Genomic DNA, 72,089 nt, shown 5'->3' on the forward strand with positions numbered 1-72,089 from the left:
TAAATGTCCACATTGTCGAGATTGATTGTCGATGCCGGTTATTGATACTGATTATGAGTATGTGATAGCATAGCATCATGATACATGCCCATACGCATTATCTGCATGTTTGTTGTGAGATGTGGTTGATCATTGCATATGTCATCGAACATGCTGTTATGAGACTCCCTGATAGGCGGAGGTTATCTCACATGGGCACGCGGTATGCGAAGGATTGATGCATGACTGGATTGTATGACTCATGCATCTCGCATTATGATTACTGTACGCCCTAGCGACATCAGGGCCGTAGCCTCCACAGGCATATCGTGGATGGCCAAATGGGACACCAGAAATGTTTGGTTCTAGTATACGGGCGCCACAGATGTCCCTGGGTGAAAATCCCTAAACCTCCGTGGCCAGGAGACGCCCCAACGTCGAGACCGAGTGGATGCATGAGTGCCCGAGTGCCGAATACCAGGAGGCCGCGTCTCCCACTATGTCGTGGTCGGTTGGGAGGGGGTGTGGCCTTACCCGCCCGAGGGTAGGGGGCAATACTAGGCTGAGTTTGACCAACTCGTGAATGGGTCCGCTATCGACATGCCGGATAGGTATTGGCAGACTATTGGTCAGGCAGATAGTGAGGTTTCTTATGCTCACTTGGACTGTGTGGCTGGGAGAGCGGCAGTGCCATTTGGAGTGTACTAAACCCCGGTGATGATCCCAGAGATGAACTATATTGATATGTGGATTTAGTGAGCAGGAGTTGCATACTCATTCATGCATTCATTCATTTACTATCCACTCGGGTTGGTGGTGCGCAACTATTTGTTACGTGTGTCTTCGCAATGGCTAAGATTTCGGTTGGGGCGCGCGACTAACCTGAGATCGGGAGTTTACCATATTGAGTCTGACTATCCAAATTTAGGTACGGGACTGGTTTGGATAGAAGTCCCTTGTGATGGACCCCATAGCCTGCGATACTACGTACTATCATCCCGACTTCACACTCCAACATGATCATTCCATTCGCACCGCATATTGCATTACATCTGCGGCATATGACATTTTGTGTTAACTGTGTTTGTGCATTTATATAGTTTAGAGGCGGCATCTGATATTTGACTCTTTATAACTTCTCATTTGCATAGTTGATTCGTATTACGTATTCTAATATTGTATGACTTATGGACTTGTTGATAGTTCCGCTTATTCTGTTATCTTATGATTCGTGGCATTGTCAGCATTTCTATTTACTCTGATAATTCATGATCTTGTTAGTATTCCTGCTTATTTTGACATTGTACGATTTATGGATTACCAGTATTTTCGGTATTGTATAACAATGACATTGTATTGAATACTTGGTACTTACCTTGTGCACACTTACACCACCCTCTAAGCTTTCTATAAGCTTATGCACGATAGATGCGTGCAGATGATGATAGGATGCAGCAGTGTTGAGCTTGGAGCGTGCAGCGGTCTTCTGGAGCTTGACTTCCGATTTACGTATTTCCCTTTCAGTATTGTATTCAAATGTTTATATTAGTGGATATGTGATGATGATGTTGTTTTTTGTGAATTGGGTAATCTTGTGGTTATGCTTATTATGGGTTAAATGTATATTAAAAAAAAATCCTCCTTGTAGGATCTCACGATCGGAACCTGCTGCATGGACACTAAGAGCCGACAATGGGGTACTACGGAGGCTGTCGGCACCAGATTCGGCGATCGGGATTCCTATGAATACGATTTTCGGGTTTGGGGCGTGACATAAATTATAAAATGCATCTGATTTCTCTTTTATAAAATAAACTCAGTTATCTTGTAAAATCATCAACAAACAACAACATGTAGTGGAAGCTCAACTATAAGGGTGTAACACAAGGCCCATTAAATCACAGTGAATAAGCTCTGATGGGGCCTTACACTTGAAAAATACTTATCAAATAAAAGGTAATGTGCCTCAACATATTGACACACTTCACACACTTTACCATAATCAAAGTTAGTAAATTTAGGTAGCTCATTTACCCTTGCCCTTGCTCAGGTGGTAGACTCTCAGGAGTTTTAACTCCCGGTCAAGGGTTCGAGTACCCGTAGGCGGTGAAATTCCACTAGCGTGAGTGTGTGGGGGTGTGTGTGTGTGTGTGTAAAAAAAAAAAAAAACCTTAAAAAAAAGGTAGCTCATTTACTAAACTTTAACACCATAATTTTCAATTTATCCATGCTAAGGTGCCGCAATCTAGTGTGTTAAATTGATGCTTCATCGTTTAGACTTATTTTATCAACATATGATATAACATATGGTAAAACAAATAAATCTTTAATTCTCTTATTGGTATAAATGATATTCACCTTTAAGTAAAAAATATTCCAAATGAACTTTATGTTTTTAGGTTTGAACAAGGCGTAATGTCTTGAATAAACGACAATAGTAATTAATAAAGGTTTCTTCTTCATACCTAGTACCTAAAACACATAATTTAGTGTGATTTAATCATCTTCATCCTCATTAATAATGACAAATCCCTCCTTAGTGGGATGAATAGAGTTATCAGTCGTGATAATAACATCAATGCCTTTATAATATCAGAAGCTTGAGAACTTGGAATCATCATTGGTGAGATGATATCTACAACCAGAGTCAATAATCCAATCATCCTCAAAATTGATTGACATCAGTGCATCAACCGTTTTATTTTCTCTCATGAAGCACTTTCTCTACTCCTCATCACCTTTAGCTTCACCTTCCTTTTCAGCTACATTTCTACCTTTTTAATCTCATATGAAAATTCTTTCCGTTGTACTCAAGTATATCACAGTAGCAACACTTGACAACCTTCTAATTAACATTACCCTTGCTAGATGATTCTTCATTTCCATGTTTAATAGAAGTATCTTAGAGTTTTCACTATTTTTGAAAGCTCTAATTTTATCTGTTTTCTTGATAAAGTTCTTGTTATTTGAAAATATGAAAATGAGAGCTAGCGATATCCTGAAGGGGGGGTAAATAGGACAATGCCAAATAATCGAAATAAATATGGAATATATAAAGAATACAAAATTTTCAATCGCATGAGTATTGAAACCTTAATTCTAGATTATTCGTAGGATAACCTTCACCTAAAATATTAGGTAGGACAACCTTATTTCACAAATGTCTTTAAAATCAATCTTTCAAACTAGCAAGAGAATATAAAATAATTACAATATTCACCACAATAATGAAATAAATAACATCCACTACTAAAAGAATAAAGCATTCACCACAAGGCACAACGAGTTATAGTGGTTTGGTGCTTAAAACAACTAATATAATAAGATTTTCACAGGTCCACCTTAACAATCTAATACAGTTCCTTGTGATTTTCATGGGCTATCACAAATAAAAACTCCTTTTGTGATTTTGATGGGCTATCACAAATAAAAACCCACTGAAATTTTCACAGGCTATTTCAAACAAATTTAAAATGAAATAAAACAATACAATACTTATATTCAAATGGAGATTCGAAGACGTGGTAGAAGCTTGTATTAGATGAACTTCTTTCTTAAACATAGATGATGTAGTGTTCGATCAAACAAAAAGAGTATAGGGTTCTATAAATTTTAGAAATGAAAAATTCAAATGCTACTTGATTCAATTCTCTTAGATCTCAAAAAAGAGTATAGATTATTCTTTTAGAATAAGATTAAAAATGATATTAAGAAAGAAAATTGAATAAGCTAAAATTAAATTATAAATACCACGCAATTATCTTGCCGATGACTTGAGCTTCTCTCTCTTGCAAAAGTATTAGAGTAAATTTTCATTGTGCTTTAGAATGAGAGAAAGCCTCTATTTATAGCTAAAGAGGTTGGAAATTCGGTTAATCTAAGAGTGACTTCGGCTGGCCAGATTCCATCGGATTCGTTCCAATGGCTATCGGATCGCATGGGATAAGATCTATCTAAAATTCGACTGGCTCGAGGTCAAATTTGGCTGGCTGACCGAATTTACCAATTGGCAAGCCAAATTCCCACAAAAATCTAAAGATTGTATTGTTGGAATTTGACCTGAACTCACTCGGGCTAGCCGATTTTCAAGCTTAGGCTAGCCAAATCAAAACTTAGGCTGGCCAGATATTCAACAAAATTTGTTATTTTGCTTAGACTCGAAGTTAGGTTAGCCGAGGAAGTTAGGCTGACCGAATTCCAGAGAAAAAACGCTATTAAAACCCAAGTTTAATGACTTTTTGAAAGTACCTAAACCAAAGGTCTTTATAGGGCTATACCACCCGTGTTTTAGCAAAATATATGAAAAAACTTGTTTTCAACTTTGACTCGATCTTGTCTTGAAATTGGATGTCGACTTCTAAAGAAGGTGTGCCGATCTTGAGCTAATTATAAGTCGATCTTGAGCTGATATTTAGGTATGTATAATAGTTATGATTTCATACTTGTGATATGTCCTTAAAGCACTTTTGTCTTACGAATTTTGATAATCCATATATACTAAACATAAAAACACTAATAAAATAATATATCTTCATCACTCTTGTAAATTGAACATTCAACTATTTGTCAAACTAATGACTTTTGTAAAGTAAGAAGACTCTTAAACTCCACCTAAGGAGTGTTGAACAACTCATTATTAAATAGATGTGACAACCCATGAATGATACGTTGCTTCATTCATGCATTGAAATGAGTTCACCAAGATCAAGGAGAGTAATCTAATCATAGGTTTTTGATCTTAAAAGAGAAGTCTGAGTTGAGATATTGCCTTGAGTTGAATTGCTAATTCATTTTCTAATAATTGCAACTAAGTTAAATCCTTCTTATTAAACAACTCCTCGGGTGTAGTTCAAATATCACTAGTTGATTTATAATAATAATTCATGATATAATCAAATAAATAATAAAAATAGATATCTTTAAGATAGAATCTTTACATTTGTCATTTGATATTTTTTCATAGTATGAACATTTTTCGAAATATTTGGAGGAGCTTTCAAATCATCACCACCAACAAACCAACAATGTAAAGTTTCATATAAGACCTTCATATTCTGTAATTTGACTTCATCGAGCCATTTATATCTAAAACATAGTAATTGATCTTCCTTAGCAGGGAAGATGAGGTAATATCACAACTCTTATAGCCATGCGAGAAAAACGGAACAATTCACTTTTCAAATAGTAGTAATCTTGATCCATCGGTACAGTCCCAAACAAACTTGTCAGAAAAACAACTCACGCACGTGGTTTGCTGATTCCACACGCGAGCACGCACGTGCAAAGATGAGATAATGATAGGATATTCTTCCTAAAAATTTAGACAATTTCAATATTCCAGGGTTTTATCTGACCATTCATTTGTTTCGATGTTCTACGGCCCACCTGAGTGAATGGACAGATTTCTATCCCAAAGCTCAGATTTAAAACACGTGTCAAACTATGACACGTGCGACGGCGTGTAGATATGTCGGCTCCCACGCGCGTGTGGCATTATCAAATCTCATCGCACAATCGATAGTGGAGGTTTGGCAAATCCACACGTAACAAGTGGCGCATGAAGAATGAGAATTGTTGGGTCCTTTGCACTTGCAATAAAAAAACTTTCTTACACGTGGGGCCCAAATCCACCACTAATCTGATGGGACAGACACGACTTGCCTGTAAATCGCGGTGGTTACCCGAATCCCATGCAACCCCCTATACTGTGGGGCCCACCATGATGTTTTTGTCATATCCAATGCGTCCATTCATTTTTCCAGATAATGTTAGAATTTGAGACCAAACGGTAAGTAGATCCAACAATCAACTGGACCACACCAGAAGAAACAGTGGGGATTGAACGGCCACCGTTGAAACCTTCTTGGGCCACAGAAATTTTGGCTCAGGCGGATATTTTTGTTTTTCTTTCATCCTGGTGAGTTCCCTGTATTAACGGGTTGGATGGCATGTAAAACATCACCGTGGGCCCTACAAAGGGTTAGAAGGTGGGCGTTTCCATCCCCATTGTGGCCCACTAGAATTTTGGATCTCGCTAACCTTTGGATCGTGTCCTAAAATTGCTTTCCAAACGGATGAACGGAGGGGATATGATACAAAGATCACGGTAGGCCGCACAGAACCTGTGGTTAAAGAACATCAGGGACGCGGATTGCGTGTGCCCTGCAGCAGGAAGTTCCAGCTTTCGGAAGATATATGGGGCCTACAGAGATGACAGTGAGAAATCCACTCCATCCATTAGTTTTTCAACCTCACAATAGAACATCAATCCAAAAATCAAACAGATAAAAAACTCAAGTTGGCCACACGAAAGGAAAAAAGTGGAATAAACGCCTACCATTGGAAACTTTGTGGGGCCATAGAAGTTATGAACCAACATGGTTTTTTTCCTACAGTTTATCCAATTGTTAAAAAAATAATGAACAGTTTGGATGGCATAGGATATCACGGTGGGCTGAAGGAATTTTTCAACGGCTGACATTTCCATTCTCACTGTTTCCTGTCGTGTGGTCCCCCTGAGTTTTGGATCTGCTTCATTTTTAGATTCCAGTCCGATGGTGAGATTGAGAAACTAATGGACGGAGATGATTTCTCAAGGGAATCTCCCACGTATCTTCTGACCATTGGAACTTCCTGTGTCCGCGGTCATAACCAGGGTTACACGCGAGTCGCGTCTGTACGGTAGGTATACGCGAGTTTCGTGCAAACAAGGAGTACCTGAACACAGAAATATATGTGGGGCCCACAGAGATGTAAATATCAAATCCACTCCGTCCATCAGTTTTCAAAGTTTATATTAGTATGATAATTAAAAAATTAGGCAGATATATGACACAAGTGGGCGACACCACAGGAAACAGTGGGATGGAAATCCCACCATTGGAACCTTCCCAGGGCTCACCATGATGTTCATATGCCATCCAATCCGTTCATAAGGTGATTCCCACCAGGATGAAATGAAAAATATTAGTCTGATCCAAAAGTTTTGTGGACCTCAGTAAGATTTCAATGGTGGAGGTTCAATACCTACTTTTTTTTTCCTGGTATGGCCCACCTAAATATTGAATCTACTTCATTTTTATGATCTCATGTAACATGGTCTTTAGAAACCGATGAACGGAGTCGATTTCACTCTGACAATATGGTGGGCCCAACAAGGCTTTGTGTTGTAGGACTTCCCGTCCACAGTAAGCGGTCGGAAAATGAAACAAGACCATCAAGTAGAAAAATTCCAAAAACTTCCTTCTCATCGCATATCCAAATTGGGCCCATCAGATGAACGGTTAGGATGAGAAAATCATGGTCTACCGAATCCAGCCCCCGATAATTCCTCCTTAAAAATCCAGCTCAACAAGCCTTATCGTACGTTGCTTCTCTCTTGTGCTACTGTTAGGCCATGGCCACTGCTCTCTTTCAGCTTCCCTCTGCCATTAATGGCGGTTTCTTTCACAGGAGAGATTTTCCCCAGTTGGGTACTTCAAAATGGGGAAATTACCACTCTGCAACTCCTCCTACTTCGATTTTTCCGAAGAAATTGTCTCCAACGAGGTGGGTTCTTCGCATTTCCTCTTTTTTTTTTTTTTTTTTTTTTTTTCATTTTTTTTTTACAAATTCATATGTTATGTTTTCGGATTGTTGTTAGAAAATTCGATTTGAGAATGAAACTCTAAAGCTCAAGAACAAGGTCTGAGTTGGGTCTGAGTCGCTGAGGTAGTGAACTGAGTCAAGATTCATTGGTTCAGTTCATTTTGATTGAGTTATAGTGGAATTATTTGGTACTTGAGCAGGAGTTGTTCATTCTGCATGTGCCATGGCTCGTGGGGCCCGCATGGAGCTATGCAGTGGATGATCGGAACCGTTCATCTGCTGGGAGCTGACATGTATGCATTATGTCGTAAGAATTGTTCTGGGGGATGATATTGGCCATCAATTGGACTCGTGGGGCCTGCATGGAGACATGGGGTGGACAATTGGAACTGTCCATTTTCTGGAAGCTGACGTGAATGCAGCGTGGCCCTACAATTGTGCTGAAGGGATGATCTTGGCCATCAATTGGAGGCATTGAGTCGGAGATTTTGTTTGGGGAGAATGATGGTCGTAATCGTCCATTCTAAATCATGGTCCATCCATGGTAGATCCTACTAGATGGATGGTTCCAATCGTCCATTCTAAATCATGGTCCATCCATGGTAGATCTTGCTAGATGGATGGTTCCAATCGTCCATAGGGCATGGCTCGAAAATCACATTGATTGGATGATCCTACCGTATGACTTTTCCCACATTTTCATCTGTTGGCCTCTTAGCAGGTAATAAGATCATTCAATCAATCGATATAACTTTTGGTTCGTGATCATCCATGAGGGTCCCGCGTTTTTGACAGTTCGGATTGACATACATTTATGACTGTTGTATGTGGGATGTCTACATTATTATGACCCTAACATGGTATAATTCCTCTAATCACATGATGTGTGATTTTATAAAAAATACTTCTGCCCTGTCTTTTGATGATCTAGACTGTTCATCTAGAAGTCGCACTGTAGATGGTTGATAGAGTAAAGGTCTCACTCATCAGAGATCTCAACACCCATAGAAAGTGACTTAGAAGCATTATCCATAAAAGCATTTTAACTCACCTTCATTTGAAAGGTGATGACCCTTGAATAGTAAAGTTCTTTTAATGTTAGTGTTGGGAGAGATCCTTTCTTGACCACACGCACAACAATATCGAAATTAAATAAAGCAAGAAAAAAAAGACCAATCACAACTCAAAGATTTACGTGGTACCCTTTCGGTACATTCACGGATTCAAAATGATCCACTATGCTCAAAGGCAAAAACAAAGTAGCAGCTCTCAATACTATGACGATTCTCTCTCTCACACGACAAAATATATATTACCCCAAACGAACTAGGGTTTACATAAAATTCCATATGAAATTACGAAATTGTCCTCTGGGTCAGGGGCTATGCCCTTGGACCCCCAAGCAAGGGGGCGCTGCCCCCCTGCGACCCCTAGCGAGCTCACCGCAAAGCTCGACCTGCGAAAGTGATGGCCGGATGAGTAGTACACCTCTGATGATCAGGCTTCATAGATCCTAACAGTTAGTTATATATTGTAGGAGAGGAGCTTCCAAATGAACAATCTGGATCACATAGATGGTGGGGTGAGCAGATTGAGCAGGCCTAGCTAGCAAGCATCATTTCAAAAATATAAGGGTGTGTAATGTGTTTGGGTGCCACTGAGAATGAGTTTTAATGCATTTTTCTCCTTATAGGTGGTGACAACCTTGTCTATGCACGCTAATGGCTCAATTTGGGCTTAAGATTGTGGCCCACTCAGGTGTTCAATAAGCTAGAAATTTCAATACTATGGGTTTTCTGCAATGTGCAATTTGATGAACATTTATTAATACATGACACACATGAACATGTGTGTGAGAGATGGTCAATCCCCGCTCACTAACCTCTATTAAAAAGAAAAAAGTGAGGGTTAACAGCTTCTCTGAAAAATGCCCATCCATGCAGATTTAATGAGAAATGGAAAATGGGTGGCATCCAAACACGCCCTAAATAGAAATTCTTGTTGTATGTTTGTGCACCAAATCATGTTCAAATACAGCATCTAACCATGCACATTCGCTAGAATACTACAACGAAACAACCCAGCTAGACAGTTGAGTTGGTTTGTGTAACTGCTCTCTTGACGCATGATCGGGGTTCAAGTCTCTTGTGGCTTTTGGCAAGGCAGTGGCCCAGAAGCCCGGACCAGGAAAAAAAAAGCTTGCCACAGTAACACATGTGCAATGCATGTGACATGAAGGGCTTTGAGGAGGTTGTGTGTTGCACATTGTAGAGAGAGGCTCGATGGTCACTACTAGACAATGCTAAGATATCTCAAATGATGAGTGTGATTAAACTGCCTTTTAAAAACCATCAAAAATGTCCGTGTGTGTAATATGCATCCAGCGCTACCTGCAAAGTGTGGACTTTGGCTCTAAAATTTTGTTTTATTTGGGAAATGCAGAAACTCCATTCTGAAGTTGATCATTGGGAAAGCCCGTCAAACCAACGCTTGTTCTGAAGTGAATGCAGTTTGGTTGCCCGTCAACTCCAGGATGACCATTGATGCATACCTTCATGATAATGATGATCTTGGATCTCGATCCAAATCCAATGATTGTCTTTCCAATGGCAACCAACCTCTCACTTCAACACATTTTCTCTAAAAGCCACCAGTTGAAAACTGCAGAACTCCAGTGGGTTGATTTTCTCAATCACATGTTTCTAAGGTGTTGCATAGGTATAAATAGATCATCACCTAATCCTAACTTCCTCAAAGGGAACTAAGTTATACCTTTTGCACTAGGTCAAACATCCATTCGCCAATATCCTTGCAACATGAACTTTGGTGACAAGTAAAAAATTCTCACTGCTATTTCTATAGGAATAGGAATAAGTCCTTTTTGGGCCTACATAATACCGATTAGTTGAGATGAGGCTTTGATGACAACGATTCTGTTCTTACATAAGTTCAGTTCTATGCCTATATTAATTGTTGGCGTTTTTCTCTTTATGTTTTTGAGTGCAATTTGTCTATTATGGAGAAATAAGTTATTGAAGTTTCCTACATATTCTGTGATCTCCTGTGCATAGGGATTTGTGCTTGTGACTTGTGGGTTTTGGTGTTTACCTTGTGGCGAATGCGGTGGCTAGTCAAGAGAGCAAGATTTGGAATGCTAATGTGTGCAAGAGCTGGACCATTTCAATCACATTGTATATGTGCTGTGGTCTGAAAATAAGAAAGGTCTGGTCATTAGGTGGCCACGTGGAAAATGGGTGGTTAAAAAGTTGACTAAAAGGTCCACATTTGATGAACATGAGTGGCTCATCTAATGACCATAGCAACCTGGGTTTTTATTTTATTTTATTTTATTTATCCACGGGACAAACATGTTGGGGTCAACTTGATGAACTCCGTGGATCCTTTTGACACCATAGGCACAAGTGAGAAATATGATTTGAGATCCTACTTTTGGGCATAGCCTTAGCAGGCCTCTTCTTTTTTTTTTTTTGCATTGATTCACCACATTTTTGGCCACTTTTTGAGGTTTAGGGCTTGTTTCAGCTTCAGCGGGGAACTTTATGGCTTATCTGTGGAGGAAAAAAAAAAAAAAGGAAAAAAAAAAGAAAAGAAGAATAAGAAGAAGAAAAAAGACCTGATCTGGTGACCTAGATCAATTGATTGTGGGCCCTCAATCCGCTGAACTATTAGCAACAATTCTTTTCATCTTAGAAGATAAAACACTGTTCAATAAATAAAAAAATTTTTAGAAAAGAAAATATTTAAAGTTATGTTTATAATATGGATTTTCCCATTTCTTTTCACTAGGAATGCTAATTGTACATGCCTTTTTTCGAGATGAGTTCCCTAGGGAACAAGTGGCAAACATATAACATCTGCACCACTCATCTGATGGAGCACACCGTACATGGACCATGGCCCAAACATCAGGCCATTGGATGATTCTAAGCACTTGGTTTGAGGAAAATATTACAGCCCTCTCCTTAACCTGGGCTGTGGTCCATATATGGTGTGGCAGGTGGGAAGATCTTGTACATATTTGTCACACATCTCCTCCAGAACTCGCATGCAAAAATGTGTGCAAAGAGTTCTGTGCGATTAACATTTCTCTTTTTATGTTTTAATAATAATCCTGCCACACATGCATTCAAACTCCTGACATCAATGAGTCCTACACATTTGCTGTTGGATTGATGCTCCTGCAGATGCCAGTCAACCAGTACTGAAGAACCAAAGACAAAAAGAAATCTACTTGACAATGCAAGCAACCTTCTTACTAATTTATTAAGTGGGGGGAACATTGGATCAATGCCGATTGCTGAAGGCGCCGTCTCTGATCTGTTTGACCAGCCTCTTTTTTTTTCACTCTATGATTGGTTCTTAGAGGTGCTTGCCCTTGACAAAATTTGTTTCAGTAGTCTTGTGGAGCTTTCCTGATGTTCAATGCAGATGTTTGTTTTGTTCTTTTATCTTTCATGGGAACATGTCATATTCAAAACCATGGATGAAGCCTTCATTACAACATGATGTATATTGAAATGGATCCCTTCATGGGACAGCTCCAGGTTTCGAGCCCACTTGACTTCCTTACCATGTCTTGGAGGTAGGGGGAAAAAGGAAGAAGCAAGAAACTCTGCATGTATCATATAACGGACTATGCATTGTTGCAGCCTTGGGATTGTGGCTCTATTACTGCCAGTTTTTCTTAATCGTGAAGTTGGTCTTTGGCATTTTTTACGTGGTAATTGATGCCACCAAGTTGGGAATTAATCACTTTCTCTTTTTCCTCTCTATATATTTTTTTTCCCTTTTCATAAACTTGTACTTTCTAATAAAGAAGGTTCGGGTAGGTGAAACTTACAAGATTATCTCTTACTTGCTAGCTGTATAAGTACTTCAGAAGTTTATTGTACATTTCTTGTAATCGTGATGTATGGTGATAATTTATACATCTAGTGAGAGAAATATCTCAAAGTTTTCATTTTTATTTTGTCTTTGCAGCATGGTTCAGTTTATAAACTTGCATTTGGACCAAAGTCATTTATTGTTGTCTCAGACCCCATTGTAGCGAGACACATCCTGCGTGAAAATGCATTTTCTTATGATAAGGTATGTTCTGATTCCCCCCTTTGATTTTGATGGAGATGAAATATGAAAGGTGAATAAATATAATAAATGCATTATAAGCACCTTCATGTTGCTGTTTTATTGTCCGTGCTAGTGTGGCTAATAGGTTGGAGCATAGTTCTAAAACTTGGTGACTCGATTAGAAACTTGGCCAAGTCAACTTTACTTCATGAAATTTTTAGGTCTCGTCTCTTGGAAACTTGCTTGTGAGCTTGACTCAGCCAGGACTCGCCAGTACTCATCAAGTCGGCTCGAGAACTTGGTCGACTTGATTCAACCTGGTGTGATTCGACTGATTCACTCGCCCAGTCAACTGTTTTGACTTAAAAAAGGGGAAATCAAATGAATGCAGCTAGATTGGAACAGACTGACCTCTTGAGAGACAAGAAGAACTTGACAAAATGCGTTTGTGCCATTTTGTGTAATTTATCTACTTTAGCCTTTCAAACAATTTTAAAATTATGTCATCATGACGTTTAATTTATATTCATTATTAAAATATCAAGTAGAGTTGAGTAAAGACTTGGCCAAGTGTTCGAGTTGACCTGACCTAGATAGATATGGGGTCGGGTATTGAGTTTTTGAACTATGGGTTGGAGAGGTTGCAAAGGAATTTTCTTTGGAAAAGAAAGGAAGAAAGGCATGCATTCCATATTGTGGAGAGGGGGGGAGGTTTGTAAACGTCAGAAGCGAGAAGGCGGAAGGGATAAAATAGTTGAAGATCATGAACCTAAATCTTCTAGGCAAGTGGCTTTGGAGGTTTGGGAATCAGGTAGGAGGCTGAAGCCATTGAAAACACATAATCTCAATTCAGGGCCTCTGGAACTCGAGAAGTTGTTTTCATGATTGAAAAACATTTTTACAAGGGCGTTTCTATTGAAGTTGGTTTGGGACGAGGAAAAGATTTTGGCATGGTAATTGCTTCGGAAATAGCCTCCTTGTCAGGATTTCGCTGAATTGTATCGGTTAGCCCTTGCGAAAGCAGTAGTGGTTGCTAGTTGCTTCTCGATGTTTGGAAAGGCCATCTTGGGCCGATCATGGTGAAGGAACCTTTTGAGACGAAGAGATTGAAGAATTTTCCAGTCTTCATAAGTGCTTGCTAAGGGAAATTGATGTAGAGTGGGTCGCGGACACTTACATGTCCAAGATGGACTAGAGAAGGCCCGATCAGAGGTAGAAGTCATCAAGACCGTCAGAACCTTAAAATAGGCATATCTTGCAAACCGGAATGAGTCACTCGACGTACCATATATGATTTCAGGGTAGGACGAGCTACTTTAGCCAACCAACCAGGCTAAAGCCAGGTTGGCCACGCTGAATTTGTGAGATTCCATTAGATCGACAGTCGAATTCCCTGTTTATTTCTGTTTTTACTATTTTTAGTAAGTTTTGGTTTGATTGTAACTCTTCATTTGTTGGGCTTTAGGAGTTTTGTCCGACATGAAAAGTGCTTAGAATAATTAGGAGAATAATGTGGTCAAGTGAAATAAGACATTTACTATAAATAGTAAGTTACGATTTTTAGGGAGTTTTAGTTGTAGTTTAATTCCGAAACTTCTTCAAGGCGTGGTATCCCTATTTAAAGGGTTGTAGACTCTTTTATTCCATCTATCTATGAATTTACAAATTTTCATGAATATTATTTCTATTTTCTTGCTTTTTCCTCGTGGATTCGAGAAGTCTTTGCGAGGAGTCCAGGGAAGCTTCATGGATTCAAAGTAGTTATCCTTGGGGAAGACGGTGATCGATCTCATCACGTTCATCCCTACGTCAATTAGTATTAGAGCGAGGACTCTCCTCGGACTGATGACAAACAACGAAGGTATGGACCAAAATCATGTGGACGGTGGTCTAGGGATTCCTTATTTTTTGGAAAGAATGGAAGCTTTCCACAGGGAGAGTTAGTTGACCATGCAAGGGCTGCAGACAACCCTCGACCGTATTTTGGATGCACTAATTCTGCTTCAAGCCTAAGGCGATGCTCAACCGCCTGTGGTCGCTGTACGAAACAACCTTGATTTCCACAGAGCACCCACTAATAATGGTGAATTGCAGGCCACCACTGTGAACATGAGGAAGCCATTTTACATGCCAAAGGTAGAGATAAATTTACAACGGCACAACATCTTTCGAACAAGGTGCATTGTATATTAAAAAAGTCTGCAATATGATCATTGATGTCAGGAGTAATAAGAATTTTGTGTTGAAAACAATGGCGGAAAAACTACAACTGAAAACAGAAAGACACCCATCTCCGTCCATGATTGGATGGATCAAGGAGGTCAACAAAACATAGGTAACCGAATGATGTCGTATATCCTTTTCCATTGGTAAATATTATAAGGACGAAGTAATGTGTGACGTAGTTGACATAGAAGCTTGTCACATGTTACTTGGTTGACCATGACAATATAATATTGATGCTACGCATAGAGGTCGGGATAACGTTTTTATATTTATTAAAAATAGTAAAAAGATTATCCTCGCCCCTATGGGAACAGAGAACCAACTCAAGACTTCTAAAGTGGAGTGATGGTCTCTCCTAATCGAATAGGATCTCGTAAAACAATCTGAGAAAACTGGAGATGGAGATGCATTAGTTGAAAAGGAAAAATATATGGAGCCTGTGAACATCCAAGAGGATTTGAAACCAGTGTTGCAGGAGTTTAAGGCAATTGTGCTCGACGAACTCCCTAATAAATTTTCTCTCATACGAGATATACAAAACCACATCGATCTTGTCTCAAAGGCAAGTATGCCTAATTGCCCATATTATTAAAAAGGATGCGAGATTTTGCAGGCACAAGTAAAGGAATTGATCCATACTGGTCAAGTCAAGGAGAGCATGAATACATGTATTGTGTCAACTCAAGAGCCTAATGCAAGATACAGGAAAAAGGTTGATAAACATCAACGCCAGAAATTACTTAAGTATCATGAGCAAAGTCCCTTAAGTAACTCGAGGACGAGTTTTTTCCAAGTGGAGGGGTCTGATGTGGGATGTGACACCAATACATTCCTAGCATGGTTGGACCAAAAGAAGGTGAACCGTAAATTAACCATAACTTTTGATCTGGGTATCGTTATGGTGCACCTGATCGAGTATCAAGAACCAAAGTAGCACAAGAACTCAAGGACGAGTTCTTTTCAAGTGGAGGGGACTGATGTGGAGTGGGTCGTGGGCACTTACATGTCCAAGATGGACTAGAGAAGGCCCGATCGAAGGCGGAAGTCATCAAGACCGTCAGAACCTTAAAACAGACATATCTCACAAACCGGAATGAGTTACTCGACGAACCATATATGATTTTGGGGTAGGACGAGCTACTTTAGCCAACCAACCAGACAAAAGCCAGGTTGCCCACACCGAATTTGCAAGATTCCATTAGATCGACGGTCGAATTCCTCGTTTATTTCTGTTTTTACTATTTTTAGTAAGTTTTGGTTTGATTTTAACTCTTAATTTGTTGGGCTTTAGGAGTTTTGTGCAACATGAAAAGTGCTTAGAATAATTATGGGAATAATGTGGTCAAGTCAAATAGGACACTTACTATAAATAGTAAATTTACTATTTATAGTAAGTTACGAATTTTAGGGAGTTTTAGTTGTAGTTTAATTCCGAAACTTCTTCCAAGGCTTGGTATCCCTATTTATAGGGTTGTAGACTCGTTTCTTTCATCTATCTATGAATTTACAAATTTTCATGAATATTATTTCTATTTTCTTGCTTTTTCCTCGTGGATTCGAGAAGTCTCTGCGAGGAGTCCAGAGAAGCTTCGTGGATTCAAAGTAGTTATCCTTGAGGAAGACGGTGATCGACCTCTTGACGTTTATCCCTGCGTCAGCAATGTACGAACTTAATAAGAAAAAGGGTGCTGGTGGAGTGGTGATAAGTCAGAAAGTTTCCTAGTGAGATCATTCCATGCCTTCTTTTAAGAGGTGAGTGGGAGTAGAACTGGCCCCTACAGTTTTGGTCTTACCAAGGGCAGCTAGACTTGTTTCATTTGGTCCTAGTTGGTAAGGACAAGGTTTTAATGGTGGACCACCTAAAGAGCAAACAAATGATAATCAGAGACATGTTATATCACGTATTTGAGAAACACAATCAATAGACCACCTGTTCACACATTGTATTTGTGACGGAGGTTAGGTGGGTATACTTGTGCCAATTTAGAATGGCTTTAGTGATGCCAAATTCCATCAACATGTTCTTTGAATTCTTGGAATCGAGGGAGACATAGAAAAAGGTGTGAAGGTTTATGTTGATTTTCCCCATTAGCAGGATTGTGGTGATTTGCAAAGAATGAAGCAGTAGGATATTAGGAATTTTAATAACAAGGTTGAATCGTTGGAAGAGATCTTCCTCAAAGGTAAGTGGAAAGTTTTCGCATGGTCAGATTTTGGTAAAGTCTCAGCGGCGTGTTGTGAGGAAAACTTAGTTGGATGATGGAGTGTAGATTCCAGGTGTTGAGGGATGGATGATTCCGTGTGAGTTGTTTTATGTTTGTGTTTTGTTTAGTAAAAATCAGTATCAATAAAAAAGAACCCAATATTATTCAAAATACAACTTGTCTTTCTAATAATGATTTCGCATTTGATATACTTAAGCTATGGTGAAATGTTTTTCTAAAGTGTGTTAGTAAAACTATAATCTTCGACACTTCAAATTATTCAACTTCCATTAGTTTAATCCTGCAAAATAAGCTTGCAATTGGTTTAGTTTTAGATTTGAGCTACTTTAATATTTGGTATTGCGACATCCCTTCCATTCTCATTGTATACAAGTATAACCAAGAAGTCATATGTCTTACTCAGGGAGTTCTTGCTGATATCTTAGAACCAATAATGGGCAAGGGGCTTATACCCGCAGATCTTGACACTTGGAAGCTGAGAAGAAGAGGTGAGCCAGTAAACATCTTGCTTTTGTTAGGCTTGGTGTAGCATACAATTCTATTTGTTGACTTCATATATAGATATTCACTTGATAGCCTCAACAATTTCTAGGTGAGCATGTTTATCCCATAAATTGTCTGGCATGATTGTTCATCCATCAGTTATTGATATGGTTTAGGCTCCATTTGGATGCTCAATTATATTGAATTGCAATTCAGCTAAATAAAGTAGAAATGACCAATGTGGGCCTGGTTGATTTGCTCCCAAATTGAAGATAAGAGGGTTCCGTCAAACTTGAAACCCAATAAATTCTAATTAACAGGGCTACGACATTCTACTTTTTATTCTTATACGTGACCAAATTTCCTCTCACAAACGTGCAGTACCCGGTAGTAGACTGCAAAGAGGCTGCCCAATCTGCATAAGAATTAGAGCTGTACATGAACCGAGTTAGCTCGGTTAACTTGCTTGACTCGACTCTGAAAAGCTCGACTCGACTCGGCTCGAAACTGGGTCGAGGTGATTTTTTGAGCTTGAAATCCGAGCTAGACTCGACTCGGAACTTGACTCAAACTTTACTCGGTTCGAATCGATTCGACTCGGATCTGGTTCACTTAACATAAATATTTAGTGTGTGTGTGTGTGTGTATAAAACCCTAAAACCTAAACTCGAACTCAGCTCGTAGGCTCGAACTTGAACTCGGCTTGAGCTAGCCCAAGCTGTTAGCCGAGCTGAGCTAGCCAACTAGGCTAGAGGACCAAGCCGAGCCGAGTTCGAGTTGGGGTAGCCTACCGGCCGAGCCGAGCCGAGCTAGGCCATGCTCAACTTGATTCGGCTCGTGTACAACTCTAATAAGAAAACCTTATGACTTGAAGATGATTGTTCCTTCTACATAAAATTTCCAGGCCTAGTGCTCCTTTGAGATACCGTAAAATCTGAAAAACTACATCCATGTAACGGTAACGGTGCCCATAATGGCCACCACCGTTACCTTTATGATACGGGTTGTTACAGTCATTACGGTCCCCCGTAACGGCTGTTATAATCTTTTTTATTGAAAAAAAATTGAAAAATCTATATTGGCCCCATGATGGACCATTACAAGGTTGTTACGACCTTTATATGTGTGTGTGTGTGTGGGGGGGGGGGGGGGGGGGGGTAAAACCGTTATGTGTCATTTTTTACATAACGGCCGTTACGACTTTATAACGTGTAACGGTTGCCACCATTACTTTTACGTAACGGCCTTTGTGGCCCTGTAATGGCTGTTACAACACACCATGGCACAATTGGAGAGCTCATAGATTAGCTTACCACACTCCTAGAGCATATGTTATATTTGACTTGGTAATAGTTGAGTAGATAAGCTTTCCAAACAATTTTTTGTACCTCCCTAGGCCTTCAGCCACATCTTCTTGGTTACTAACGAGTTTGTGATTTGAATCCATTGGTGTATCAACTGACTTCATACCAAGAAGGCATATCTCTATAAGCAGATCAAAAACATATTTTTGTTGAGACAGATTAACTCCCTTTTTTGATCTGGCAACTTTTATACCAAGTATTGAAGATGACCCTGATCTTTCATTAGAAAGTGACTTTGAATATATTTATTAAGTTCCTTAATCCCCCTGCTGTTATTCCCTGCAACCACAATATCATCAACATATGCAACTAACACAATCAGACCTGAGAAGAAAGAATGACCAACATGACTTTGAACAAAACCATGATTTAATATAACTTTACTAAATTTATCAAACCATGCACATGATGACTGTTTCAATCCATAAATTGCCTTCCCCAGTTTACACACCTTATCTAACTCTCCTTGAGCAATGTACCCTGGTGGTTGCTCCATATAGACCTCCTCTATGAGTTTACCATTAAGAAAGGCATTTTTGACATCCAGTTGGAAGAGCGGTCAACCATGATTAACAACCATTGAAAGAATAACACAAATGAAATTCAACTTGGCAACTAGAGAGGAAGTTTGAATATAATCAGTGCCTAGGGTTTGAACATATATCCCTTAATGGCCAATCGAGCCTTCAATTGTTCCATTGTATTATCATGCTGAAATTTAATGGTATACACCTACCGACAACCAACAATACATTTACTGGCAAGGAGACTAGTTAACTCCTAGGTGTTATTCCCATAAAGTGCAGCTATTTCGTCTTCCATCAAGCAAATATGCTTTGATACCATGTATATCAATACAGAAGAGAAAAGAAGAAAGAAAAGGGGAAGAAGAGAATTGGAGAAAAGAGAATGAGAGTTGTCTCGGGTATTGATGCTACTACTCTCTTTTATTTTTTAAGTGATAAAAAGCAACAATGCCCAAAATGCCCTTAACAACATTAATAATATGACCATCTAGTCCCAAGACAAACTAATTAACTAAATATTAAGAAAGAGGACTCAAAACCAAGACTAGGTGGATTGTACGCCTTTATATTCCCTCAATTCACCAATCCTGTATGGCCCACATCCATATTCATTAACATGGATAAAGAAATATGTTTTCGTTCCTTTGTGTACTTCCCACCAAAGCATATCATTGCTTTCATTTCTTTCATTTACTTCTCACCAAAGTATATCAATGTTTTGGACTGTCCTATGGAATGGACAGGTAAAACTTTATAGAAGGCACTGTGAGGAAAGGTCTTCTGCATACCTGACTAAGAATTGTAGCTATATGAACAACAATAATAAAGAATTGCCACCTCTAAGAAGAAGGAAAAAAGAAAAGAAAAAAATACTCTTCTATAATTTGATTTTTGCAGCTGCACAACACCAACGTGGGTCCAGGCGTGGAGCAAAATTTTCATCTTACTTTGAGGTGGCTTCCGGATATAGCCCAAAAGAAATTGTTGTATTTGATGTCTTAAATCAAGTCAGATATAGGGTCTGTCAATGCCATCGACAGTCTGTTCGATGTCACCTTTGATGGCATCAAACAGTTCTCGATCCCATCGATATTTTTTGGATTTTCTTCAGTTGGTTGTTGGACTAACTGGGCATTTTTTTGATGCCATCGGCAGGCCTTCGATAACATCAACAAGATTAGTTTGATGCCATCTATAGGCCTTCGATGGCATCGACAGGATTTGTTCGATGTCATTGAAAGGCCTTCGATGGTATTGACAAGATTCTGCGCAGTTTTTACACAAAACTGCGGATTTGCGGGATTTGTTTCCGATTTCATATGGGATTCTTTTCAAGGCTATATATATGGGTGTAAACGGGATTGGGATGTATTCCAAGGGTTTCTAAATAGTTCTAGGGTTTCAAAGGGGTGTAGCAAAGGTGAGATTCGAGGTCGTTCGAATTAGGTAAGCCTTCTCTTTTTGTAATTTCTGCTTTCATAGTGAATTTCTATTGCTTTGTGCCGTGGCTTTTTTCCCGAAAGGGTTTTCCACGTTAAATCGTTGTGTTCTCCTTCCTTTTTGCTTGGTGCTTTTGGATTGCTATCCTAGATTCATCTTTGTGTGGTTCCATCGTTCACCCAACAAGTGGTATTAGAGCAATCGTTGGGGCGCAGGCTTGAATTTGAAGGATTAACATTAATGGGAAACAGTAGGTATGACATTGAGAAGTACTCGGGTAAAAATAACTTTGAGTTATGGAAGATCAAGATGATCAGTTTCTTAACTAAGCAAGGTGAAGATGGTGCTCTCGAGGAGCGAAAGCCGACTATAAGTGATGATGATTGGAATACTCTTGATAAGAAGGCCTTATCCTCGATCCGTTTGTGTCTCATTGGTAAGGTTCTCTATAATGTTTTGAGGGAGAAAACTGCAGCTGGTTTATGGGCGAAGTTAGAGGATATTTATGCAAAAAAATCCACTGAGAATTGCCTACACTTGAAAGTACAGTTGTTCACCTTCAAGATGGTAGAGGGAGGAGATGTGGAGGCCCACATCAGTTACTTTAATAAATTGATTTGCAAGTTGTTGGATATGGAGGAAGTGGTCAAAGATGAAGATTAGGTATGCATGTTGTTGAATTCTCTTTCGGCATCGTATGGGTCATTTAGGGACTCATTGTGCACCGCAAATAAATCCCTGAGTGTGTACACCGTTATCTCAGCCCTTTAAGGGAAGACCATGAGAAAGATAAACGGTGGCGTAGAGACATCTTCTGATGCACTTTTTACGAGAGGCAGGAATGCTGATTAAGGTATAAGATCTTCAAGACCTAGATCTAAATCCTAGGGAAAGGGCAAAGGAAAATTGAAGTGTTGGAACTGTGGGATGACTGGACACATGAAGGATTGTACGAATCCTAAAGCAAAGAAAGAAAACTCAGAGGCTTTTTCCAGGGAGGCCATGTTGTTACATCTGATGAAGAGACAAGTGGAGGTGATGTTCTGTCTGTGTCCATGATCGGACACTTACATGATAATCATAGAGATGAGTGGATCCTTGACACAGGAGTGTCATATCACATGACTCCTCATCAGAGTTGGTTCGCCAGTTATAGAGAATGCGATGGTGGACAGGTCTTTATGGAAAATGACAATGCCTGTAATGTTGTATCTATTGGTACGGTGACCATCAAGATGTTTGATGGGATGGAGCGTATCTTGACTGATGTCAGGCACGTTCTTGATATGAAGAAGAGTCTGATTTCTCTCGGTGCACTTGAGGCTATAGGGTGCAAGTTCACTGGTCTTAATGGTGTCCTTAAAGTTTCAAAAGGGACACTCGTGGTTATGAGAGCGCAAAGGTGCAAAAACCTTTATAGGTTGATCGGGAGCACTTCAGCAGGTAGAGCGACAACGGCTGTTGTAGATTCCATGTTTGCATGTATGTGGCATGCTCGTCTGAGCCACATGAGCGAGCGGGGCATGAATGCACTATCTAATCGTTATTTGATTTCAGCTTTTAAGAATTCTGATTTAGATATATACGAGCATTGTATTTATGGTAAACAATCTAGATTATCTTTTAAATTTGGAAAACATGTAAGGGAGTGCTTGATTATGTGCACTTTGATGTATGGGGGCTATTGCCAGAGGTTTCCGTTGGGGGGTTGTCATGGTTTGTTTCATTCATTGACGACTACTCTCGGAAAGTTTGAGTTCACTTCATGAAACGTAAATCCGAAGTTTTCACCATATTCAAACAATGAAAGATAATCGTGGAAAAGCTGTCAGGGTGAAAAATAAAGGTTTTAAAGGACTGACAATGGTGGAGAATTTACTTCCACTGAGTTTAATGAATATTGCAAGGATGAAGGGATCATTAGGTACAACACAGTGCGCCACACACCCGAACAAAACGGTGTGGCTGAGCGAATGAATCAGACTCTCTTGGAGAGGGCCCGATGCATGTTAAGTAATGCTGCGTTGGGCAAAGACTTGTGGACAGCGGCTGTTAACACGACTTGCTATTTGGTGAACCGGTATCCTTCTACAATAATTAAATGTAAAAATCCCAGAGGAAGTATAGAGTGGGCATAAGATGGACTACGTAGATTTGCGCATATTTGGTTGTGAGGCTTACTCTCATGTACCATTAGTTGAAAGAGATAAGCTAGACCATAGAGCCAAAAAGTACATCTTTGTTGGCTATGGTGTTGGTGTGAAAGGTTACGGGTTATTCGACAAGGTCACACGCAAGGTCATCACTAGCCATGACGTCAGATTTAATGAAAACTCCCTATTCCACAAGAATGATCAAGAGGAGCAAGAGGAACCAGAAAGGTTGATCGTAGATGTCTAAATTGACACAGATGATACTCATGCAGAGACATATGCGCAGACAGAGGTATAGGAGCAGGTGGAGCAGCCACCTGTGAGAAGAAACCCACCGCGTGATCGCAGGTTACCGGCAAGAAACAAGGACGACTCTAATATTGCATATGCCCCCTCATTATAGATGAGGGGGACCCATCTACTATTTAGGAGACTCTTAAGCCTGATGCAGAAAAGTGGAAGGTGACTATGGACGATGAGATGGACTCGTTGTACAAAAACAACTCATGTGAGCTGATGGAGCTTCTAGTGAGCCTAAAACCAATTGGATGCAAGTCGTTATTCAAAAGGAAACAGGATAGATACAAAACGAGGCTGGTAGCGAAGGGGTATGCTCAAAGAAAAGGAATCGACTTCACAGAGATATTCGCGCCGGTAGTTAAGTAAGTATTTATTAGATTCATGTTAGCGTTGGTTGCCCAATACGATCTCGACATGAAACAGATGGATGTCAAGATTGCATTCCTGCACGGGGAGTTGGAAGAGTAGATCTTCATGAAGCAGAGGGCTACGAAGTTAAAGGGGCAGAGAAAAATGTTTGCAGTTAATGACGTCATTGTACGACCTGAAACAGTCGCCTAGGTAGTGATATAAAAAATTTGATTCTTTCATGTTGAGTTAGAAATTTATTTGGAGTAAATACGATCATTGTGTCTATTACAAGACACTGAGTGATGACAAATTCATCATCCTAATATTGTATGTTGATGATATGTCGATCGCCAGTCATGATATGTTTGAAATCAACGTACTGAAGACTCAGTTATCAGGGACATTCGAGATGAAAGATCTGAGGGTTGCAAATAGGGTTCTCGGCGTAGATATTCATAGAGACAGGAGGAGGAGCAGGCTTTGGTTATCATAGGTAGAATACCTTGAAAATGTGCTGATCAAGTATGGGATGGACCAGGCAAAGCCGGTAAGCATTCCCCACGCGACTCACTTCAAACTTTCCTTAGAACAATGTTTTAAATCAAATGAGAAAAAGCAGGTTATGTCTCATGTGCCCTATTCGAATGCGGTTGACAGTTTATTGTATGTCATGGTCTGTACGAGGCCAGATATTTCACAGGCAGTCGGTGTTGTGAGTAGATAAATGTCAAACCTCGGTAAGCAACATTGGGAAGCGGCAAAATGGTTACTTCGATACATTCGAGGTGCAAAAGACTATGCCTTAACTTTTGAGAAGACGTGGGCAAAGTTGGTAGGGTATGTGGATTCAGACTACGCAGGCAGCGTGGATTCCAGAAAGTTGACTTCAGGATACTTGTTTGTATTAGCGGGTGGAACAATTAGTTGGATGTCAAAGCTTCAGTTCATAGTGGCTCTTTCCACGATCGAAGCAGAGTATATGACAGTGACAGAAGCGTTTGAGGAAGGTGTTTGGTTGAGAGGCATGATAAATCAATCGTGCCGGTTAATTGTGATAGCGAAAGCTCTATAAAATTGGCTAAAAATTCTGTTTATCACTCTCGTATTAAACATATTGATGTTTGTCATCACTTTATCCGATAGGTGCTTGAATAAGGAGGCGTAACTCTGGAGAAGATTCACACCAACGTGAATTCGGCAGACATGCTCACCAAGGTTGTTCCTATAGAGAAGTTCAAGTTTTGTGCAACTTGTCTAGGCTTGGCGATGATGTAAAAGGAAGACGGAGTGTGCACGAGAAGCGTAGATGAAGCTATGATGCAAGACAGAGATAAGAAAAGAGGACAAGAAGCTACACATTTGATGATTGAAGATATGGTGAAGATTTTTGTATTTGATGTCTTAAATCAAGTCGGATACAGGGTCCGTCGATGCCATCGATAGTCTATTCGATGTCACCTTCGATGGCATCGAACAGTTCTCGATCCTATCGATATTTTCTGGATTTTCTTCAGTTGGTTGTTGGATTAACTGAGCATTTTGTTGATGGCATCGACCGGCCTTTGATGGCATCGACAGGATTAGTTTGATGCCATCTATAGGCCTTCGATGGCATTGACAAGATTAGTTCGATGGCATCGACAGGATTCTACACAATTTTTACGCAAAATTGCGGATTTGTAGGATTTGTTTCCGATTTTGTATGGGATTCTTTTCAAGGCTATATATATGGGTGTAAACGGGATTGAGATGTATTTCAAGGGTTTCTAAATAGTTCTAGGGTTTCAAAGGGGTGTAGCAAGGGTTAGATTCAAGGTTGTTCAAATCGGATAAACATTCTCTCTTTGTAATTTATGCTTTCATAGTGAATTTTTGTCACTTTGTGCCGTGGTTTTTTTTTTTCCTGAAAGGGTTTTCCACGTTAAATCGTTGTGTTCTCCTTCCTTTTTTGCTTAGTGCTTTTGGATTGCTATCCTAGATTCATCTCCGTGTGGTTTCGCCATTCACCCAACAGGACTTGCATAAATTACTGAAGGCGTTTCCTAATGTTGAGCAAACTTTGATACCAATCTATACATACCCACATGTTCTGTAAGTTTTGTTACTGATCCGAAACTGGAAATAGTAAAAAAGTGACCACTTAGGGAATCAGCCTCCTGTTACTCAAGTTTTGATTTTTATTTTCTTTTAAAATAAAACTCCTGTTTCACAATATTTATACATGGATTACTCATGAACCCTAACCCTAACAACTTGCTAATGATATTAAAAATCTTACTCAGCATGACAACAAACTGACATGCTCTATAATGAACAAACTCTCTACACAATCTCATCCTCATCATCGTGATCTAAACCTTATCCCAATTCCCAACTAGCTAGGTTCGGCTATTCATGTTGGAAGTATTGGCATCAGTTTGACACTGGCTGCCAACATGACACAACCCTCCGGCTTTATACAGGCTGGGGACCAACAATGAGAGCATAGAACTCCCATGGGCGCAATGTAATAGACTATTACATAGGTTGATTACGATCAATGAGTTACTTTCTACACAATCTCAATACCGAGAAATGAGATACAGCTTGTGTATGTGAACGTGAATGTCCACCAACTTGTGCATGTGTGAACAACTGGGTCTACATTGACATTTTCTTCTCTATTTTGTGTTTTATTTAAGTGATGTCTCAAAGGGCTTCATGCAGAGTGGCATTTTCTTGTTGCAGTCATTTCAATGAACCTATTCATTTAGATTTTATTTTTTCATTATTTTTGGGACTTTCTTGGTGGGTTGTATGTGTTTACAGTCCTAGAATTCTTTTCTAGTTGCTACTTTGGTTTTTTGTAGCTAAGTTTTTATGATTATTAGCTATGCAGACATTGTGAATGGGGATGGCTTGCCTGGGCCTGGCTCTAAACTTAAGGTCCAAGGCCTGAGCCCAGGATGGGCCTAGTGCAGTAGGCCCGAGCCTGAAGCTAAAAAGAGACTTGGTCCGGCCTGAAAATTGATAACATCCTTGTTTTCCACTTGAAGGTTCCCAATCTCTCTGTTGATCAAGTGGGGTATGCATGCACAAAGAAATAGACACTTAGAGGAATGAAATCAGTGGTCTACATTCAAGATGCATGAGTTGCCTAATCAAGGATTAGAATGGAATATTTTTAGGATGTAAGACGTACACATGAAGTCAGGTCATGCTAGGTAATACGGGGGCATTTTCACATCGGGCTCGAGTGGGGTGGCCTGTGGGATGCAGGGGCACACTCGGGGTGGGTGGCTCGTGCGAGGTGGGTCCCACCTGTGTGAAGCGGGTGGCTCGTGTGAAGTGGAACCCATGTGAAGTGGGGCCCACGAGGGGGGATCAGCTGGGGTACTAGCCCATGGGATGTGGGGCCTGAGCTATGAGATAAAGGGATTGATTCGCCACTTTCTATTAGTTTGAGCTTTTAGAGCAAGTGGCTAATTGTCCTGCATCAAAGTAGTATCAGAGTGGGAGGTCTCGTGTTTGAGATTCCTCACCGGTGCTCTATGAATTCGAGCTTTTAGAGCAAATGGTTAATGGTCACCCGGCCAATTGCAACCATTAATTGCTATAGAAATATTTCAGGATATCAATGCCTGTTCCAATCAGTTTCATTCCAAAGTTTGAACGCTGCTTTCTTTTGCCCAGGTCTGCACTTGCTTTTTTATTTTAGAGGTTGTGAAGATTCCTATTCATGTGATAAGTTTGTTTAACTGACATTTGTTTCTTATGCGGGTGATAATCATGGATTCTTTGTTTCATAATCCATCCCCATGCCTTACTCTCTAGATGATGTTTTATAATTATATAGAGAATATTCTTTGTTTTTGTTCCTTTTGGTGCTTTCATTCTTGTAAATATAAAATATGCTTCTATAGCTGTTCTTTGTTGGTGGGATTTTTAATGAAATCTAATGCGTTTGCTTTCTGATATTCATCGGTTGCAGTTATTGCTCCTGGATTTCATTCTTTATTCTTGGAAGCTATGGTGAAAATATTTACCAATTGTTCAGAGAGAACAATTTCTAAATTTGAAAAGTTTTTTGAAAAGGAAAGCCCATCTGAAGATAAAACAGTCGAGTTGGACCTTGAAGCAGAGTTTTCAAGTTTGGCACTTGATATTATTGGGCTTGGTGTATTCAACTATGACTTTGGTTCTGTCACTAAAGAATCTCCTGTGATTAAGGTTTGGCTATATGAATCTCTATTTCAAGGTTTCATCGTGTTTCACCTTTCATCGACCAGTCCATGTTGTCAAATAACCACTTGCTCTAAAAGCTCGATCCATTAGAGGATGGTGTATCAATGTATATTGAGGGACTTTAACACGTGATGACACAACTGTTTTTAGGGATTACAAACAATGCAACAACTGACTGGAACTGCCATTTTATAGTGGTAATGGCTGTTATGAAAAGAGAAATGGGAACAAAGAAAAGAAGAAAACATTTGGTCCACAGAAAAATAATTCAGTTTTTTAGTGTAACCAACACTATTTATATTAAGAAAACGAGTTATTGAGAAAATAGCGGCAGTTATATTCAAAATAACAGCTGTTTGAAAGGCAATTTTTCATTAAGGGGGCGTTTGGATGTTAAGTTACTTAAGATAAGCTAATTATGCCATAAGTAGCTTATTTTGGTTTTTTACTTATTAAGCAGATAAGTATGTTTGGTAAACAACATATTTAATAGCAAAAAAAGTAGAAAAGCATGTTTGGCTTCCAACATCATAAGTAATTATCCCTTGAGTCTATTTGGTTGTCCTCACCTCCACCATCCATCATTTGGGGCCAACCTTTGATATGGACCGTTCATTATGTGGGCCCACATCATGCGGGGCCCACCTTGGATGTGGGCCATTCATCATGTGGGGCCCACCTTTGACAAATATTTCTCAGCTTTTAGTAGGCTGAAAGTGGGTGAAGTTTTGTCTATGGTTTTTAGTCTCCGCCGTCTCCAGTCAAATCGCGACTGGCCAAGTCGGGGTGCCGAATCCATGTTTTTGGACCAGTTGTATTGGACTTATCTGAGTCTTAAAACCATGTTTTTGTCTGCTCTGACTATAACTTTCTGTGAATTGATTTGCTTTGGAACTAAATAATACTGACTGCTACAGATCTGTGATTTAACTGTTGTGAAAATATGCTGCAGGCGGTATATGGAACTCTCTTTGAAGCTGAACATAGATCGACTTTCTATATTCCTTACTGGAAACTTCCCTTTGCGAGATGGGTAGTTCCTAGGCAGCGGAAGTTCCACAGTGACCTCAAAGTTATTAATGACTGCCTTGATGGACTCATAAGAAATGCCAAAGAGACAAGGCAGGTGAGAAATAACTTTCAGTTGAGTTCCTTTAAGTTTGAATACGAACTACATGTTGAGATATTTCTTTATTTATATGCCCCAGCCTGATAATCATGCCACTCAACTCACTAGGCAAGTCATAGAATAGGAAAAATAATGTCTGGAAATGTTGAAGTTGGCCCAAAGTCAACAATCAACTGTGTGCGTGACCCACTGATGACTGGACCAACCCAAGTTTTGTTTTGAGGCTGACTTGGATCATGCTTGTGCATGGGGATTTGTACATGGGTAGCCATCATGGATTAGAATATCGGTATCGTATCGGCTGATAAGGTTGTATCGTATCCGTATCGGCTGAAGATGATATATGATCTGGGTCCGTATCGGCCCATTATGAAAAAAGGGTACCATATCATGAAAAAAGGGTACTATATCAGTATTGGTACCGATATTTCATAGGCGTATCGGTTTCAACCGATACGGCTAAAAAGACATTTTGTGTGTGTTTTTCTTCTCCTTTTAATTTCTTTGCAGAGCGGGATTGTTTTAAATGCATTTCCAACCAGATCTAGATCAGATTTGAAGATCGAAAACTTTCTTTCTTTCTTTTCTTTTCTTTTCTTTCTTTCTTTCTTTTTTTCTTTCTTTCTTTTTTTTTTTTTTTTTTTTTTTGTGCATCAAATCGAAGAATCAAAGCTCTCGGGTCTAGTTTTGCAAAATTTTTTTTAAAAAAAGGTAAAAAAAATAATTTTTTACTGTTTTGATTTGGAGTTGCATTGAAACAACAATATAAACTATTTCGATCAGATCTTGGTTGATTTGATCTGGATTTGGGGTGTTTTCTTTCTTTTGTTTTTATTTTTATTTTTATTTAACAAGTATTTTCTAAAAATTTTAGGAAAAAGTTTTCCAATTAATTTTTTTACTGATTTTTGTTATGAGGCTTAAGAAGTATTAGAAGACTATGGATCTACTGATTTGTTGAAGATTTGGGGGTTTTAATTAATTAATTAATTAATTTACATAGGTATTTTCTGAAAATTTTAGAAATAAATTTAAATTAGTCTTTTTTTTTAAAAATTTTTTTATTAATGTTCTTGTTATGATTCTTGAGGGGTATTAGAATATGGATCTATTGATTTGTTAAAGATTTGGGTTTTTTTTTTTTTTTTTTTTTTTTTTTAAAAATAAAAATTTCTCAAGTATTTTCTAAAAAAAATCATAAGAAAGTTTTAAAATTGTTTTTTTAAAAAAATAAAAAATCTTGTCAATGATGCTTGAGGGGTATTAAAAGACTATGGATCTAATGATTTTACACATGCATTGATTAAAAAAATATTTTCTACATTTTTTTTTCTATTTTCGAGTTAATTTTTGGACATTTTTTGTTTTTTAAAATAATTTTAGAAAAATTATATTAATTGATAAATAATCATATTAACAATATATTATATCGATTTTTGACATATATCAACAATTTATACAAAAAAATAAAAAATAAAATTAGCACACCTTAAAGTAGGTCAAATCATCACAACAACATTCTTACCAAAGAATGGTCCGATACAACATTGAATAAATGGCCAAAACACAAAAAAAATGATAAATTCTTGAATATCTTATTATTATTTTCATTTTTCTAATATATTTCCACATTTTTTTGCTTTAAAAAAAATTATGACCAATATAGGCCGATATAGCTTGATACGACTTTGATACTAATATGTGACCCCGTATCGTATCATTTTTTTCGTCAGGCCGATATGGCGACCGATACCGTCATTTAGAACCATGGTAGCTATCTAAGCAAAGCATATCTGCGGCAAGTTTGGGAAACTTGGAGAGTTGCACTGGACTCGATCTGTTGTAAAATTTTGATTCCGAGGCACAACTCACAAGTCAATATATTTTCATATGTGATAAATAAGAATCTATGTATTAATAAATTCTTAGGGCATGTTTGGTTTTCCAATTATAACGGTAAATGGTTGGAAATGGGTAATGATTATTTACTCTTGTATTTGTATGGTGACATCATCAACATTTGACTGCAATGATGAGTTTGCTACCATTGTTTGTTTTACCCATACAACACTATAAAAATGGTAGTTTTATATTGTAAAAATTTAATGATTACAATTTCCCTTACCTGTTTCCTTTATATGTGTATTTGACTCTCGATTTACAAGTCGTAATTCTTATTTAAACATATGCCTTGAAATGATAATGATGACTCATTTATTTTGCATTGAAATTGGAAAACCGAAGAGGCCCTTAAAAGAACAAAATTCTCTTCATTTTTTTTTTCTTCAAAGCAATATTGATGCTTAACCTAGAATCTTATTTGTTTTCTTCTTCTTTTTTTACTTTGTCACTAAGAAAAGAAGCCCTAAAATGATGGGGGAAAATTTCCCAATTCTAGAATTTTCTAGATCTAGAAATCTATGTACTTGGATCTTTTTTCAACTAAGATATACCCAAACGATATTTCTGCATACCTCATCAAAATGTGCGAGAGGTTACATGTGTTGTACATGTACAACTGTAATATATAGATAGTATGTACAACTGTACAATACAACTATACATAATATACATAGCTATATGGATGATTCATGTATGAAACGTAGAAGGGGAAAATAGAGGAGGAGAGATGGGTGTAGATCGTATTCATCCTCTCTTCCTTAATTGTTTATTTATAGAGGATTAGATTAACAATAATTAGAATTGGAGACTAAAAGAGATGAGAAAACAAAAGCAATTAGGAGACCTAAGCCTAATCCTATATATGGTACACTGCAAGTGCATGAGAATCTATGCATACCTTAGGTGTACATGTGATGGGGACATCACGCACACGTGCACACACGCTACCCCCTACGCACTTATGCAAGGAAAAGGAGGGCCCCACCGTTGATCTGGCTCGATGACGATGTCTAGGGAGGGCCTTCTAGTTAGAAGACGAAGTTTTAATTCAAAAGAGTGGGCCCGATAATCAAGAAAAGCCCATCATGGGATCTCATGATCGTGGCCTACTAGTCAGATTAAGTTCATACTTTAGGTTTTGCTTATTTATATTATTTAGAACATCATGAACGCTTTAGATTTCTTTGATTGGTTTTTATTTTAGTTTACTTCATCGCCAAGTAATAGGTTGTGCACATGGCGCGAGTTTTGGGGTATAGGGTTTTGCCTAAAAATATGCACCCCTTGTAGTTCTTTTGATTCATTGAAGTTGAATACAAATTCCTGCGTGGTTTTTCTTCTCTATGAGTTTTTAAGTTGTGGAAAAATTAAAGTGAGTGCGAAGCCCTCCCTTTTCGAAGGGTTAACTACCGTGGTGCGAAACCACGTTTATCCCAATCCGCCCATCCATCTTATTTCATCCATCCCACAACTATCTTCCCGTCAAATCCGTTTGTTTTGCAGCTGTTCGTCCCTCTACAGCCAGTTTTCAGAATCTGGCCCTGCAGGAGGGTTAAAACTTCGACGGAGCACCATGCCCAGACCATAGCTCGGATCAACGTGAGATTTGGAGCTTTTGCAGCCCAAGCTTGGCCGACTAAAGCCAATGAATCCTTTTTTGGATTCGGTCCCCCACCACACGTGCGACCAGCCTCGAGCGCACGTGCGAACGCAACTGGCCCGCTATCCACGCGCAGGAGCTGCCTCAGGTTCAGGGTTTCTTCCTATTTTCCTTTTTTATACCTAATTTCATAAATCCTAACCCTAGATTACATTATCCCTAGTTGATTTGCCCCTTCTCTCACCTTAGGGTTCCTTGAATCGAAATTAGGGAATTCTTTGGATTAGGGGCTGATTACTATGCATGTCTGGCTGAATCCTATATCTCTTTGAGTATCATTTGGCTTATAATTTTTATTGTTCTAGCCCTAGCCTGTGTAGGCCTGGACTCGCATAGATTCCCCTTAATTGAATGTTTGGACTTTCCTATGGGATATGGAATTTGTGTAGTTGTTTCTGAACTAATGTGATCTTAAGCCTGAATTCTTGCACATCATATTTGAATTTCATGTCTTGCATCAAATTTGGTATCAGAGCTTAGGGTTCTTATAGGGGAATACATCACATATTTAGGGTTTAGTTTGTTTGAGTCCTTCATGCATCCAGTTCATCACATATAGTCGTTAGAAGACCATAGTCCCTGATATTAGTTGCTGAAATTTCTGTTAACAGGAAGTTAGCAATTCACATTGCTGTAACTTTCTATTATTCCCTTATTTTGACAACTATGTTGCTGGATTTTAGTAGCACTGTGTAGTTTCCCTCATATAGAGTCTCATAGGATCATTTAATCCTATTTAGTTGCATATAGTCGTCATAGAAAGTCCTTAGGTGGAGTTAGCAAGTGTATACCCATACGTACGGGTCATGGTTTTGGCTTGCACCCTACACTAAACATGGAGCAACTGCTAAAGTCACTAAACAAACTGTCCCAGCAGATCGAGTCTTTGGGTAAGTGATTGGAAAACATATAAACCAATGTTTTGATCAATTTGATGTGCGCATTACCTAACTAAAGGCCTCCGTCGGGACAAACCCCACCATTGGGGTAGATGTTCAATCTGAGGCAAGTGGCCAGGAGGATAGACCAATGAATGGGGTTGGCCAAGGAATCAGTTATGGGCGTGTACCCATGCACCCACACCATGAGGGACATCAAGACCACTATTTTGAGGGGTACAACATGTGCGGCCTTGGGGCTGGGGAGAGTGCACCGGAGGCTAGTGTAGAGTTACCCACTGAGGCCATTCTAGTAGTGGCTGAGTTTCGTGATGTCTGTCCCGATGATCTACCGGATGAGTCTCCCCCTAGGAAGGATATAGAACACACCAAAACATGAGACACCGTAATACCTACAGCCAAGTTTGTGTTTAATAGTTTTGTCGATAGGTCCACAGGTCTCAGTCCTTATGAAGTCGTTACTGGTTATAAACCTGAGAAACATATTGATATCGTCCCTATGTTTCTGTCCCGTAGGCCGTTAGAGCCTGCTGAGTCTTTTGCACATCACATTCATTCATGGCATCAAGAAATCATGTAGAAGATCATTACTAGTAATGAACATTACAAATTTTCTGCAGACCAACATGAACGTTTCAAAGAATTCAATATTGGGGATTTAGTGATGGTCCACATCAGGCCTGAGCGGTATCCTCCGGAGGCCGTTCGTAAGTTACACGCGCGTAGCGCTGGACCCTTCAAAATTATAAAACGAAACGGTCTCAATGCCTATGAGGTAGATCTTCAACCTTTCATGAGAATTAGTTCCGCATTCAATGTGGAGGATTTAGTTACTTTTCAGGGGACCACTAATACTTTGTCTGGCCCTTCGCCTACTCATCTTGATTCCCTAGATTTATCCCTTGATCCATGGCCCCCTCCCGACCCCATCTTCCCAACTTATACCTCCCATACCTACCATTTTTAACCCATTTTTCCAACCTCTATGTTCCATACTTACCCGTCTCGATCTATTTTTCCAGCCTCTACGTCTCATACCTATCCGTCCCGACCCTAGCCTCTACCTCTCATACCTACTCTTCCCGATTTTTCTTTCCAGTCTTTACCTCTCATACCTAACCTTCACACACCCAAAGAGGAAATAGAGGATATCCTGGACCATTAAATAGTTTCAACGTCGGACGGTAAGTTTTAGAAGTACCTGATTATATGGAAATCACGCCTAACTTCAGACAGCACGTGGTTCACTGAGGAGGAGCTTCAGAGACTTGATCCCGACATCCTGGAGCAGTTCAGGAGTTTTATTTCATCAGTTGCGAAATCTTCGCAGCCGGGGAGAATTGATGGGGACATCACGCACACGCACGCCACCTCCTACGCACACACACAAAGAAAAGGATAGCCCCACCGTCGATCTGGCCCGATGACGACGTCCAGGGAGGGCCTCCTAGTTAGAAGACGAAATTTTGATTCAAAAGAGTGGGCCCGATAGTCAAGAAAAGTCCATCATGGGATCTCATGATCGTGGCCTACTAGTCAGATTAAGTTCATACTTTAGGTTTTGCTTATTTATATTATTTAGAATATCATGAACGTTTTAGATTTCTTTAATTGATTTTTATTTTAGTTTACTTCATCGCCAAGTAATAGGTTGCGCACATGGCGCGAGTTTTGGGATATAAGATTTTCCCTATAAATAGGCACCCCTTGCAGTTCTTTTGATTTATTGAAGTTGAATAAAAATTCCTGCGTGGTTTTTCTGCTCTCTGAGTTTCTGAGTTGTGGAAAAATTAAAATGGGTGCGAAGCCCTCCTTTTTTGAAGGGTTAACTACCGTGGTGCGAAGCCACGTTTATCCCAATCCGCCCATCCATCTTATTTCATCCATCCCATAACTATCTTCGCGTCAAATCTGTTTGTTTTGCAGCTGTTCATCCCTCTACAGCCAGTTTTTAGAATCTGGCCCTACAGGAGGGTTGAAACTTCGACGGAACACCATGCCCAGACCATAGCTCGGATCAACGTGAGATTTGGAGGTTTTGCAGCCCAAGTCTGGCCGACCAAGGCCGAGGAATCCTTTTTTGGATTCGGTCCCCCACCACACGTGCGACCAGCCTCGAGCGCACGTGCGGACGCACCTGGCCCGCTGTCCACGCGCAGGAGTTGCCTCAAGTTTAGGGTTTCTTCCTATTTTCCTCTTTTATACCTAATTTCATAAATCCCAATCTTAGATTCCATTATCCTTAGTTGATTTGCCCCTTATCTCTTCCTAGGGTTCCTTGAATCGAAATTAGGGAATTCCTTGGATTAAGGGCTGATTACTATGCATGTGTGGGTGAATTCTATTTCCCTTTGAGTATCGTTTGGCTTATAATTTTTATTGTTCCAGCCTTAGCCTGTGTAGGCCTGGACCCACATAGATTCCCCTTAATTGAATGTTTGGACTTTCACATGGGATATGGAATTTGTGTAGTTGTTTTTGAACTAATGTGATCTTAAGCCTGAATTCTTGCACATCATATTTGAATTTCATGTCCTGCATCAACATGAGTCCATATGCACTAACACTCCCCTTTAAGCTGGCGCATGGATATCATTCATGTCGGGTTTTATATTGATGGTCTTAAGGTACAATGCTGATGTGGCTTTGGTAAAGATATTTGCTTATTGTTCTTTTAAACGAACAAAGGGTGTATGTGGAAGCTTAGTGGTTAATTTTTCTCGAATGAAGCTTGGGGGCCAATTTTTCTCGTGAAGTGACAATCGACTTTAATGTCCTTTGTGCGTTCATGGAAGACCGCGTTGGATGCAATATGGATGGCCACTTGATTATCGCAATGTATTGGAATTGGAGAAGATGTTGTGAATCACATATCTTGAAGGACGGCTTTCACGCATGGTAGTTCACAAGTTGTATGGGATATTTCATGATATTCGGGCCTCAATTGAGGAGCAAGCAATAATAGATTGCTTCTTACTTTTCCAAGCAACTAGATTTCATCCTACGAACGTGCAATACCTTGTAGTGAAGTGTTGATCAAAGGAGCCAACCCAACCGGCATCGCAAAAACCACCGATTTTCAAATGACCATGATTTGATTAGAGAAGACCATGACTAGTTTTAGCTTTTAAGTAACAAAGGATTTGATAGACTGTTTCAAGATGATGTTGACAAGGTTGTTGCATAAACTAGCTTACAATTCCAACAACATAAGAGATGTTTGAATGAGTAAAGCTAAGATAAATTAGACGACCCACTAGTCGACGGTAAGTGCTTGGATTATCAACTTTGTTTGATTTCTCTTATGCAGCGTATGCTTTACTTCAATAGGTATGTGATGCAGGACCAATGCATGAACTCAAATAATGTTAGAGATCAATCAACAAATTTAAATTAATTAATGAAAACTACAAATCTTGCTAACATCATCACAAATATCAATATTCTAAAAGAAAAACATGAATAGTTTAAGCCTAAGTTGCCAAGCATCATCGTACATGACCATTAAGCATGAGGAATTGGGATCTAATGGATGTAGAAACATCCAAATAGCATAGGGTTAGGTCTATTGTAAAGGGGAAGGTCTAATACTACCTAGGGTTTACTAGATTTGGGTGTGTATGAAGCTAGGGTTAGGAAAGTTTGGGGAAAAGGTGAGATTAAGGTTAAAGTGATGAATTGAATAAAGGGATTAAGAGATTTAGGTATTAGGAGGTGGGAATTAAGGTTTCGGATGTAGGAAAATTAGAGATTTCAGGTTAATTGAAGGATTTGAAGATTTAAGGTTTGTGAATTTGGGGGAAATTGTAAGATTTGGGATTTTAGGGCTAGGTTAGTGTTTTGGACAAGGGAAGATAGGGTTTTGGAGAGAAGGTTCAAAGATGCAAGGGGGAATAGATATGTGGTAGTACGGACCAGCCCGTGGGCTCGCACGTGTGGCCGTACGGTCACATGTGTGGGGTCCGGTCGGCTAGGGTTTGGTTCGTAACCTTGGAATTTTGAGGGAAAGGATAAGGAAGAAGAAAGGAAGGTGTTGGGATATGTTTTGGATGGTTTGGGACGGAGAACTAAAGAGATTTCAACAAAATACCTTGCAAAGAAGAACTCAAGGGGATAGATGAGAACCTTATGCTCTTATTGAAAGGTTTTAGATGTTTAATTGAAGTTTTTTAATTGTTATTATTATTATTATTATTATTTTGTTTTGACCGTTAAAAATGTTTTTATCTAAGTTGATAGATATCTGATGGTTAAGACCTTGTGGTCAATCTCTTAGGCTTGGGTCTTTTGCTAAGGTTGGATGCCATGGTTAATGGGGGGATTTTGGTCAATAGGGTTACTTGGATACGTAGGATTACAGACTTTTGATGATATAGGGCATTATCAAAGTTTGTAGGGGTGAGGAACACTATAACAAGTGTATCCCTTTGGAACCTAATGTCTCCTTATAAATAGCTCCAAAGAGGAGAGCAAGAGAGCGCTTTGGATGTCCAACCCTTGGACGTTTGGAGTGAGAGAGAGAAAAGAGAGAAGAAAAGAAGAAGAGAGAGAACATCACTCTCATCCCGTGGACAAGTCTCATGCGTGCATGCCCAGCCCTATAGTTAGTGTGAACAGTGGCTCTCCACTCTCCTCTTTGTTGGGATAGATTGGGGATAGATTTCCTACATTGGAGAAGTGACATTGGTTCTAGGGACACTTCTTTTTTTGGAGGTAAAATCTTGACCATTGGTTTATGGTTTTTGGAATTTGATTGTATCTAGATAGGGATCCCATGCTCTAATTCTAGAATCTGGATTTTTCAAAAGCTTTATGCCGCCGCGTCTTTCTAAAATTGACAACAGTTACTACTTTGCCAATGCAGCAACATAGATAACATCCAAGAATTATGCACGGTGGATATTAGACATCATCATTATCATCATCATCATCATCTAAGCCTTATCCCAACTAACTGGGGTAAGCTACACAAATCCTGTTCTGCCATTCCACTCATCAAGGACCATTTCCTTAGTTAACCATAGGTCATCAAGTCTCTTCTTACCACCTCCACCCACATCCTTTTGAGCCTACCCCTTTCCCTTTTAGATATTGGAAATAATTCTTGTATATCCCCAAATGTTAATATTTTCTAGTAATTGAGGACTTCACATGTATTTGTATTTATATTACATCCAAATCTAGCATCCTTGGGCCTTATGTTTGTCCAAGTAGGGTCCTGATTCTGTTATCCAGATTGATATAATGGAGTTCATATGGGTGGCCCATGCACTTAAATATTTCCCAGATAGGAAGATCTCTTTGCCATCCAACTTTAGATGGTTGCTTTAGTATCGTTATTAAGCGTCTATTTTCTGGTTTCCAATTGAAGGTTTAGGATTGTCAGATTAGGGAGATTTCTGGGGTATGTCCCATCAGGGTGGGGCCCATTAGATCAGCGGTCTGGATTTCCTTACTGTAGGCCCAACTGTTACATGCTATAGGCTTGAGGAGACTACTCATATTCGTTCATTAAGGGTCGTATAATTCTTCATTTCAAAAACAGTCTAATCACAGCGTTTTTGAGCTTTTTATGATACAGCATATAATGGCACTCATATCCTCATATGCATGCTGTTCTTTATCCTATGGCAGGAAACTGATGTCGAGAAACTTCAACAAAGAGATTATGAAAATCTAAAGGTTGGTTTATATAGGAATTCTTATTAGACTCTCCTTGCTAAATTAACATTTTTATAATTTTATTTTCAAGCTCATGTTGAGTGAAAACTATGTGAAATTTGGCACTGAATGCATGGATTAAGTTTGCAGGATGCAAGTTTATTGCGGTTTCTAGTCGATATGCGGGGTGCTGATGCTGATGACCGTCAGGTGAATTTTGCACTGTAAAGCATCATTCCTTTAGATTACAGATTATGACTACCTTCTCAATTCGTGTTGCAGAAATCTAACCTGAGTACAGGGCACTAATTTCCATATCTGGTGCATGCTCTCAAATTGGATGGGGCACAAACTTCCTTTATCCAGACCATTCATTGGGTTGTCTCCACCAGGGATCAGCCAAGAAAATTCTGACTGTTCTGATGATCCTAGCAATCCAGTTTATGAACAGTGGATATTTTCGCATTTGGCATAATTGTCCACTTGTACGCTGGTTTTAAGAATCTGATGAGTCTTAAATGACTTGGATTCAGTAGCACCTGATCTGGTTCAATACCATGAGTCGCCCCCTGAGTCATCCCTGACTTGGGTGAATTGGGCCGTTTCAGTCCAGACTCTGGTGAGTCCTGACACAACTCTGGACTGAATGAGTTGATCTGAGTTGCTGGGTCCATTAACTGTGATCTTTAGGACACGCTCGTACAGTCTGGGTAGTCTAATCAGTCTTTATTTTTAATTTTCTTAAAGCTGTTTCCATTACATGGTGGGAGCCACAAGGTAAATGGTGCAGATCATGGACCATCATACCGCCTGCTCAATTTGAGTGTTGTGCACCAGATAGGAAATTGACACTCTCTACTCCTGTTATATTTTCTAACTTCATTGTGTGATGGCATGAAGTAATAGCTTCTGATAACAAAAGAATGTGATGTCTTTTCAGCTTAGGGATGACTTGATGACTATGCTTATTGCTGGACATGAAACAACTGCAGCTGTTCTAACATGGGCCATTTTTCTACTCGCCCAAGTATGCATCAACACGGCTGTTAAAATTTTTTGAATGAGCTTCTGATAAATTCTCAGACAGACCAAACCTTTTGTCTTGCATTGTATCAATTTCAATGAGTGTATTTCCCTTTTGAAGAAATGCTCTCCGATCAAAATTTTATTTTGAATGATTGTGATGCAGAATCCATCTAAAATGAGAAAAGCTCAAGCAGAGATTGATTCTGTACTTGGTCAGGGGAGGACAACGTTCGAATGTCTCAAGAAATTGGAGTATGTCACTCAAGCCACTATGTTCTGAAATGTTATGTTATGAAGTATATGATAGAGTCATTTCTGAACTTGCAATATGAGGCAAATATTCGACGCTCTGCCAGGATTACCAGCGTTTTCACTTGGGTCTGCTCTCCTTGCAGGCGGGGCCTGCCTTTTGTTGATCCATGATCAGTACATTCATCTAGCTGGATTCATCTTGGATGGTCTATGTTTCACAAAAACCCATTAGACAGTTCCACCCATCTGATAATTCACCTGCGAATGGCCAGTTTAAAGAAATACAATCTGGAGTCTATAGGAGAGGCAGATAGTCCACTGATCAGATGGCTAGAATTGTTCAATGGAGAAATTTTAGGTCCATTGCCTATTCATGGTGGATAGTCTGAATCCCCAAAATGGCGCTGCCTAAAATCACTGGTATTTTGAGCGTAAAAATCTCAAAGGCTTGGCCAAGAGGAAAATCACTGGTATTAGTTTCCATACCTTTTAGGACTCGAGGATTGTGCTTTCAGACCTCAATGTCACTGTTTCACAATTAAAGAATCCACATTGTAAAGATGCTTAGTTTTCATAAATCCAGTCATAAAAAAAATAAATTTGTACCTTTAATGGTCCAATGGCATCAAGATCAGAATGTTTTAAGCTGGAAGTAATTTTTTCATTATGAACATCTGTGATTAGAAGGAAACCTGTACGCATAATAATGTGACATGTCACATATGGTTCTTTCAAGAAACTATTCATACCAACTGTCATCTAAACGTCTTTTCTTAGATTTTAAATAAGTAAACAGTATCCTTTGAACAAATCTTATGCCTTTTCTTTTGGCTATAACCAGCTTGTGTGTGTGTGTGTGTGTGTGTGTGTGTGTGAGAGAGAGAGAGAGAGAGAGAGAGAGAGAGAGAGAGAGAGAGAGAGAGAGTTCCAGTGGTATGAAATTGTATTTCTTTGTATTTTCAGGTACATTCGGCTTATTGTCGTTGAAGCCCTTCGTCTATATCCTCAGCCCCCACTACTCATTAGACGTACTCTTAAGCCGGATAGATTGCCAGGTATTCATTATCCCCATTTATGCCTTGTGGAAAATACTTAATTTCTAGTGAGCTGATCATAAGGGCCTAGGTTTGAGGAAGATGTTCATGTTGAATGTTGAATAGTAATGTCAAATAATATAAATAAATAAATAAATAAAAATGGCAAATGATATAAATAAATAAAGTTACAGCTAACCCGTTCATGAATTCCTAGGAAATTTGTGCAAGATCCATAAGATTCATTGGAAATTTTAAGTTTGTGCAATCATATATAATCACAGCAGTATTGTTAAAGTGGGCATGCTCTGGTAGTACCAGGCAGATGTGGGACCCATATGATGTATGCACACCATCCAACCCATCTATCAGCTGTGTCACCTCAGAAAACCTGGATGGCCCAAAACTCTGCCCGATATGGCTACATCAAAGGGACCAAGCTGTGAGGGAACACCCACCCTTGAATTTCACAAGGGCCCACCTGAGTTGCAAAACATCCTGAATTCTGGTCTGACCCTTCATCTAGACTGGATGAAGAGTCTGAACAGACTTGATTATATCTTACACAATTTGGTAGGTACCCACACTAATCAACGGTGGGCATTCGCTCCCAGTATATTCCCTGTGCTGTGGTCCATCTGAGTTTTGGTTCAGGCTGATTTTTGGACTATGAAGGTTTTCTGTGGTGACGCATCTTATGGACGGGTTGGATTGTGTGAATCCATCACTGGGCCCCACATCTACCTGGTGCCACTGAAGCCCACTCGTAAAAGCTACCGAGGCAAAAAAAAATAGTTGCAGTGCTGTAGAAGATTGCTACTTACTGTGGAATACCAGAAAGATTATTAGTGATTAGATACAATGGAAAAACTTATACAGATTGAACTTGATTGCTGAGTCTCTTATTTATACAAACGACCCTACTTCCACGACAAATCAATTCAAGAGCTGATGTACTGCTTTCCAGAGAAATAAGAAGCAAGAAGAGGAGAAGAATGATTGGCTTTTGCTGTGTATAAAAACAAAGGTCATGGAAGAATTCAAAGATGGGAAAAGGGCATCCAAATGGACATATGGTATGAGTTAAGTAATGTCAGTGTATTGAATACAGTGCATTAAGCACAATTAGCGGTGCTTAACAGATGCAAGAACTTTGCTAAAAGAAAAATTCTTGTCGTAAAAACTGCTAACAATGAAATTTAAATAATTTTGTGATTAAAAGTAATATTCACTAACTCACAGGAGCTCAAGCGAAAATTCCTGCCATACTCCTTACTGAAAGTAGGAGAAAAACCTCTAGAATGGATCCAGGACCTTACTGGCACCATTGTAATCTTATGGTGATGCCAGGCAGATGTGAGGCCCACACGGTGAATGTATCAGATCCAGCCTCTCCACCAGATGGATCCCCTAGGGTTACCCTGTGGTCCCAAAAGTCATCTCTATCCAAAACTCCTGTGGGCCACAGAGCGGGAAACAAGTTGTAAGGGGACGCACACCCTTGATTCTCACCAGGGCTCGTCCAAGTTTGGGAACAGCCTGATTTTTGTTCTGAGCCTTCACGATTCTGTATAAACAACACGGTGGCCCCCTATGTAAATTAGGAGGGGGTATCTCCTCTCAACTTGTTCCATGCAGCCCACTTATGTTTTCATTTAAGCTGATTTTTTGGGACCTGGGGGTAACGTGAGGTGATCACATCTGATGAATGGGTCGGATGTCGTGAATACATCTTCTGGTTCCCACTTCTGCCCGGTACCACCATAGCTTATGGTGGTACCAGTGCCACCAGAGCACACCCCCTCTTATAAAGGAAGAGGAAGTTCACCTACCTAGCCAATGTGGGACTAAACAAAAACACCCACTTTACTATTTTGAGAATGTTAAAATATCAACCTTTCTCTCCAAAAACAGTACGTGGAGAAAACAATATGGGTCCGGTTTCAAGCTAGAGCGTATCTGTTTTGAAATTGTATTTTGTGGATAGATGAAGAATTGCCTCGCTATTAGTTGTATTTGTGTTTCCGGTTTCATCTTTCATGCAGTGAACATTTCATTCTTACTGTTTTTTTTTTTTTTTTTTCCTTCATTCTTACTGTATTTGAATCGAGCCTGAGTGTCCTTGCAGGAGGATACAATGGCAGTGAAGATGGATATGCAATTCCTGCGGGCACTGACATCTTTATTTCTGTGAGTAGAATGCTTTGTTCAGTTTGCTTGGTGCCACACAGGTGGATACACACACAGGCATGCCAGTGCGACACATGTGTGTGACTGAGCTTTCTATGTGGTTGGCCATAATGGTTAGATCTTCCACCTCAAAATTCAGGCTTTTCACTCCTCAGATTGGCCACAAGGTACAAAGTAAACTAATGGTTAAGGGCCTGTTTATTTTCCAATTTTCAATAAAATGCAAGGTAAATGAGCCATTATTACCATTTCTAGGTGTTTTCTTTAGTAAGGAATTATGGCTTGTAGATAAAGAGTTAAATACACTTGTGAAAGGAGGTTAAGTAAAATGTAATCATTACATTTTTACCTTACAAAACCACCATTTTTTAGGGTAATTTCAAGGTGAAACAAACAATGTAACGAAATCATCATTACAGTCAAATGCATGGGATATGACAACCAAATTAGAAAAGTAAATAATCATGACCCATTTACAACCATTTACGGTTGTAATTGGAAAATCAAACGGGCCCTAAAGCAAATTTTCTAGCTGTCCATTTATTTTGTATGCTGTGGCCCACCTGAGGACTAACATTGCCTGATTTTTTATTTTTTTTGGGGGGTGGGGGAGATCTCCAATGCCTGCTGGAGAAGTGCCTTTCTTGTCTAGTCAGAGCTTTCAAGTGCACCAGGAGAGCTCAAAATCGCAAGGGGCCAATCAACACCATGGCAAGCGATGTGGCCTCCTTTTCCTCAGCTTCAGGTGCTGTTTTGTCTTCCAAACAAGCTTCTCAGGATGCCATAGCTCCAGCAAACTGACCTCGTTAGGAAAGGAAATTCAAGCATCTAAAGGGACCTTCAAATAAAGAAGTTGTCTTCACAAATGACATGAGAACATTCGACCATGCTGTTGAATCGAAAGCAATGGCATGTATGGGACCAGACATGTGACACTACAGCTGTTTCAACACGTGTCATTACTGCCTGCAGCTTCAAGCTCTCCCCATGACATCAACTGACCCAAGCCTACACGCGGAGGTCGGAGAAGCAGCCTTGACGCCGAGCCTGCCAGCTACAGAGATAAGAGATTCCCCTGCCCCGCCAGCTATCCCTGAGCCTGCCTTTGAGCCTCCACGAACACCCCAAACCTACAACATATCATCTTTCGCCCTTGTCTGAGATAGTACATGTGGCCAGCATGTGGCCCTCTCGTCAGGCCTCATCCCATCTGTCAAACAACTGTGCTGAGATGCCACCACCAAGCCGCTCTCCAGGCCATGCATCGCATCTGCAACTAGCATGATGGTTGGTCAATGGAAGTGATGGAATCGTTTAGAGCCTGGGTACTCATGGTGGGTTTACATCTAAATCTTTCTGCCCAGCCATGACAGCCCAGCAAGTTATCAGCACCCATGTGGCATTGTTGGGAAGAGCTGTCTGTCCTATGGTTAGTTGTTTGATTGGAGATTGATGGCATACAAAATTCTAACTCTCAATCATCTGCAAAGCTGGCAACATAGGCTCATGAACATGCTCTTTATGTGCAAATGTTACTAGTAATCACTAATCAGTGAATTGTTTGTTGCATCATTGCAGTTGGGCATGAAGGATATGCCGTCATTTCCCACACTTAGTTAATGTCAAGAGTTTATTTATGGCGAAATCTATCTAGAGTCAGTCAGGGCAGCATTCTGGTTGTGTTGCACTGAGTTGGTCTGAAACTTTAGTGTACATGATTCCAGTGCAACTCGGCAAATACGAATGACTTGCACAATGAATATTGTGAGTACAAACAGTACATATGAATCAAGCTGACATGGGAAAAGTTAAAACAAGACATGGGCATATATGTATCCAATTTGGCTGAGTCCCTACCTTTTTTTTTTTGAACCAGCCCTCGGAATCTTATCTAGGGCCCCTACAGATTTGACTTAGATGAGTGAACTTGGTGTTGGACAATATAAATTTGAACTGTCTAAAAGGGATGGAGAGTATACTAAATGCTGAAGCTTATATTATTTTGTCCATTGGTTTGAAATTTTGACTGTGTTTATACATGCATCATGTTCATACCGTTAGTGTGCCTATATCATCTACTCATAATACTGTTTATTTAGTTTGGTGTCTCTACCAACTGTTAATCCTTCTAAAGTTTCTATTTGGTAATTCTCTTACAAATTCCATCTACATCTCTAGGTATACAACCTTCACAGATCTCCATATTTTTGGGACCGTCCTCATGAATTTGAACCAGAGAGGTTCTTAGTGTCCAAAGAAAGTGATGGAATCAAAGGATGGTCCGGTTTTGATCCATCCCGAAGTCCTGGGGCAATGTACCCAAACGAGGTAACCTGCTTTAGTGTCTTTTCCAAAATTTTCATTCATATACTAAGATAAATGTCTGGGGTCCTAGTATTATTCCTAATGAATGTCTTATCAGATTATCTCGGATTTTGCTTTTCTACCATTTGGTGGGGGCCCACGTAAGTGTGTGGGGGACCAATTTGCTCTAATGGAATCAACTGTGGCATTGGCCATGTTACTACAAAAGTTCGATGTGGAGTTGAAGGGGTCTCCGGATTCAGTGGAACTTGTTACAGGAGCAACGATCCATACAAAAAATGGTCTATGGTGCAAACTAAGAAAACGGCCTTCACCAAACTAAAAAAGAGGTATGCTTCTGCAGTTGAATTGTATGATCCTTGGCCCAAGGATATTTAGTGTCCAAGCAATGACTTTGTACAAGTGGGTTGTATGGTTTGGTTTGTTGATCCAAACATTGATCGGATGGAACCCAACATGGATAGAATATGCCTAAAAATCTTCCGTGATGGGTCTACACTGACCAAGTTCATTCGCTTGCAACTGTAGTACAGTAAAGAAAGGTTACAATGTTGGATAAAAGTCCAAAAGCTGGTGGTTAAGATCCTTTAATCTGGATGATTTTTCAGGCACGGTCCATCTATGATCAGTCCAATCAAATGAACGGTCTGGGTCAGCAGAGCATGGGCCCCAGCTGTACGTATTCATGTCTAGAGGACATGCATATCCTAGCTTATGGTGTACTCAAGACCTTCAGATTTATGCAAGGTATTGTTGAGACCCCATGCTTATTCTGATATTGTGCACAAAAAATTTGTTGAAATTGACTTTGAGTTGAATTTGTGTGTGATAGGTATCAAGGATCTTCAAGGTGATTACAGCTGCGTATATCATAAACAGGTGGACTTAGCTGAACGGTCTTACCGACCACTGATGCTAAAGAATCCTTCAATTGAAAGGTATGTGAGAGGAAGATTTTCACTCGAAAAAAAAAATGTGGTCTTTTCCTTGGGAGATTCAATCTAATCATTTTGGGTCTCTAAACAATAAGTTATACTCTTTAAATGCAATCTTTGGGAGGGTATGTGAATTGTCATATTAATTCTTTTTTGGTAGACTATTTTCAAAATGGTTGCATCCTACATGACTTGGTCATGGACATTCGACAATGTAGAACACTGTCACAAGGTGTTAGATGTGGGACCTTGGAAAACCTGACATGTCAACATGTCCATATAGATGTGTACCAATGTTTTAAATAGCGTGCAGTGTATATACTGTTCAGTTTAGCCCTCTATTGCATATAGCATAAGCTACGTTCCATGTAGCGTGGTCTACACAACACTTTTATTTTATTTTGAACTAAAACAATAGAAAAAATTGATAAATAATAAAATAAATATAAAAATAACAAAAAGGGAATTTTACAAATTAGTACCTCATTAATATGGTATTTACATCCCGGTACCCTTTTTTAATTAATTTTTCATTAAGCTTCCTCATCAAGTTATTGTCAAACGGGCACCTTCCATTAGAGAACTAACGCCCATCAATTTAAAATATGATTTTTCCTAAACTGACGAAAATGCCCATCAATGTGGAGCCTTCAGCCTGAATGCCAATTACATACACTGCATTGTAGGCTCCGCCATGATGTTGTGTTTACTCCATGCCATCTATCCAATTTTCTGGATCATTTTAGGGCATGATCCCAGAAATAAGGCAGATCTAAATCATAGGTGGACCACATTTCAGGAAACAATGGTGATGAACACCCACCATTAAAAACTTCGTGTGGGCTACAAAAGTTTCCGATCAAGCTGCTATTTGCTTTTGCCCCTCATCAAGGTTTCTGTGCCCTTATCAACAAGTTGATGGCAAATAAACATTATGGTGGGATTACAGTGGGCAAGGAAGTTTGTAATTGTGGGGGTTAAATCAACACTGTTTCTTATGGCATGGTCCAGCTGAGATTTGGATCTCTTAATTATTGGGTTCGTGTCCTACAAGGAGGCTGACAAAACGGATGGACGGTGGTATGTAACAATGGTTCGAGCAACAACCTCATGGACGGTACTCTAGGGAATGATCATATGACTGCGGTGGCTATGTTTGAAGCTTTCCCATGAGAGAATATGCGAGCCATGAAATGACTGCAGGTGGCAATCAACTGTTTGACTGGAGCTTTTGAACATACCCTTGTTCATAATGATGAACAACAAGAGATCGGCGATGGAGCTCACAGTCATCATGTTTGTGGTGTGGCACCAGTGATGCATGGTAAGCCACCACTGGATAATAGAAATTGCAAGCCACCACTCTAATAGTGAGGAAGGTGTTGTACATGCTAAAGGAGGACATAGATCCGCAATGGCACATCTTTCGAATGAAGTGCATTATGAACAAAAAAATCGGTGATCTGATTATATATGGCGAAAGTAGTGAGAATATCGTGTCGAAGACCGATGGAAAAGCTGTAAATGAAGATAAAAAAGGTATCCCTCTCTGTACATGATTGGATGGATAAAGAAGGTCAGCAAAACAAATGTAATTGAATGATGTCGTATTCTCTTCTCCATTGGTAAATATTGTAAAGATAAAGTAATGTGTCATAGTTGATATGGAGGCTTGTCACATACTACTTGGTGGACTATTACAGTACGATGTTGATGCCATGCATAGAGGCTGATTTAATATATTTGTTTTTCTTAAAGATGGTAAAAAGATTATCCTCACCCCTATGAGAATGGAGAACCACTTAAGACTTCTAAAGTGGAGGGGTAGTTTCTCGTAACCGTATGGGATTATATCAAAGAGTTTGAGATAGGGTGAGATCAATGCATTAGTTGTAAAGGAGTCGGAAAGAACCTACGAATATTCCATATATGATGAAACCAATGTTGCAGAAATTCATGGCAATGATGCCTGATAAACTTCTCGACGGGTTGCCCCCATACGGGATATACAACACCACATTGACCTTGTCCATAGGGCAAGTCTGTCCAAGCACACCCTTATTATTAAATGAGTACAAAGAAGTGCGAGATCTTACAGGACCAAGTGGAGGAACTGATCCATAAGAGTCCGGTGAGAGAGAGCATGAGTTTATGTGTTGTGGTGGCTCTATTAACGCCTAAGAACTTACAGGAGTCTAATGCTAAGTATAATGATGCAATTGATAAACATCGACAACAGTAGGTATTTGAAGTGGGTGATAGCGTGCTAGTTCACTTGCGCAAGGAGAGGTTTCTAACTAGGACGTATACCAAGCTAAGAAACAAGAAAATAGACTTTATTCCGATACTTGGGAAAATCAATAATAACGCCTATATCGTTGATCTTTTCGTGGCCATAGAGATCTCACGGACTTTTAATGTGGTAGATCTGTATGAGTATCATAAGTCGAGTCCATTGAATAACTCAGGGACGAGTTCTTTTTAAGTGGAGGGGACTTATGTAAAGTGGGCTGCAAACTCATTGTTGGCATAGATGGACCAAAAGAGGCCCAAACAAAAACGAAAGTAGTCCGTTTTATTCGGACCAAGTCCTATGTAGGGAATGACGTAACTGACCCCAGGCATGTTCGAATCAAAGAAATTCACTTTAGGTAGGGAAAATTTGTCGTTTGAAGTTTGGACCATAAATTAGATGTAACTTTTGATTTGGGCACTGTCATGAAACGCACGACCTATGCTTTTGGGGTCAATTGGTTGTTACGCTGGCCAAATTCACTTGTTTCGTCATAAAAACGCACCCCTCCAGTGCAATACTACGGTTTTTAGGAAAATTTTACTATTTCTATTTTTGTCATTTTTTTTTTTTTAAAAAAAAAAAATTCTAGGAATTTATGTCTTTTTAAAAGTTGCTCGTAATTAAGTCAAGAATATTCCAATACGGTTTATTTAGACTTTCTATTTTTGATAAATTAGGCTTTAGAAGAGTTTTAGTATTTTAGGTAACTTCTAAATGAATTAGGGTTACTTTATCCTTATAAGTAATGTAATCGGAAAGTTTTGTGATCATCTTTCACTACAATTTCAAATTTCTTTTTCTTTTTGGTATCATGTGGATTCAAGGTTTTAATCACTTGAGGAAGACGAAGATCTTCTTCTCATTGTTTCATGTAGGGAACCCTTCCTTGCTTCAATGGATTGGATCTTGAAAACCCCATTTCATCACTTGTTTCTCTCGTGAGTGTTGTGAGCCGTCTATTTCTACATTTGATGTCCTCTTCCATCAATGCCACCCTTAATTAAAGAATTAGTTCTAAGAAATGGTCAACTGCCAAGGGTTGCAATTGGTTACATGGACACTTGAATGAATCGATTTGGACCGTCCATTTAGTATAGCCCACTCATCATGGGCCACCATGAGAAGACCATGCCAGTCAAAGGGTCGGATCCACCTGAGCAATGCCGTGAGAAATTGAAGGTATCTTTTACCGTGAACAAAAAATTCTTAAGCATCAAACTGAGCCATCTGTCCAGGAAGGTTTACTTTGGATTGCTTGTTCCTAGGAACAACTTGGATTAGATGCACCACTAACTAGACACAATTTTCATGTAACCCTAAGATCTGTGGGGCCCACCTTGATATCTATATTATATTCACTCCATCTGTTGGTTTTACAAGCCCATTTTAGGACATGATCTAAAAAATCAGATTGATTAAAAAATCAAGTGGGCCATGGAATGGCAGAATATGGATGATCATGGATTTCGTTGTCTGATTAGGACCCTATAGGCAAGACGGTCATCATGGAATGGCCGAATATTCATCTAGCCACTAATCAAACTTCATAGGTTCAATGATAGAAGAAATCTCTGATCTTGCATGTAAGAAGGCTTTATTGGCAATCTATTCAATTACTCAAAAATCTTTCCAAAAGGTGAGGCTATGTTATTATACTCCTGGTGGAGTTAAAAGGCATTGAACTAGAAAAAGCGAATGTGTGAAAGCAAAGACATGAAGATAAATCATGATAAAAGGTAAATGATGATATAAAGGCAAAATAAGGCGTTGAGTTGGATTGGATTGGTGAGAGCTTGAAGATCTTTGTTCTACTGAATTTATATTATTTATGAGGTGGTAGCTGGACAATTGTACTTTGGATTCGACCTCGATGATCTTCATTTAATTAATCAGCCAACTGAGAGAATCATGGCAGATCATGTTTCCATCCTTAGGAAGGATTTTCCAATTTTCTACTAAATCAACCAATCACTAGAGAAGCGTTGCCAATTGGATTTTTATTTTCGGATGATTCATGGGTTTTTGTAAGATCTTGCAGTTGTCAATCTTCGTACTACCAATTATGAGTGCACTAGAATTTTAGATTAGGGTGAAAATTTGTTACATGGGGTTTTATGGGATTCCGCATCACATGGACCGTTCAAAGTAGACACCCATGACACATGTGCAAAGGTGCGCACATGCGTAGGTGCGCAGGTGAGCATGACTCTCTCTCTCTCTCTCTCTCTCTCTCTCTCTCTCTCTCTCTCTCTCTCTCTCTCTCTCTCTCTCTCTCTCTCTCTCTCTCTCTCTCTCTCTCTATATATATATATATATATATATATATATATATAAAAAAAAAAAAAATCCTACTCGGATCTGTGCCCAACCCAACTCGTCTTTAGCCCACTCAGCGACTCGGGTATGGATTTGGGCCTAATTAGGCGTTAGGTTGACATATGAACAAGCTCGACTTTGAAAGCGCTTGATACGACTCGGCTGGATGTATAGCCCTAGTTTTGCACCGGGCAATCCTAGTAATGTGAATTTTTTCATGCGTCCCTAATTTTGGTGGGCCGCACTTTCGTGATGCTTGTTGCAAATCCAAGCTATCCCCCATTTTCGCCATTTCATTTTAAGGGGTGGGCTCAAAATCCAGACGGATCCAATGCAAAGGTGGGTCCCACGATACAAAAATGTGGGATGAGTTTACCACCGTTGAAACTATCATTTTTTTTTTTAAAAAAAGTTTTTAGGCTATCAAAACTGTTGAAATAGCATTTCCAGTGGGCTGAATGCAACCACCGGTTTTTGCCCATGATCTAAATTTTTTGAGGCCCCATGATGGTTTGAAGGGCTTGAATTCAATATGCACAATTACTTGCCATGTGGCCCACTTGAACGTCTGATCTGGATTATTTTTTGGCCCCAAGCCCTAAATCATATAAGGGAAATGGTGGACGGCTTGGATTTTTCACAAAGAACAGGTGAGCTCCACTATCTCGGCCACCATCTCCCAAGCTAAACCAATGAAACCTGTACTTTTGGTGGGTCCCACTTTCATGATGCTTGTCACAAATTTAAACCGTCCACGAATTCTGCCTTCTCATTTTAGGGTATGGACCGAAAATGCAGGTGGATCCAATGCAAAGGTGGGTTGTTGGCTTACCACCATTGAAACTATCAATGGTCTAATTTTGATATTTTTAGGCCATCAAAACCTTCGAATCGACATTCCCAACTGTTCAGAAGGTCATTACCAGTGGGCTGAACGTAACCACCTGATTTTTATGCCAAATTCAAAATTTCTTTGGCCCAGCGACGGTTTGAAGTGCCTACTCTTAATATGCACTTTTACTTGTTGTGTGGCCCACCTGAGCCTCGGATCTGGATCATTTTTGGCCCAAGTCCTTAAATCATATTAGGGAAGTGGTGGACCGCTTGGATAGTTCTCAAGTAGGGCCCATGATTCAGTAATCTAGACCATTGCTCTGTTGCATCCCACTATGAATTGGGCCCACCTGACAACGAGGTTTGCCTATCCCATGCGCTTGTCTAAGGATGCCCATCTACACGCCACCCCATGTGCCACTTGTGGCAGATATGTGTAAGATCCGTCGGGTCCATAAGATGGGCTCCATACATAGATGCCTTCTACCTAAGAACTGGCTGCTCGGCTCATCAAATGGGCCACACGAATCAAAAGATGTCTAGGAATACTTTCCTTATTTGTCCGTTTATTTTTAAAGTGGTAACTCACTTGATAAAGTGGATTGCCTCTAGTTTCAGCCAAGGGCATCTACACGGTGTGGATGCATCCATGGACCGCTTGGATCTCACACACGCTGCTACATTGGCACGTGGATAGGCACATACATGGGCACCCTTTTACATCTACGTAGAATGGCCCACGGAAGCGGATTGGGTGGTGATCCATCACCATTCAGCTAGGAGGTGTTGGGTGTGTGGGGCCCATATATTTTATATCCACCGTGTTCATTTGTTTTTCCAGCTCATCTTAGGTCTAACTCAACTTGATCCAATTTGGAAATAGGCCTGACTTGAATTTGACCCGACTTGGTATCGAGTCCAACATGCTTGACCTGATCCGAGTCCTTGTCTAGCCTGCACTAATCCAGACCGAGTCCGACCCGGTCAAAAGTACTGAGTTGAGTTGAGTTGGCATTGAGTCTGACCAAGAGATGAGAGAGAGAGAGAGAGAGAGATGAGGAGGACGAGGAGGACGAGGAGGAGGAAGGTGGTGATGGCGGTGGGTGGCTGTCGGGCTTGGAAGAGGGAGGGAGAGAGTGGGGAGGATAGAGACAAGGAGGGGGGGTGGTGATGGTGGTGGGTGGCTGCCGGGCTTGGATGAGGAGGATGAGGGAGGGAGAAAAAGAGTTTAGGATCGGGTTGGGGTGGGGTGTGGCAGATAGGGTTAGAGATACTTAGAAATAAGGTTTACACACACACACACACACACACACACACACACACCGAATCCAAGTTGAGTCGGATCGACTCGGTTTGAGTTCGAATTGGGCGAAGCCTACTCAGTTTAGATCGACTCACCCATTCGGTTCGGGTCGAGTCGAGTAGTCCCATGCCCAGCTCTACCGCTTACGTTGCTGTTGTTGTTATTGTTATTACTATTAGCATTTTGTGCCCCATGTTATGAAATTGGGTTCCACTTGCACCGAAAAGCTCATGAGATCAATGGTATATAGAGTGTGTACCAAGGGCCAACATGTAAGTTGATGTAGAGCGGGCAGTAGACAGTTTCATGGCCAAGATGGATCAGAAAAGGCCTGGTCGACAGCAGAAGTGATCTGGACCGTCAGACCTTAGATCGGGCGTATCTCGCAATTCGAAATGAGTTACTTGACGTAAAATATATGATTTTGGGGTAGAACGAGCTACTTTAGTCAACCAACCCCGCTATGCCGGGTTGCGTAGCCTGGAACTGCGAAAAACCCCTGGATTGACGGTCGTTTCCCTGTTTTAATTTTGTTTTTACTATAAATAGTAAGTTTTAGTTTGATTATAACTCTTCATCCGTCGGGCTTTAGGAGTTGCGCCCAACGTGAAAAGAGCTTAGAATAATTAGGAGAACAGTTTGGTGAAGCCAAATAGGACACTTACTATTTTTGGCCAAAAACCTTGCGCACTAGTAGACATCATGACCGTCTATAAATAGTAAGTTTACTATTTATAGTAAGTCGCGAATTCTAGGAGTTTTAGTTGTAGTTTGATTCTGATTTCTTTTACATTGCTTGGTACCCCTATTTAAAGGGTTGTGAACTCGTTTTTATTGATTCATTAATCAAATTCGAATTTATTAGAATTTCTTTATATTTCCTGCTTTCTTTTCTCGTGGATTCGAGAAGTCCCTATGAGGAGTCCAGAGAAGTTTCGTGGATTCGAAATAGTTATCCTCTTAAGGAAGACGGTGCTCGACCTCACATCCTCTCCTGCGTCATAAGTGCAAACAATTTTAATTGTAGTGGGTTCCACTTGTGTTGAGTACAGTTTTCTTTTTTCCAACTCATTTGTTTTATCTATGTCGTCCATCCGTTTTTCCAACTCAATTTAGGACATGGGCTTTAAAAAAATTTCATACTATGCCAAATTTCCAAGTTTGTTCTATATATATATATATATATATAAAACTAACAATTAAAAAAATTAATGCAGTAGCTAAATGGTGATGAGTTGGTCTAGTATAAGCTTTGTATTTACAATGAAATCTATCAAGAAGGGTTAGAATGGCCTTCCCCCTTGGAAGATACCAAATAAATGGCCATGCGCATAAAGATTTCACTAACCTACATGAGACAAATCCAAATCTAAGGTGACCACACCATTGTAAGCAGTGGTGATTGAACACCCACCATTAAAAACTTCCATCCAACCTCTTGATAAAGTCACACAGACTTGGATGAACCAAAAAAAAATAAATACAAATATCAGTTTGATCCAAAACTTTGGTAGTACTCAGAAAGCTTTCTACTGAGCCATACCGTCACCAATGCTTCTTATAGTGTAGTCAACTTGAGATTACAATCTAACTTATTTTTGTGCTCATGCCCTAAAATGAGTTGGCCAGATGGATGGACCTTATGTATAAAACACATACATAATGGATAGGGCCCGTAGAGCTTTTCTAGTAATACCACCGTCTTGGTCACCGGAAGGTTGCCAACGAATCTGCATCCTTTTAAGGCATGCTGACATGACATGCATCCAATCACACTAAAAAGAACTTTTAAGAAAATAAAAATAAAAATTACAAGATCAAATTTTAATAAGTGACATCATATGCTACCTGCCCCTTGGCTAGTGGATGCAAATCAGATTATCACATTATGGTATAACAGACTACATTATACTATTTCCCTAAATTAATAAACAAACATAGAAGATAATGTTTCATATCTCACGCCTTTCTAAAAGTAATGGTCAACTAGAAATACTGTATTCTTTTCCCATGCTTTCTATAACTCTAAACCGAGTAGGTTTGTAAATATAAATAAAAAATAGTTTTTAAAAAAAAATTGTTTTTCATCAACTTTTGGGCATTTCCGCCCACGCCATCTATCTATTTTAAAAGTTTATTTTCCGGCGTGATCTAAAAAATGAGGCAGACCCAAATCTTATGTGGACCACACCAAAGGAAACAGTGGCGATTGACTATTAAAAACTTCTTGTGGGCCACAAAAGTTTTGGAGGATGCTGATATTTGTGTGGTCCCTTTACCTAGGTCTTTTTGACCCAGGTTGCATGGTTTAACATTTTGGTGGCCCCCAAGAAGTTTTTAATGGTGGGCATTCAATCACCACTGTTTCCGTGGTGTGGTCCACCTAAGATTTAGATCTGCTTCATTTTTTGGATCAGGCCCTAAAATGAGATGCTGATATGGATAGACAAGAGTGGATGTAAGGCACATACATTAGGGTGATCAACCAAAGCTGCGCCAAATATAAGAGAGTATAATGGGACCCACTGTTTATGCTCCTCTAACATATAAATGCACTTATATATATATATATATATATACACACACACACACACACACGTGTTATTACATTACCAAAAGTAGAAAGGATGTGGCCTGTGAGTGGAAGGAAGGGGAGTCTTTAAATATGATTCTTCCCATTTAAATTTTGAGAGAGAGAGAGAGAGAGGTGATGTATGTTAAGATACAGACGTGCAGGTCGGTTGAGAGAGAGAGACGTTTAAGAAAATGGTGTGTGAAAAGGAGCAAAAGAGGATCTAAAATACAATTCCTCCTATGTGAGTTGCCTTTAAATTTTATATTAGGAAGCCTAATCTGACTGTTATGTTAGTTTTACACCATTAATAAAAATGATGGTGACTCTTCAAATGTGGAAATGGCATACTTGTAAGGGAAATCCAGACCGTCAAAACTCTTGCAAGACCTTGAACAGAGTTTAATCTAAAATTGCATAGAGTAGAATATATTAACAATATAAGTTTTCCCTTTAAATTTGGACCACTCATTATTTTATTTCTACCATACATTTAATAACTATAAAAGGATGTTAGAATTAACTAATCAGAGTCATTTTAGATGTATGAACCATCTACAATGGGACCCATAAATTGGATGGCCTTGATGGCTATATGTGAGTGCCACATGTGAAGAGTCACCACCATTTTTCTCAGTGATGCAAAACTAGAACATTAATCTAAGCCCTTAATCTTCATGAGGTCACTTTTTCGTAGCACTCCAATAGCAAAAGTAATGCTCTCCACGTACCTACGCTAGGTATGCTTGGGTGGTCCTTACCTACCTCTAGTGGGAGTGGATTAGGTGTTACCCTTACTGTGTGCGGCGAAAAATTTTGTACAGTAGACGCTTCCCTTCTATGCCTTTTTTTTTATTTTTTTTCGCCGGCCGAAAACTTAGGTAATGAAAGTAAATTTTTAGAGTACGGATATAGGGTTTTGGATGAAAATACCCATGGATTTTAGGGTAAAGCAACTAAAAAAAGTACGGGTATTTCCGTCTTGTCTTTATGGGTTTGTCCGTACAGGTAAACGTTTAGTTTGGTAAGTAGTTTTGTTTTGGTTGAATAAAAAAAGGTGAATGGTCGGTCACATCTATAGTAAAAATTACCCATGTGGGGCCCACCTAAATGAATTTGTAATATATTTAGGCAATACATCCATTTTTTTCGGCTCATTTTAAGACATGGTCCCAAAACTTAAGTAGAGGTGAATGACCATTAAATTTTTTTTATGGGACACATAATCTTTGACCTTATCAACGGGTTGGATGGAAAATAAACATTACTGTTGGCCTTAGGAAGTTTTTAATGGTGGGTGTTCAATAACCACTGTTTCCTATGGTGTGGTCCACCTGAGATTTGGATCTGCTTAATTTTTGGGATCACATCCTAAAATAGGCTGAAAAAACAGATGGACGGCACGGATATACTACAAATCATCAAGGTGGGCCCCTGTAAGGGCGACACACACTAAGGTGTCACCCACTCCCACCTCTAGTAGAAAGACTTGCTCTGGGCCAAGTTGAGACTGGGTCAGTCAAAGTTGAATTGGCCCAACTCATGACCTGAATTGAGATGATTGGTAGCCTCTAACCGTGCATGTAATTGCAGTTGCATGGAACGAGCCCAGCAACTTTTAAGAAAAAAAGGAAGCATTTATCCATTACAGAGAAAGTGATTTGATTCTTTTATTTATTTGTTTACCACCCTCAGTCCTACGAAAAATAGACATGATTAGGGATTAAAGATAAGAAAATTCTTGAAATAGTGGAGAAGAAAAATCTTTATACTGTTTTTTCGTTTGTTAAAACTATGCATTATTTGAAGATGCGGGATATGCTCACACACAAGTAGTTGGCGAGTGGGGCCCACGTAATGTTAGTGTAACATTTAGCACATCAAGCAAGGCTATCCAACTAGGAAAATGTGGTGCCCCATAAATCAGGTTGATCCAACCATTAGATGGTGTGCCCCATGTGAACATGGAGATTTTTGAGTGGTTGTTCATGGTTTACTACAGTGTGCCTCACTTGATAGTTGAATCCACCTTTTGAAGTGTTTCATTTTTATAGTGGGACAACCTTGCTAGATGCAAGAGATGTCATGCATATACTATGGTGGACCCCACATGCCAACTAGTTGGACGTGTAATTAGTTGTGTATGAGCATCCCTCTTTAAAGACGGAAAGGGTTTTAAACTAAGGGCATGTTTGGCCGGGTAGATTGGATGGAATTGGATGGTATTAGAGTGGATTGTATGGATTTCAAGGTAATGATGGATGCGTCAGTAGATTGGTGCAAGATCTATGGGATTGCTATATCCGGTCTGTTTGGCACGCCCGGCCAATTCCGGGATTAGACCTTCCAAACCCTTTCAATCCCTCTAACCAAACACGTCCTAAGCAATTTTGAAGGGATTAGGGTGGATTGGATGGGATTTAAAGGTAATGATGGTGATGTCAGTGGATTGCATGTCTTAAGATCCATGGGATTGCTATATCCCGAGAGATCAGGATCCCTTGTCTGTTTGGCACGCCTGGCCAATCCTGGGATCTATCTTCCAATCCCTTCCAATCCCATCCAATCTGCCCGGCCAAACAGGCCCTAAGGTTTTTAGGTCCAAGTATACCTAAGGTTTTATTGGAGCCCTGAAATAGCATCACTTTTCAAATCATTAGTGTGTGTGTGTGTGTACTGTTGTTTTATCGAACGAAAATGCTTATAATCACCTTTTTCGAATTTCTATGCCCTTGCATCTTCTTTTGTCCTTACTCTTTAGTAAACTCATTGGCAAAACCTCCACTTTAGAAAAATGATTTTTTCTTTTTATTTTTTTGTATTGTATGTTGAATTGGGCTTGTTTAAAAGAAATTAAATAAAAACCTTATAACTATTTTACTTTTAAAAGATGGATTTTTTCTTATTTTTCTAAAAGATTTTACTTATATGTTTCTTTTGGTAAGAAACAAATAGAATGAAAGAAAAGATATTTTAAAAAATCACTTTTAGAATATGACTTCTTTCTACAAATATTATGCTCAAATGGGTTTGCTTGGGAAAAAAGTAATATAAGGACATGAGAGATAAAAAAAAAAACTTACACTTTTAAAAGATATGTTCTTATTTTTTCTTCAAAAGATTAGGCTTAGATTAGTCTTTTACAAAGAGCTAGACATTGGCCTCACTTTTGAAAGATCGAATGGTGTGCAAATGAGATGATTCCAAAGTCATTAGAAAGTTTTTTTTTAAATTATTTTTCCAACGAGCCTAAAATCGCATTGATCCAACTTGCTACAAGAGAGTTATGAGCATTTTTATAGAACTATATGATGCATTGTTCAAACTGCAATCACTATTTTATTCAAATTATAAAATGGACTTTAGGCCCAATTTTGAAATATCAAACAATATCTAAATGAGGTGATTCCAAAGTCATTTAAAAGTTCGTCAAATTATTTTTCTAACAGTTATAGGATCACCTCGATTCAACCTATAATGAGTGAGTTATGACCATTTTCGTGGGACTGTGTGATGCATAGTTCAAACTGTGATTTGGTCATTGTCTAAATCATAATCTGCTCACTTTTGAAAGGTCAAACGGTCTCAAAATAAGCTGATTCTAAAGTCAATTAAAAGTTCATCAAATTATTTTTCCAACGAGTACAAGACCACTCTGAGCCGACCTGTAATGGGGGAGTTATGATCATTTTTATGGGACCACATGATGATACTGTTTTATCCAAATTACAATATAAATTTTGGTCACACTTTTGAAAGGTCAAACAATTTCCAAAAGAGTTGATTCTTAAGCCATTTGAAAGTTTGTTGAATTATCTTTCCAACGAATATAAGATCACCCCGATTCAACTTATAATAAGAGAGTTATAACCACTTTCCTGAGACCCGTAATAGGAGAGTTACAAGTGTTTTTGTTAGACTGTGTGAGCTTTTCCAATGAGCCCACGAAAATGCTCATGACTCTCCCGTTACATGAAATGTTGCATCATGTGATTTCATGAAAACACTCACAACTCACTCATCATAGGTTGGATCGAGACAATCTTGAGCGCATTGGAAAGATAATTCAACAAACTTTTGAATGACTTTGGAATCATCTTATTTGAATACTTTTTTACTTTTCAAAAGTAGGTCCAAAGTCTAGATCTTGGCAAAAGACTAAGTTTTTAAGCGAGAGGATGAACCAATCTTCTAAAAGTGAAGTTTTTCTATCTCTCCTCTCCTATATCAGTTTCTTCACAACTCAACCCATCCGAGCATAATCTTTATAGAAAAAAGAATTCATCTTTAAAAGTGGAGTTTTTTTAATCACTTTTCTTTCCTTTTATTTGTTTCTTAACAGTAGATTCATTTAAGCAAAAAATATATATATTTTTTTTAAAAAAAAAAGAAAGAAAAAGAACCTATCTTTTAAAAGTGAAATATTTGTAATTTTTCCATATAATTTCTCTCGTTTTTCTTCCCAAACAAACCAATTCAACATAATAGGCAAAAAGAAGAAGAAGAAGAAAGAAGAAGAAAAGAATAATCCATTTTTCTACGATGGGAGTTTTTGCCTGAGAGCTTGCCAAAGAGTAATGATAAAAGAAGTTATGGTACATACAAAATTGAAAACAGGTGATTATGGGCATTTTCATCCAAAAAAAAAGGTAAACAGTGCTATTCGGTATAGAAAAATAATGATTTGAAAAGCAATGCTATCTTGGTGCTCCCATAAAACCTTAGGTGTATTTAAGGTAAAAACCCTTTTAGTTAAAAGGGAGCTTGGGTAATTAAGAGGTCAATTCAAGTTCCTTTCATGCTCTAAAATAGGGGGATGGTTCATATGCAAGCATAAGCACCGAGATAGACCATCTAAACCGTGGAATCCACTTTACACTGACGCAATAATCTATAATCTTTTTTGTAAACTAGTGGATGGTTGAAATGAAATAGTCCAATTTCCTAGTTGACTGATAAAGTCTGCACCAATTATAGGTTATGATCATTGAAATAATTTGATTCTAGAGTTACAACCCGTCTATGGTGCATCTTATGAATTAAACAGTGTAATTAAGTCAATATATGGCATGTGTACTATTATCGCTCGAATCTGGTTAAACCCGCAGCTCCACTTATAGGTCGTTGAACCCCTGCACTTAATAGAGAAATGATGGACAATGAGGGCACCAGTTGTGGTCGGGGACCCTTTGATGCCTAAGTTAGGTTAACAAACCTAGGCTATATGTGGCTAGAGCCAGGATTTTTGTGCGTACCTTTCCTATAAGGCAGGGTGGTCTATTTATAGGATTTCTGTGTATCTCAGTGGATCCGCTAGATACGTTGGAGGAACCCGTATTAGAGTTTGAATATGCTCTAGAGAACGTCTCCAATTTTGCCTCGATGGGTGTGATTTTCGACTAGGATATCGTTGGATCGATCCTGCTCTCACATGATGCGAGATTCTCTCGGATATTTTTGTTTCAAGGTCGAGGTCAGTTAGACAGTCTGGTTAAGATGATTAGGTCGGCTAATGAATCTTATTGCCAAGCTCGAAGATTAATTGGTTCGGCTCGGCAAACGGGTCCTTTATCGGTGCTCAACCTAGCTTCTCCAGTAGTAGTCACATTGGTGGCTCAGGGAGTTAGCTTTGCCGGTTCTTTGCCACATGTCTTATATGACTGGTCAATTCGATTTTTCTCATAATAGTTGCCCCCTACTTCTTAGTTCCATGTCCATGAGCTTCGAAGTATGGATTTGAGCTGATGTATGAGCGTGAGAATTTGAAATTTTAATTGTGGGTGGTTAGCTCGGTTCGTCCGTCTTCCTTGAATTTTCCACCTAGTGATGAGAGCAGGAATAAAAAAAGGACGACGCCTGTCATGGGGATCAAAAAAGATATTATGATAGGTTCACTGTACGAGGAGTCGTGCACAGATAGGAGAGCACCATTTTGTCTTCTAGGTGACTCACAAGCGGAAACTTGTCTTTGCTTCATCAATGCTTCTCCCGAGCAAACCCCATGTCGTCACGTGGTAGAGATCATGCGTCAGTGTGCCTCTTGATGCCCTCATGAATGATGGTAGCATTAAAGGCACTACCCCCCTGGGATACTTATAAATAGAGGCTTCTCCTTCATTCTTCACCCACCAGTCTAGTGGAGTCCAAGCTGTGCCAACCTGTTTCCTTCTTACTCTGTCTTGGTTCTTCTCTCTTCACTTCTACAGCTTGTCCGGAGACTTGATCTTTCTAATACGTTTCTTCTGTGTCTCTCCCCCTTCTCATTTCCTTTCCTTTTTTAGATTTTCTACTTACTGTCATGTCTTCCGAGGATATTTCAAGGGGCGCTTTTGTTTATGGATCCTTCCATGAGGAGTCCGTACGTGATAGTACGAATTCTAGATTAGCCGCGTCATCGAGGGAAACAACACCGGCGATTGCACCTCCAGTCATGACCTCTTCACCTCGGGCGGATGCGGCTTCCTTATCTTTTCATGGAGCGGCCTTGTCGACCAACATTTTTGTTTCTCAGCTACGGTCGAAGGATTTACAAGCCCTCCAGTCAGAGTTCGGGATCCCCGACTCGGTGGGGCTACAACTAAAAAAGTTGGGGAACTTCTAGGTCAACCTCCCGCGAGGAGGTGGCCCTTTATCCAAATTTCTTTTCATGTGGCTTGCACTGCTTGAGGCTTGCCCCACGACAGCTTAACCCTAACGTGTGGTGAGCTGTCTTTGGGTGCTATATCTTATGGCACCAGGTTGGCCATTTTGAGATCTTTGTGGACGAGCTCTTATACTTATATCAGACCAAGAGCAACCTGGGCTCTCATAGCTGGTAACTATTTTTCCTCCTGGCCAGGCAAGGGTTGGGCCCTTATTACCAATAACCCATCTTCCAATAAGAGCTAGAAGGATATGTGGTTCTTCGTTACAGGAGAGTGGGAGGTCCCCGCATTGGAGTTGGTCAGGTTGCGAGCTTGAGTTCCCACCGTGTTTGCCCCCCTAGGTCAGGTCTTGAGTTGTGGCTTTGGTGTTTGTAATCTGTCTTTAATTTCTCATCTTGTAGTTTTTAACTTATCTGGTCACTCTTTTTGTAGCTCTTCCTCGGTCTTGACCTAATCTCTCGGAGACCCTCCTACGCCAAGTCAGGATCTCTCGAGAGCATCCCGCAGCCCAACAGGGTTGCCGAAGGCTGATCACTCTGACTGTCTTGGAGCAGGTCGGCCTATCAGCGGTCGGGTCATCGAGTATATATTTTCCTTGGCAAGAATTTTTGTAGGTGTATATGCATTTTGTTTTACTTATTGCACACAACTTTTTTTTTTGCAAAAATGGTGAATCGTCCCCAAGCAAAGAGGTTGAAGCTCCCCTCTATAGTGGAGATGGAGTGAGTGAAAGTTGTTGCTACGAAGGTCGCTCCTTCGATGCCTGCTCGGTGTGCACCTGGAGTCGAGGCTGCAAAGATCTCAGTAGAGAGGTCGGGGATGGGGCACGCCCCCGAGACTCTCCTCCCGACTACACAGGCGAAGGCGAGCACTGTAGTAGGAGTTACCATGGAGGTAGCTCCTATGGTGCTCCAAGAAGTTGGTCTGGTTGAAGTTGCCTAGAGCTCTTCTCCCCCGAGCATGCCCTCAAGGGAGGTAGTAGACTTGGAGTCATCTCCCGCCCGTGCTCAGGAGGAACGTGCAGAGGCTTCTGTTGGGGGTGTTTCCCAGCACCAAAGCTCTGCCCCTAAGGGGGTTGTAGGTGTTGAGACGTCGAGGACGGAGGTCCATGAGCTTCTCCCACAACGCATGGTTGTATTGGGTAACTGGGTCGCAGTCTCGTGCCTGAGGATCTGAGGAGGAGGTCAATGTGATGCTCTCCCTACACCTTAAACTCCTGTTAGGCATGATGGTATTGATTCAGATCAAGGTAATGTCATCAGTACCCTTTTTTTGTTTCTTGTTTTTTGTTTTTTGTTTTTTGTTTTTTTTTTTTTTTGCATTTGTTGACCTTTGCCCATTTCCTGTTCGCAAACTGTCATTGGGGTTCTCGACACCCACCACCTTTTGATCGACCTGAGGGACCGCATGGGAGAAGCAACCTGGAGGCTCGAGTCTTTTAGGGTTGAGCTTTGGGCCAAGGTTGCGGAGCTTGAAGCAACTACGAAGGCCTAGGTGGCGACCCATGCTGAGGTCGAGGCCCTCCGTGAAGCCCTAATGGTCTCCAGGGAGGACCAAGCCACCAATGTCTCTTTGTTGGTTGTGGAGCAGCAGGAGAAGGCTGACTTGGCGGTCCATGTGGTTGAGGTGGAGGCAAGGGCCTCTAAAGTAGAGACCTGTCTTGGCAAGGTGGGAGTTTGGGTGGTCGAAGCGAATGCCAAGTTGGTAGAAGTCGAGACCACGATTCTTGGGAGGGAAGCAACAGCATGAAGGCCTTCAAGGCATCTTAGATTCACGTAGTTGACATGGAGGATACGTTCAACACTGGCTTCCAACATTGTCGGGAAGATGTCCAGCACTAATACCCTGATCTCAACTTAAGGTGCCTCGATGACGATGATGCTTAAGCCTCCGAGGCTATTGCTCTCATGGCCGAGGAACTCCCCTAGGGATAGGCTCTTTTTATAGATTTTTTTTACAACTATGTAACATTCCTCCTTATAAATGAGAAGAATTTTTTTGGTCTAGCTTTGCATTTTTATTTGTTGACGGTTGCACATGATTACTTAGCAGATAAGATATTCGGCTTAACTTAGTAACCTGATTGTCAAGTATGTGAACTTTAGTTGCAAAGTTAATAGAAAAAGACTTATTCCTTTATAAAGGGAATCTTTTACATGTAGCAACTGCTCGTGGTTGGTAACTTGCTCCTTAAGTGAGCAATCGATGAGCTGTAGATTTCCCCCGAGTTCGCCCTTATTGATAGTAGATTTTTAAGTACTCGACATTCCATGGATGGGCCATACGACTACCTTGTATGGTCCTGGTTTGGTCCCAGGGCTCCTAAGCCGAGTTCCTTGTGTTCTAGAAAATTTCTCGGAGGGCCAAGTCCCTTGTTCAGAATTTGTGCACTTTGACCCTTGTGTTATAATGTCAAGAAGTCTTGTATTGAAAAGCGGCGACCCTTAGTTGTGCCTTTTCCCTTAGTTCTTCAATTAGATCTAGACCCAATGTTAGTTGCATGTCATTTTCTTCTATGTCGAATAGCTTGGTTCGACTCGAGGACATCCCAATCTCAACTAAGATCACTACTTCTGCACCAAAAGCTAGTGAGAATGGGGTTTCCCTAGTCATTGTACGAGTCATTGTTTGGTACGCCCATAAGACATGTGACAGCTTGTCAGCTCAGGCTCCTTTGAACTTTTCGAGCTTGGTTTTTAAGTAGGTTTTTATAATTTTATTGATAGCTTCCACTTGTCCGTTAGCCTAGGGATGTCGAGGTGAGCCGAAGGCATTGTGAATACCGAGCTTTTCGTATAGTCATCGAAAATGAGCATTGTCGAACTGTCTGTCATTGTCGGTAACATTGGTGTAGGGAATACCAAAGCTGCAAATGATATTCTTCCATATGATGTTGGCGGTCTTCTTCTTGGTAACCTATGTTAAGGGCTCGCCCACGGCCCACTTGGTGAGTTAGTCAATGGTGACAATGGCAAATTTAGTATGTCCCTTGCCCATTGGGAACGGTCCTATGATGTCGACCCCCCAATATGTGAAGGGCCTGGGAACACTCATTGGGGTCATTTGCTTAGGTGATTGTTGCGGTATCGCAGTGAAGCGTTAACACTTGTCACACTTGTGTACTGCTTTATGTCTTCATGGATGGTTGGCTTGTAATATCCTTGTCGAATCACATTGTGAACTAGGGCCCTTTTGCCCAAATGGCTTCCGCATATGCCTTCATGGACTTCCTTTAGGACATATTTGGCTTTGTCAGATTGTAACCATCTCAGATACGACAATGAGAGCCCCCTCTTATATAAGACATCTCCCAGAATTGTGTACCAAGCACACTGGTTTTTGAATTTGCAGGCTTCTAACTTGTCCTCGAGTAGTTCACGTTATCGCAGATAGCATACGATGGGATCCATCTAACTCAGTGATTGGTTTATTGGGAGGGTCTCCTTTTGGTCGGGATGGCTAATACTAGGCTCGGACAAGAATTTAATCAACATGGTCCTAGCAAGGTCATTTTCAACCACCATAGCTAAGTTAGTTAGGGCGTCTGTTTTCGAATTGTCTGACCTGGGGGCTAGGATGACCTCGTGCTTGTCAAATTCTTGGAGTAAGTCCCGTGCCTTTTGCAGATAGGAGATTATTATCTTTCCTTTGGCTTGATATTCTGTGGTCACCTGGTTGTCTATGAGCTAGGAGTTACTGTAGATTTTCAATGCTTGGACTCCCATTGCCTTGGATAGTCTGAGCCCGACATGGAGTGCTTCGTATTCTTCTTCATTGTTAGAAGTTAGGAATCCAAACCTCAGGGTGTACTCTATATTGGACTGGTCAGGTGCGACGAGGATCAGTCCTGGCCTGCTTCCCTAAGAGTTTGATAACCCATCCATGTGAAGGGTTTATTCCTCTAGGCTGACATCTGCTTGTCTTTTGTCTCCTACGGAGGAATGGGGTAAGTAAATTCGACGATGAAGTCGGCAATAGCTTGGCCCTTGATCGTCGCCCTTGGTTGATATATGATGTCAAACTCATCGAGCTTGATTACCCGCTTCCCTAGGCTTCTTGACACATTAAGTTTCTGTAAAAGTTGGCAGAGTGGTCGATCAGTTGGAACCCTAATAGTGAGAGCCTGGAAGTATAGTCGGAGAAATCGAGACAATATGATCAGTGCTAACGCTAACTTCTCTATGCCAGGGTATCACATTTTGGCTTGGACCATAGCTTTGCTTGCGTAATAGATTGTTAGTTGCTTGTTTTTCACCTCGCGTATTAGGGTTGAGCTAACCACTGTATTTGACATCGCTAGGTATAGTAGTAGTGGCTCCCTTGGCTCTGACTTGGGGAGTAATGGAGGGGACCGCAGATACTCCTTGAGTTGTTGGAACACTTTCTCGCGCTCATTCATCTAGGTCGGCTTTGTGTTTCCCTTCAGTTGTTTGAAGAATGATAAGCATCTATCTATGGTCCTAGAGAAGAACCTGTTTAAAGCCTTTATCCTACCTGTCAGGCATTGAATCTCTTTTGTCGTTCTTGGGGAGCTCATCTCTAGGAGAGCTTGAATTTTGTTGGGGTTTGCTTCTATTCCTCTTTGGTTGACCAAGAAATCTAGGAATTTCCCAAAGGTGATGCCAAAGGCGCACTGGTTCAACTTCATTCGACACTTCTTTAGGATCACGAACATTTCCTTCAATTCTGACACGTGGTTTCTTGCCACAGCACTTTTAACAAGCATGTCATCGACATAGACTTCCACTGTGTTCCCGATCTGCTTGTTGAACATTTTGTTGACCAGGTGCTAGTAGGTTGCTTCAGCATTTTCCAGCCCAAATGGCATTACTCGGTAGCAGTATAACCCATTGTCGATTGCAAATGTTAGTTTTTGCTTATCATGTTTGTGCATAACGATTTGATTGTATCTCGAGCATGCATCCATGAAGCTAAGGAGTGCGTGCCCAACAGTACTATCCACCAACTGGTTGAGGGGAAAACTGTCTTTTGGACATGCCTTATTTAGTTCGGTGTAATATACACAGACCCACCATTTTTTGTTAGCAGCCTTTTTTACCAACAAACGTTGGCTAGCCAGTCGGGGTGGTAAATCTCCTCGATGAACCCGACCTCAAGGAGTTTGCTGACTTCCTCGCTGATGTTCGTGTACCTCTCGGGGTCAAATGCTCATCTTTTCTGCCTCACTGGTTTGTGATCAAGGTCCACATTTAGTTGATGGACTATAACCTAGTGGGACTAAGCAAAGATATTAGCATGTTATCTCAGTTAGTCGGTTATATCCACTTGATGCCCTGGCTCAAGCAGTGATCTGACATGAACAGCGCGGGATGGGTTGGACTTAGACGGTTGTATTGTAACGAGGTCTTCCACCAGTGACCCTCTTTCAGCAGTCTCTCCCCGTGGGTCTATGGAGGTAATTTGCATTACATGTTATCGTTGCACTTTTGCTCGAAGCGTTGTAAAGTAGCATTGTCAGGTCTTATGTTGATCACCCTTGACCTGGCTAACCCTGTGCTGAACATTATAACCCTCATGGTATTTAAAGATGGCCTACCCATAATCATATTGTAAACTGAAGAGCAGTCTACCACAAGAAAATCGACTATGATGATGGTCTTATTGGCACACTTGCCAACGGTTATAAGTAGTAAGATGCTTCCTTCAAAGGTCACCTTCTCCCCCACGAAGCGAAGGAAGGGCATTTGGACCGGTCGTAGTCTAGATCTTCTGACCCCTATCTTGTCGAATGCGGTGGGGAACAAAATGTCGGTCGATCTAACGGTGTTGACTAGAATCTGATGTACCTTGTGGTTGGCCACAGTCATAGTGATTACTAGGGCATCGTCGTGCGAGCGGTGAAGTCATCGGTCAAGATCCTTTTGTCTCGTATTCTATAAGTACATGTTCCGGTGTGATGTTCAGGGGAGTGTACCTGTGGAAGCGGCTTTTCAAGCATCGGATGGATCTTTGGCCACTGCTCTAGTCATTTTCCTTTTTTTATCTTGGAGTTTGCAATGGGTAACTCTCTTTCTCTCTCTTCCTATCTCTTGGAGAGCTATTTCCACCTCGAGTAGCCTTTCACACGCTGAACAACTCCTCTGCATTCGAATAATTTTGAGCTCGATTGAGGAGGTTGGTGAGAGTAGTTGAAGGATTTCTTTCCGATCGTGAAAAGGAATTTCCCTTATTTAAGGTCGACCATCATGGCGATAAGAGCTATCTGATCAAAATGGCCATCCACTTGAACATCTTCAGCATTGAAGCGCACAATGTAGTCCCTTAAAAGTTTGTCCTCTCTCTATGTTATTGTGAGGAGGTGAGTTGTGGGCCTCCTCATTTCCTTTCCGCCGATGAACTAGGTAATGAAGGCCTTACTGAGCTGGGCAAATGAGTTGATGGATTTTGGCTTCAGGTGTCTATACCATTTTCGCGTAGTCCCCTGTCAATGTCAGGGAAAATCCCCAACACATTACAGGTCTGGAGGAACTATGGAGTTCCATCTAGACTCGGAAGGACTTTAAATGCTCGATCAGATCCCCTGATCCTGAGTAGGGAATTATTTGGGGCATTCAGAATATGGATGATAATTGGAACTTCATGATATCATCCATGAATGGGGGCTCAGTTTCTTTGAATAGAGCGTCCAAGGAGGTAAGGGCCTTTGCACGAAAGGCCTGTTGAATGTCCCTGACTTGATCTTGGATTTCTTTTAGTTCTACTCCCCATGGGACTTCGTTCTTTGTTGTGACTTCGCATTTAGAATTTGGATGATAATTGGACTTCATAATGTCATCCATGAATGGGGCTCGGTTTCTTCGAGTAGGGTATCTATGAAGGCAGGGGCCTTAGCACGGAAGGCCTATTGAATGTCCCTGAGCTGATTTCTAATTTATTTCAGTTCTGCCCTCTATTGTGACTTATGGGGCTTTTTCTCGAGCTCGCCTTCTCTCATCCAATGTATGTCATAGATCTGACTCAGCAAGCTTGGCAGTTCTCAAAGATTACGTGAGAATGCACCTGCTTCTTGTTGCCCATCTTTTGTTGCGTATGATTCGGGAGGCACTAACGGGGGTGTAAGATTGCTCAGTTGTTGCTCCCAACTCTATTTAGGTCATCGCGGAGAGGATGTTGTCTCTCTAGTATTCTCATAATACGGTTGATGTTGCCAGTTAGAGCTTTGACTTAATTTTTCAAAGAGATGAGCCGACTTCCCCTATTCTGGGATATCTGTGCGATCACCGGGGAAGGGGGTTCAGACTGAGGGCCTAATCGTGAAACCTAAGGGTTTTCAGGATGTTCTTTTGGTATTGGCTTGACAGCGACGACTAATGTCCTTATTCTTCCCTTAGCCACTAAGATGGGAGAATAAGAAGGGCGGTCAGGCTCCTCGATGTTGGGGGAAAATTTTAATGGCTTTGTTGTCGTTCCCACAAACGGTGTCAAACTATTATCGCTTGAATTTGGTTGAACATGTAGCTCCACCTGTAGGCCACTGAACACCTGCACTTAATAGAGAAACGATGGACAATGGGGGTGTTTGTTGTGGCCAAGGACCATCCGATGCCTAAGTCAGGTTAACAAACCTAGGGCAGATGTGGTTAGAGTCGAGATTCTTGTATGCACCTTTCTTCTAAGGCAGGGTGGTGTATTTATAGGATTTCTACATATACGAGTGGATCCACTAGATACGCTGGAGGAACTTGTATTGGAGATGGAATCTGCCCTCAAGAACATCTCCGATTTTGCCTTGATGGGCGTGATTTTCGGTTAGGATCTCATTGGATCAATCCTGCTCTCACATGATGCGAGATTCTCTTAGATATTTCTGTTCTGAGGTCGAGGTCAGTTAAATAGCCTGGTCGAGATGATTAGGTCGGTTAATAAATTTTATTTCCGAGCTCGGAGATTGACCGGTTCGGCTCGGCAAACGGGTCCTTTATCGGAGCTTAGCTCGACTTCTCCGGAAGTAGCCATGTCAGTGGCTTGGGGAGCTAGCTCACTGGTTCTTTGCCATGTGTCTCATATGGCTGGTTAGTTTAATTTTTTCCATAACATGTACTATTTCAAGGTGCGTGCACATCAAGTGTAACACTTTCAAAATATCAAATAACTCAACTAAATAAAAGCAACATCCTCTACCCTTATTCCACGCCTTGCAAACAAACCACCTTCTCATGTGATGCACATGTCACTTTTACAAAGGGACCATTTGGATGCCACCCAATTAGTAATATTTGTTTTTAACTTATAAAAGTTCAGAAGTTACTTTGATAAGTACCATTGCAAAAATAGCTCATGTGCTTATTCCTTTGAGTTTTTATGTTTTGCTTTTCAAAAGTTAACCTCTTTTTACTTGTATCTCTCCCTCCCTCTCCACATGGTGAATGGTCCATATTAAAGGAGGTCCCGCATGATGGGTGGTCCACATCAAAGGCGGGGCCCACACGATGGACAATCCACATCAAAGGTGAGCCCTACATTATAGATGACCCACATTAAGGTGAGCCCACATAATGGATTGTTTACATCAAAGGTAAACCCTTGGTGATGAATGAGTTACATCCAGAGTGGGCCCCACATGATGGACGATAGATAGAGCTGGTCATGAATCGAGATATCTCGAGAAATCTTGCTCAACTCGACTTGAAAAACTCAACTTGGCTTGCCTCGACTCAATGAGACAAGTTAAAGTGAGTTGTGTTTAGGAGCTCGAGTCAGAAAACGAGTCGAGGTCGAGCACTGGGTTACTCGACTTGACTTGCTGTGATAAATAGTTAAAAAATTCCTAATCATTCTTACTAGGACAATTGCCCTTTTTTTTTTTTTTTCCCATTTCTTGATTCTTCCCAAAACCTTAAACATGCCCAATCCTTATTCCTCATCCCTTCCTTTCCCATTTCTTCCCAAAGTAAAAACCTTAGCCCATCTCTCTCTCTCTCTCTCTCTCTCTCTCTCTCTCTCTCTCTCCACCATTCCGATCAGCGACTGGCAACTGCGAGCGATAGAGAAGTTCTCCACTCTATCGAGCATGGGTCTCCTCTCCCAATCCTTCTCATTCTTTTTCATCTTCCTCCTCTTCTTCTTCATTTTTTCCTTTTTTCTTCATCTTTGCACCCAACAAGCGACAGAGCAAGCTAGTAAGCCTACTGAGGAGGCTAGCT

At 40.2% G+C, this 72,089-nt stretch overlaps 1 protein-coding gene across 4 annotated transcripts; it reads left to right on the forward strand.

Annotated features, from left to right (window-relative positions):
- Positions 1 to 7,200: 7,200 nt before the first annotated feature.
- On the forward strand, positions 7,201 to 47,301 carry LOC131221053 (cytochrome P450 97B2, chloroplastic). Of its 4 annotated transcripts, XR_009158954.1 has the most exons (17): positions 7,348 to 7,527; positions 11,772 to 11,952; positions 12,568 to 12,675; positions 17,509 to 17,593; positions 27,694 to 27,932; positions 28,900 to 29,073; positions 39,172 to 39,219; positions 39,349 to 39,408; positions 40,139 to 40,225; positions 40,388 to 40,476; positions 41,440 to 41,531; positions 43,639 to 43,700; positions 45,879 to 46,028; positions 46,123 to 46,354; positions 46,634 to 46,704; positions 46,745 to 46,772; positions 46,858 to 47,301. XR_009158954.1 is itself a non-coding variant. In XM_058216143.1 (15 exons), exons 1-14 carry the CDS (start codon positions 7,376 to 7,378, stop codon positions 46,345 to 46,347), a joined length of 1,752 nt encoding a protein of 583 aa, XP_058072126.1. In that variant the 5' UTR covers positions 7,348 to 7,375; the 3' UTR covers positions 46,348 to 46,354; positions 46,858 to 47,301. The 4 variants fall into 4 exon arrangements, 1 of the variants encoding a protein (XP_058072126.1); XR_009158955.1 differs by lacking the exon at positions 11,772 to 11,952 and adding an exon at positions 7,201 to 7,341 and having other exon boundaries at positions 7,432 to 7,527; positions 46,634 to 46,772; XR_009158953.1 differs by having other exon boundaries at positions 46,634 to 46,772.
- The last annotated feature ends 24,788 nt before the right edge of the window (positions 47,302 to 72,089 follow it).

This window comes from Magnolia sinica, chromosome 12 (genome assembly GCF_029962835.1).
Source record: "Magnolia sinica isolate HGM2019 chromosome 12, MsV1, whole genome shotgun sequence".
NCBI lineage: Eukaryota > Viridiplantae > Streptophyta > Magnoliopsida > Magnoliales > Magnoliaceae > Magnolia > Magnolia sinica.

Coding starts and splice junctions, on each gene's coding strand:
- LOC131221053 (XM_058216143.1), top strand. CDS start 7,376: ATGGCCACTGCTCTCTTTCAGCTTCCCTCTGCCATTAATGGCGGTTTC. Junction 29,074..39,171: donor ATGCCAAAGAGACAAGGCAG/GTGAGAAATAAC, acceptor ATCCTATGGCAG/GAAACTGATGTCGAGAAACT. Junction 43,701..45,878: donor GCACTGACATCTTTATTTCT/GTGAGTAGAATG, acceptor CTACATCTCTAG/GTATACAACCTTCACAGATC.